Below are 63,905 nucleotides of genomic sequence, written 5' to 3'. Positions count from 1 at the left end.
AAAAAATATTTATTTTTGTGATAAGTGAGAAATCGGTTTAAAATTAGAAATCAGGCAGAAGTCAGCTTAAAGCCATAAGCTAGTTTGAGATAATTTTTTCAGTAAATTTTTTTTTTGATAAAAATCAATATACTTATATAAAGGAGAAGCGAGGGGCGTGTAGGTGGCGCCTCTCATATCGCTTCGTTCTATTTTTTAAATTTTCTGAAATTTTTGGATGAAAAATATCAAAAATTAGAACTACCTTTTTTAGTTTCAGGTATATTAGAAGCAAGTTTCAGAATCTGATTTTGTTTCAGATTATTTATGGAATATATTAGCTTAAAAGTTTTAATCTGATTTTGTTATTAGAACTACCTTTTTTAGTTTCGGGTATATTAGAAGCAAGTTTCAGAATCTGATTTTGTTTCAGATTATTTATGGAATATAGTAGCTTGAAAGTATTAATCTGATTTTGTTATTAAAACTACCTTTTTTAGTTTCGGGTATATTAGAAGCAAGTTTCAGAATCCGATTTTGTTTCAGATTATTTATGGAATATAGTAGGTTAAAAGTTTTAATCTGATTTTGTTTCAGATTATTTAATTATGGGAAAGACAGATTATTTATGGAATATAGTAGCTTGAAAATTTTAATCTGATTTTGTTCAGATTATTTAATTATGGGAAAGAGTAGCAAACAAGTCTCTCTGCACCTATAAATACCCGTATAGATCGTAGGGTTTTGTATCATCTAAACACAACCTCCTCTCTCAATACCACAAACCTACTTGATAGTTCTCTTACTCAGATTTTTAAAGGAGAAGCGAGAGGCGGTAGGTGACGCCTCTCACATCGCTCCGTTCTATTTTTCTGAAATTTTTGGATGAAAAATATCAAAACTTAGAAATACCTTTCTCTTGCTCGATTTCTAACTCGGAGGTGTCGTTCTTCTGCAACGATAAGTGAAGGTTGTTTATACAGTAAAGGTTATTGCAAGCAAATGTCGTTATAAACCGTTATATTGGAGTCGACAAAACCAAACATGGGAAAAGAATATAGTCTTGACATGATATTGATGGTTGATGTCAATAAATTAACTATTAGTGATGTATGTTTGTTGGTTATTCTTTTATAATATTTGTTTTGTTCATCGGACATGTTTGTTGTTGTTAATTTTTATATTATTTACTTTGTATACATGAAAAAATTATTCATGCATTATATGTTTGCTCCGTTCAAGCAACTTTTAAGAGGATAGTTATATTTAAGTTAGATGTTTTTGTGCACAATCAATCCCAAAAAATTGGAGGAAGGTGACAATATAAGAACATGATTACTTTAAAAAAAACAAATAAAATTAAGATTCGTCATGCTTTAAATTGTTAATTACGTGTATAAATTTATTTTCATTTTTTCACCATAAATTATAGTCTAATTTTGCAATTTTATATATTAGTATTGGTATTACATCAAGATTTTTATGATATAAATTTATTTTATCCTACAAATATTAACTTTGAAACATTAATATACTTTTTATAGACAGCCATAAAATTATTTTATTCTACAAATATTAATATTGAATCATTAATATAATTTTTATGGACCGCCGCAACGCGCGGCTTCTCAACTAGTTACTAATAAGATAGAAGTTACTTATCAATCTTATATTTTCATTATTATTTTTTTAACAACTCATAAGTAGAGTGTTCTCGTGTAATCTGTAATTGGTCACTGAAGTGAGTTTAATATATCAAGTTGATCACCGAACTTAAAACGACATCAAAATAGTTATTAAAGTTATCATAAATATCAAACAAGTTTCTAGAAATATGAGTTCAAGTAGTAAAAATATTATTTATATAGTTTTACACATTATTTTTTAAATGTTATCACAACCAACAAAAAAGTTATGATTTCTAATATTTATGATAATATAATTAGATTTTATCAAGTTTATTTTTTGAAATAAATAATAAATAAATTTGATAAAATCTAAATATATTATCATAAATAATAGAATTCATAATTGTGCAATGGAACGAATGGAACGAGGAGTATTGACAATATGTACTGTAAATTTAACATTCTGTATTGCACTACTCATAGCCGCAGACCAAGCAGTTGTATCATCCAATTCTTTTTTATTGCTCTTTGAAAATGACTGATACTAACAAGACTCTCATTTTCTATGTTTACAACGTTTATCTTTTCTGTGTGGAATATGTTACTACTAAATTGAAATAATTGAAGTAATTCCTAGTCTTCGTCGAAAAGCTCGGGATTGTCATGGTACATGCAGTTGTAGCATTTTTCTTAGTACTGCTTTTTTCACTTCTATCTGGGATTATTGCATTCAAGCTACAGACGGGGACGGAATAAAGAGGGGGAGGGGATGGGGTGACTGGTCCCCAAAACCTCGCCTAATAGCTTGAATTAATTATATTTTGAATAAAAAGTTGATTATATAATCATCGGGTCTTCAAAAAATCTTCCCAAAAACTTATATTTATTCAATTTTTAATATAGAAATTGATTATAGAGTTCATTTGGTCCTTAAAAACTAACAAATCTTGACGGTCCGTTCAAATATATATAGAAATCTCATGTAAATTTGGATTTTGTACGTACAAATCAATGAAGTTGTTTCAAGATCATCGGAATGTATTTTTTGGAGAAAAAATTTCCACCCCTCCAATTTTTTTTTCTCGTTCCGTCCCAGATGATGGCATCATGATCCCAAACCCAATCACCATACAACACAGCTTCAACCTTAACTAGTCCGTTTGTTGATTTTTGAAAGTGTGATAACGTATCTTTCAAGTGATGAAATTCATCAATTTTGTAACTATCTGATACTCCCTCCGTCCCATTTTAGTTGTCACATTTGACAAAAACACACATATTAAGAAAAATTTAATTTTACACTTTGTTGGTTTTGTTTTCATCAATATTTTGGTGCTTAATTCTATATCATTAATTACTGTACATGAAAAATGTAGATATATATACACATGGAGCATGATTTAACTATAAAACTCTTCAATAGTCAAACATTGGAATCAACCAAGCAGGGGGTAGCCATGGAAAAGTCTACACAAATATGCATTGGACTTGATGTGAGACAACTATTTTGGGACAAAAAAATTTCTCAAATGTGACAATTAAAATGGGACGGAGGGAGTATAAAACTAAGAAAAGACTTTATCTTATTCCTAAACCTTGCCTATGATAATGGTGACAACCAAGTAACCTACCAACCCACCTATCAAGTCACATGATCGAATCCTTTTGATTATATATCCTTAAACTTATTCGAAAATGTGAAGTTACAAATGTTTGATGAATGATGACAGCATAAGCTTCTTGGAACTCCTATCCTGAAGAAAGAAACTACATTATGCGGGTGTTTGTTTCGGACTTATAAGTTCAGCTTCTGGATTATAAGTTAAGAGCACTTATTCGTACCGTTTGTGTAATAAGTCAAGAAGCACTTATAAAAAGCTTGGAATGCTAGTTTTTGTTCCAGAACTTCTACTTATTTGCCAAACACTTTAATCACTTATAAGTCTTATCTTGTTTCTAACTTCTACTCCACTTATTTATTTCAAGCAAGAAGCACTTATTTTAATCTCACCCAAACGACGTCTAGGTAGAGTCTAAAAGAGGTACAAAGAGTCAAAGACAAGTGGGACTGATGATCATACGGATATAAAGAATCTACATGGATATGCATATCCATACAGGAATGCTTTGCGAACTTCCAAGTGCTAAATTTCGGAACAAAATATAATGTAAAATTAACGGTGAAATCAAGCACGTAAAGCATGAAAATAAAGCTGAGAAAGAGAAATTACCGCCTGATTCACTTCTTTTGTTTTTCTTCGTTTTTTATATTTTCTTGTTTGTCAGCTAATCAGAGTTTCAGAACGTTCATCTTTGTGATTCTGCATAATCAAATCACAAAAACAAATTAATCTTTTGCATTTTTTGAATGTCCAACTCATCTCTCTCCAACAACCACAAATATATGTGCATCTCTCTCGCTGGTGGCCCCTAAAATAATCCGATAACTAATCATCGAAACAAATTGTGCTGCTACGGGTTTCAAATCCGAACACAAACACATGATGCTGCTCCGACTTTCAAATCCTATGGGGGTTCCTCATGGCTCAACTGGTATGCTCTTCTATTACAATTATTTATAATATTCTTTCTTTTTCTCATGATTTTGAGTGGGATTGCGAAAGGTGTTGACTTTAATCTTGTTTGTTTGTGGGTATTTGTTTGCTTGTTTAATTCTTGCGTTTTGTTTGATTTTTGGTGTTTTTGGCTATTTTTCGTGTTACATGTGAGACGCTTCGTTCGCTTCGCATACGACGAGGCAACTTGACCGATAGCATAGCGGTGGTGGCCGATGGTGGCGGTGACGGCGATTTCAGGACCGGATTCGGTTTCAGAAAGGAAAGCGCGCTAATTGTGCCTTAATTGAGGGCGATAATTGTGCCTGGTTAATTGTGCCTCTTTATTGAGGGCGTAAATTTTGCCTGAATTATTGAGGGCGTTAATTGTGTCTTAATTAAGGATATTAATATTTTATTATTATGCCTTAATTAAGAGCTTAATTGTCTCAATCATGAGTTATCATGATTGTGGGAATATTTTGATGTAATCTGTTAAATATATCGACTTATATTCTTCTTGTTTCTCTTGTTTTATTTTCAGGATTCTTGGAAGAAGACCGGTTTTCTTTTCGGACATTAAAGTTTTATTGTCTAAATTTCCCCGGTCATCTTGCATGTCCGACGGTTAGATAATAAGCTTTCTTGAATGAAAGAATTATCACGGTGAATTGCCGATTCTCGTTGAGATTTATTCTCATTTTCAAAAAAAAAAAAATCACAAAAACAAAAATAAAAAATGATCAGAGTTTAGTGTGTTTAGTCTCGAGAAAATTCACTCACCAAAAAACAATGCACAAATTTCAAAGTTCGCCGGCTGTTGCCGACGGCTCTCGTATCTTTTCCGCGCTCTCTCCCTGACAAGCTAAAAATGGCGCTATTTATCTGTCCTCGGGAAGTGAGTTTTGTTGGAGATTCTAGGTTCCTATCGATGTCGCGAAGCCAATCGACGATTTGTCTTTTGAATTACTTCTTTTGTTTGATTTAATCTTTATTTGTCGTCGTTATTCTTTATATTTCGATATTCATCCATATTTATATATATTTGTGTTGTTCTGGTATTGCTAATTTTTATGGATGTAGGAACTTCTTGCCTAACAAGGTCATATCCATGGTGGTGATGGATAGGTCCAGAAGGGGTGGAGAAGAGGAGCTAATTTGGCGACGATAATTGTGCCTTAATTAAGGATATTAATTATTCTTAATTAAGGTTTTTAGTACCATTTATGGCGACCATTATTGCGGCATTATTGGCCCATAGAGGCATTTAAATGCCATAATGTTGGCTCGTTTATGTCTTTATTTTAATTTTTTTCAAATTCGCTCACATTCGTTTCATTCTGTTTTGTCTTATATTCAGGATGTTTGAAAAAGATTTTAAGAATTTATTTATTAAGGCTGCTTCCGAGAAGACGCGAACTTTGGTGTACAAGACAGTTGAGCTACAAACATAGATAGAAAGGAATAAAGAAGACATCAATTTTAGTTTGTTTTGTAATCGATGTAATTTTTGTAGGGCACTCTTTTTCCTCCTTCAGTTTTTTCCCACAGGGTTTTGCTCTTGAGAGGTTTTAACGAGGCCCTTTTTTTGTGGGTTATCTCTTCTGACTTGAAAGGCTATGTTATCTAAGCTTCCGGAGTATTTACATACTTTCGGTTAGATGATATACCTTCTTGAACGAAGGAAACTCTGTCCATCCGGATTTGTAACTTTCTTTCTTGGTATAATACAACCGTTTTTATGAGGAAAAAAAAAAAAACTGAGAAAGAGACGAACCTTGGGATGACTTTGAATAGAACGGGCGATAGCAGTGGAAAGGGGATGACTGTGGAAGTGTGAGGTGCAATTCAAAAGAGGGGGAAGCCAACGAGGGCTCAAAGGGGCAAATATATTCCCGGAATTTAGAAAGTAGAAAGCCATGTGAAAAAATAGGAATTTTTTTTACAATTCGGTCGGTATATAATTAAATTTATAATTAATATTTATAAAATATATTAAAACATGTAATATAAATATAAATATATAATTAGATGATTCAGACTATTCGGCCTATTAGGTACACATTGAAATATTATTTTAAAAATCGGATCAAATTGAATTTATACTATTTCTTTTGAATTTTTGATTTTGTTTACGTTGTAACGTGCTGCTACTTCTCTTTTAGGACGCACCGGTAAATCCACGAAAACACGCAATAGCCTATAAACTACGTTAATTAAGGTAAACTGCATTTAAGCGACAAACTCTAGTGCATGAGACATAATCACAAATTCTCCTACTTTCGGGAATTGAACAGACCAAAATAATACAAGTCCTTGCGGGCTGAATTTTTGATGTTGCTTAGCTTTGATAGGAGTTATCCCGTTCTTTTATGTTAGTCATTTTGACTTTGTACACGTATTTTGAGGTGAAAAAAATGTATCTTCATACTATTTTTTAAATTTTCTTTTATTAAATTAAAATATAGATGTTAAATATTTATTCAGAGAAAGAAAATTTAAAAAATAATACGTAGGAGTATATTTTTTTTTACATCTCAAATTACGTGCAAAAAGTCAAAGCGACTAACAAGGAGGGAGTATAAATTACAAATTCATATATATATATATATATATATATAAATTAATTAATTAACATCAATATATAAATAATATTATTACTACTACTACTATTATAATAATAATTACAATAATAAATAATAATTATTATTATTATAAGCGTTAGTATAAGTGAACATAGTTGCTAAATACACTTCATTTTTGCTTTGTGCAGTTCGCAGAGATTACAGATCTATCCTTCCTGAATTTCAGTGTAATGCTAGTGTATGTACCAAAGTCAGCTCTAGTTTTTTGTGCACTTTGAACATAAAATTAACGTACGCAGTCAATATGCACTAACTAATTAATATACTTAATTATCATTTTCAACTATTAATTGATGCATGAATATTATTTAAATCATTAGGCCTCTATGGATTAAAATCCCATAACATAAAATATTAAAAGTTAACACTAATGTTTGATATATTATTTGAGTCAAAATAAAAAGTACTAGGTTTTTTTTTACAATATAACTTTTAGTTGGCCTAAAACTTTTAATTTAGAAAGATAATTTAATTGTATATATAATCTTTATTCACATAATTTTTATTTAATTATATATATAAATTTATAATTAAAATACTTGACTTTATATATAATTTTATCAACGTCTTTATTTTTTTATCGATGTGTTTAATTTTTTTTCATTCTCATTTTATTAAAACAATTAAAATTTTGAAAATATACTATCACGACCAAGGGCAGATGACGGGCTAAAATACCAATAATATAAAATATTAAAAAGTTAACACTAGTGTTTGATATAATATTTTAGTCAAAATAAAAAATACTTGATTTGTTATAATATGACATTTAGGTGAGCTAGAACCTTTATTAAGTATTAAGAATTTAGAAAAACAATCTGTATATATAATCTTTATTCATATAACTTTTATTTGAATTTATATTCACATTGTTTCAATATATGTATATATATACATATATATATATATATATATGTGGTGTGTAAGATTGAATTATTAACTCATATTATATAATCATTATTTTAGATCCCTTTGTACGAAAATTGTCGAGTTTTGGTTCAAATTTCATTTTATGAAGACTCTGTCAAGAAATGCTCCTCTAAAAGTTAGAGTCAAGGAATGAAGGTGGATAAATGCTTTTATTTGTGTTTAATATTGAATATTATCATGTATTTTAATGTATTTTTTTTAAATATATTGTTAAATATGAATTATTAATATGAATTTTAAATGCATTTTAATGTGTTAAATGTTTCTTCTAATCTTTCATTTCCAATTTTTTTATTTGAATAAGAACTTGAATATATATATATATATATATATATATATATATATATATATTAATTCATCCAAAAATAAAGATGACCATATATTATGAAAGTATTTTTTTAATAATTTCTTTGTAACTTTTATTATTTTTCTTGTGATTAAAAATTACTCTTTGTACAAAATTTTAAATACATTTAAAAATTAATAAAAATGAATGATCCTTTAATAGTCAATAATTTTATAAATTCATAATATCAAATATACCAAACTAATAGATTATTGAAAACGTGATAATTATATCTTATAATATATTTTTGAAAAGAATGCATGTTTAAGAAATAAAATTTAAACATTTTAAAATTTAAAATTATATAATAAAAAATTGTTTCAAGTTTAAAGTTTACGGAGTAGTGTTGTAGCACAGTCTTTATGTCACCCGATAAACACATTGTATTCACCAAAACCTATTTATTACAGTCGCACATATTCAATAAGCCAAGGGTTATATCTGTAATAGGGGTGAGCATAAAAAACCGAAACCGCAAAAAAACCCTGAAAAAACCGAAAAACCACACCGAAAAAAACCAAACCGAAAATAAAACCGAAAATAACCGAAATAAAAAACCAAAATTAGTGGTGCGGTTTTATTTTCGGTTTTATGCTAAAACCGCACCGAAATTAACCGAACCGAAAAATATATATATATATATATATATATATATATATATATATATTAATAATAGTAATAAAGCACCTCAATCATTTTTACATTTCACATCTTATTTTATATCGAGGCTTCCTGTCCAGAGACACTCATTTGTTGAGTCACTTAAATAAATGAAGGGCACCAAAATATTTGGACCCAAATATTTGGAGGAGCGCTTACTCGAAAACTAGGACTACTGTAGTTTGCCACAGAGCAGAAATATTTATGTTAATCAGCTAATCAAATTTTATTATGAAACCTATTCTACTTTTTTTATTTATGTACTTTTTGAAGACTTTTTATTTGAATTTTATGATCAGTTAATTTTGGATAATTATATTGACTTGACATCATCTAATTTTTTGTTGAAATATGTTTGTTTTAGTTTTTATTGTGTATGAAGTTTTTTTAGATGAAAGTATGTAATGTTTCCTATATCCTCATATATGGAAACATGAGTAACCGAACATACTGTACATGTTTATGAAAATTTTATATTTTTTTTAAAAAAAATATTATGTACAAAAATAGAAAAACCGAAAAAAACCACAACCGACTAATAGTTAACCGCAACCAAAAAACCATTTTAATTAGTATGGTTACGGTTAATGATAATTAACCGAACCGAACCGCATTTAACGGTTTGATTATAATTAATGTTCAGAACCGCACCATGCACACCCCCAATCTGTAATCTCCGGAACTGCACAAAGTAAAATCGAACTGTATTTAGCAACACCCAGCTTAGCTAGGTGATCCCGCTGCTCAAAAGCGTCTTCGCTCTCTTCCCCAATCACTTCCCTCTCTGCAGCACCTTAAAGGTACCCTCTCTCCCTGCCTCCCTCTCTCCGTCCGTCCGTCCCTCCACCCCTCTCTCCCCCTCCCCCTCTCACTAAAGAAAAGCTTTTCTCTCTTGTTGAATTCCTCTATTGTTCTTCTTGAAAAGTTTTGTTTTGGTTAATAAGTGGAATTCTTGAATTATGCTCTCAAGTAGATGTTTTCCTTGAAATCTATAATGTTGTGAAGCATTTGAAAAGAATTGGTTACTTATTCATGGCAATTAAAAAATGGATTTTTATGTTAGTCAAGCTTTAGTTAATTGTTGCTCTAATCTGTGCTTATTTCGGATTTCGTACTCTTAGTAAAACTAACTAATGGATGATAGAGTATAATTCTGTGTGCATATTCATGATTTATTATCACCATTCGCCAATCATGGATCCATTAGTGGGAAAGTCTTAATTTAACCTCACACGCAGATGTGATGTCTTTATTAGGGTGAATTATTTTTTTGGTACAGCTGCATTTTGTTTTGTTTATATCCGTGGAGTATTGTAGTAATACCATGGTCTCAAATCAGTTAAGAGAACAATGTTTGTATATTGAGAAGATCAAGGAATCAATTTATAAAAATAGCATTCAGCTAAACTCTATCTTTAGTTTTAGACTTAAAAAACAAGGGTTTTGTAATTTGACATTTCAGTGAGATTTTATGTGTTTATAATTTGATTGTTCTTTATAAGTAATTTAGTATGTGGAGTGAAATATACTTTGTCTTCCCATTTTGGCTTAAATATTAATCAATGAAAATTTGTGTTAATAGTCAATGTCATGTACCTGTACAACTTTATAACACAGAAGGATTGACATAATCAGTAGAATGTTGCATTATTATACGAAATGACATCTATTGTATGACGGGGGTAATATATTATTTGTGTTAAACTACTTTTCGTCAGTTTCATGTCATTATCAAAATAATATTGTCTATTACTACCTATTAATGTTAATTTTAATTTTGTTTCAAGTACCTTGTAATTGTTTACATACTTATCCCAACAGTTCTGTTTACACCTTTACTGTTGTTACTCTATTACCTGCAATAAAATTTGTTTCTAATTGTATTGTATGACTATAATTTGTTGTGTGGTCTAAAATTTGCAGACAGAAAAGATGAGTGGAACTGGAGAGAAAGGATCAGCGACCACCAAAACTCCAGCTGACTTCCTTAAATCGATCCGGGGAAGACCAGTTGTGGTCAAATTGAATTCTGGAGTTGATTATCGAGGTCTGTAATTATATATATTCTTCAGTAGTTCAGTATGCTATGTAAGCTACTTATATTGTAATTAATCTATTTTTTCTTCACTTTGCAAGTTGGAATGAAGGGAACTTTTTGGTCTTGTTCTTCGCTTCTACATAAGATTGATCAATCATTCTGTTATTTAACATGATCAAGAAGTTTGGGGGGGGGGGGGGGGGCGGTAATTAGACCTTGGTTAGAGAAAATGTGTATGTGTTATAGTGCACCGTATATATATATATATAGAGTTAAGTTCTATGGAGTACAAAAAAAAGTGGAGTATTGGAGTACAAAGTTTGATAAAATGTAATCTAGTCATCTAAATTTCAATTTTTTTGGTCCAATAATATTTGTAAACATTTGACAACCTGCACATTATGTTCTGCAACATAAACATCGTGATCAAATGGTAGAATAATTACTTTTATAAATCATAGGACTCTATATTCTGCAATATAACTAATAAGCAGAACAATAATCTTAATACTTGTTAAAGTTGAAAGATATTAATGATTAATTGACAATTATGTGCAGGACAACTTATAAATGATTGATTATATCAAAATTTGGATAATCAAAGATATTATATAGGATCAAACTAAAAAATTATGATTTGTACTCCAATACTCCAATGTTTTTATGTGCTCCATGGAACTTAACTCTATATATATATATATATATATATATTTATATATATTAATTCATCCAAAAATAAAGATGACCATATATTATGAAAGTATTTTTTTAATAATTTCTTTGTAACTTTTATTATTTTTCTTGTGATTAAAAATTACTCTTTGTACAAAATTTTAAATACATTTAAAAATTAATAAAAATGAATGATCCTTTAATAGTCAATAATTTTATAAATTCATAATATCAAATATCCCAAACTAATAGATTATTGAAAACGTGATAATTATATCTTATAATATATTTTTGAAAAGAATGCATGTTTAAGAAATAAAATTTAAACATTTTAAAATTTAAAATTATATAATAAAAAATTGTTTCAAGTTTAAAGTTTACGGAGTAGTGTTGTAGCACAGTCTTTATGTCACCCGGTAAACACATTGTAATCACCAAAACCTATTTATTACAGTCGCCCACATTCAATAAGCCAAGGGTTATATCTGTAATCTCCACGAACTGCACAAAGTAAAATTGAACTGTATTTAGCAACACCCTATAAAATCTGCATACTATTGATATAATTCAGCTTATCTCTATTTCTGTAATTAAATTAAAATGATAAAAGTCCTTGTGCTAACTTATACGATTACAAGTTACAATTACAAATACCAGTAATCTTAAAACTAAAAAACAAATTGGGGGTTTAGACTTTAGAGTTTAGCGTTGATTCAGATCAACATACTTCGCCTGAGTTGAAATCTGAACTTGTAATGGCGGAAACGGTTGCAGGCAGAGTGAAACCACGCCCAATTATCCGTATTGGATTGTTCATCATCTCTCACAGCACCCTTGTCAGGTACTCTCTTTCGCACATCATTCTTGTTGTGACTTGAACTCTTTTGTATACTTCTTGTTCTTTTAATGGGATTTGATGACAATGAGTAACAATTAATTGTTTTGTTGGGGTGTTTCAGTATTGTGTGCTGTGTAACAGGGGTTTTGGCCCTCTTGTTGTTGCCTGTTCTCGCCAAGTCTACTTACTTTTCTGAGAATGCCCTTATGCCAGGTTCGTTTTTTTTCGAGTTTTCGCAATTTTAGGGCCCTTACTGTTTTGGTGTATAAAGATTGAAGACTGATTGAGAGAGACAATGTAGGCCCTGATTTGTTATTATAGTTTGAACTTCGAATGTTGATTCGGTTATAAACTTAAACTCATTGTAGTCCTGCTAGTAGACTTCACCATTGCTTCAGTGTTTGCGAGTATGTTTCAAGTTCTGGCACTTGCCGTTTCTCTTGGTAATTTAGATTGTTCTTTTCAAAATTTTGAACATCTGAAACTGAGGTCCATTTAAGTGCAAATTAATCTCCACTGCCAACATAACTCTGTACTATATGAATACCACAAATTTGGCTTTCTGGTTATTTAATATAGATTCCTTAAGACTACGAGAAAATCCATAATTGTACTTTGGACTATTATGAAAATGAAATGCTGGATGCTGGAGTGGTAATAATGCCTACGCGGAAAGTATGTTACTACAAACTAAATTGAAGGCTGAGGAAACAAGAGTGAAAAAAATATAATGAAAGCAGACAAGTGGGAGATTGCCATGTGGCAGATGTTGTAAATTGCTTACATTTTACTATTTGCCCTTTTGCAGGTTCTGCAAAGTCCATGCTATCTGGGAAGAATGTTGTAGAAGCTAATAGATTTGTCAAAGAACTAAGTAGCCTGGGTTTGAAACCTCCAAGCACAGGCATGTACGTGTCTCCCTGATTTTCTTGGACTTATGGATTGTCTTTTAGTTTTCATATAAACTACTGTCTCAAAGAGTTGTTTATTACTTTTCACCTAAAAGGAATTGCCGACTCTTTGAATATTGTTGCTTCATTGGATCAAGTTTGGATTAATATGGATAATAATATTACTCTTGAAAATGTAGAAAGTTTAACCTTGCTCTGCATCACTGCAGAGAAATTCCAAAATTGATAGCAAGGCGTATGGCAGATTTGGGTGGTGAAGTTAGTTATCACAACTTCCATCCTCAATCCAAATATTTTCATCCCCTCCATTTCTTTTCCAGCCCTGATCCTGAAATGGTTAGAGCAAACTATAGTTGTTCATCATATGGTGTTAATATTGTTGGCATTGCCAGAGCTCCACGCAGCGATGGAAAGGAAGCTATTGTCTTGGTAACACCTTACAATTCTACAAATATTAGTTTGGGCGAGGCTATGTCACTGGGCATTGCATATTCAGCTTTTTCATTATTTACTCAAGTAAGTTGGCTAGCTAAGGATATTATATGGGTTGCTGCTGATTCAAGGCATGGTGAATATGATTCAATTGTTTCTTGGCTAAGAGACTATCACTCTCCTTCATTCGGTGGTTTGGAGAAGCTAAATGCCAAGGTGTGTCGTGAGAGTCTCGTCACCGGAAGTGAAGTGTCTGACAGTTTCCTGCGGGGTGGGACAATGGCAGCCGCCCTAGTCATCAAGGTTGCAGACGAAAGTGAATTGTTTGACAAGGATGCACTGAGCATCTATGCTGAGGCCTCCAATGGGCAAATGCCGAACCTAGACCTTATTAATGTTGTGAATTATTTGGCAGTACATGGGCAAAGTTTTTATGTGAAGGTGGATAAATTGCCATCTTTGCTGAGATCCAAGTGGTTGAAGGTTCTTGGTAAAGTAATTGAATCGCTAGGAAAAATTGCCAGAAATTTGAATCCTCAATGGAAATTTGGTATCCCTGTTTCAGAATATGTTGAAGGCACTGCCACACTTGCTAGTTCACTGTATAATCAGGTTATCCTCTCTCCCCTTTTCAAGCTATATTAAATTCCTGGCTTTCGGGCTCTTGGAGGTGCGTGACATTACTGAGGTTGGACACAGTAAGATTGAGAAATAGTATTGCAACTGATGCAATCTTTTGTGTTTTTTTTTATGTATTTTTGGATAGGCTTTAGGTGTTCCAACCGGTCTTCACGGTGCTTTTCGCGATTACCAAGTTGATGCAGTGACTTTGGATATTCTGCCTAAGAGGAGTTCTTACCATAAAGCCAGGCGCAGTGAGTTTCTTTTGCATGGTGCCAGGTCAGTATGCTCATAGGATATCTTTCTTTGTCATATTTCAATGGGGGCAGAGCTGTAGATTTAGGGGTCATTGGGCAAATCTGAATACAAAATATCTAAACAATTAATATATCTGGATGGTCTGATTTAATAAGCTAGCTTAATTCTGATTCAGTAATATTATTTGATAAATAATTTTTAAATATTTCAATGAAATCAATTTACAATTTTATCTGTTAAATGAATAAAATAATCTGACATAATATATTTGCATAATCTATTCTAATGATATGATATTTGATCATAAACATTGTATCTAATGTTAATACAATGGTACCAAGTAAAACAAATTTCTAAAAATTGTATAAGATGTTTAGCTTTATTAGCATGTAAAATTATAATATTATAAACAAAACCAAACATCGAGATTTTATACAAAAGTCCGAGTTTAACTATATATTATGACTATAAATTTCCTAACATTAATTGCAGGGGTTGTTTTAAATCTATTAAGAGTAAATTGCATAGTGTGTACTTCTAATTTGAGGCTTGTGCACTTTGTGTACCTTGACTTCAATATTTAGTGGAGTGTGTACCTCTCCTTCCAAGATTCTAGCATTGTGTGTGTTTCCGTTAGATACCAGTTAACGGAGTTAATGTTTGAGGGACATAGCTGGTAATTGTGTGACTGTGTATATGTACTGCATCAGCTCTTCGTGTTCTTGTTTCAAGCCGAGCGGTACATTAGAACTCTGGTAACTAAATAGGACTAGCAAAATTTTCGTTTGATACTTATAATTTTTGTTTACTGATGATGCAGTGTAAATATATACGTACTCTCCCTCTGATTTATTTAATAATTTTAAATATAGTTCTTAAATTATTTTATGATTTTTTTTGAATAAAAAGTTGATGTTAAATTATATTCAGAAAAAAAAAATTAAAAATAAGTTGTAGAACTATATTTTATAGGAGTATTAAACTGTGCCGAGTAGTTGAAAAAATGTATAAAAATGAGTAGGGCATAGGGAGTATATTATATTAGGATAGTAAAGTGGTATACGTTTATTTTAAATAATTTTTATTTCTTAAAGTTTTAAAAATAAAAAATTCATGCAAATAAAATAAAATTTATTTACTTCTATCTTCGGCGACCTAACTTGACAAGCAAATTATAATTTAAATATATTCATTTTTATTATATAATATTTAATTAATTAAATATTATAACAATGATTATATTTTATTATATTCAATAAAAAGTTTTCTGCGAATTGTGTCATAAATATAATAACTTATATAGATTATTATCATACAATTTACAAAATATTGATATTTGTAATTCTTTTTTATGAAATATATATTTGTAATTAGGAATTAAGATTCAGAAATATAATATACATAATTACTACTCCCCGTCTCTAATCGTTTATATTTGGGGATGGTGATTTTCACGTATTATCATACATATTATAGAAAAATAATATTTGTAATTGTTTTTTTTGTGAAGTAAATATTTGTAATTAGAATCGGAATCCGCAAATATAATATATATAATTACTATTCTCTACCTCTGTCCCTCTAATTATTTACAGGGGTCAACATATATTTTAAGATTTTTAGAAAAAAATAATTTCACAAATTATGTTCATGGCTGCCCCACGGTGACAACATAAAACCATGCTTCAGACACCACTCACTACCACCATGCTCCAACTGATCTTGTTCATGGCCTTTAAACTAAATAACAAAGAACAGATGTCACAAATTTAGTACACTGCCCCCCCTGCACACTAACGCTGTTAAGCCATTTTTAACGGCAGTACACCATATGCAAGAATCTTCTAACCTCAGGTACACACTTTGCTAGTTTTCAAATTTGAGGTACACAAAGTGCAAGAATGTGTAAACGTAGGTACACAGTCTGCATTTTACTCATCTATTAATGTTTGTTTGCCAGTAAATATTAATATTAATATTTAAAAGTTAAAAGTACGTGTCTATAGCTTAGAAAAAAATATCTGCTTATATCGTGAAGGACATTAACGTAAATGATTGCTGCTCAATCACTCGGCTGCAATTCTACAACTGAATCATTGGACAATATCTGATTCATGCGTCCTACTCGAAAAAAATAGTCCAAACAACCATAATGTCAAATGCGGTCAGTAGATTGTTAATTTAGCATCAATAAGCAAACAAATGGGCCTTTAAAAGTAGCCTCTATAAAGAATTACAATCAGTATACTTACAAGTAACTGGAGGAATTTTTTTGGTAACACTAGAGACTGTAGAAAGATACTAGTAGGAATACTTTTAGTTTCTGTAAGGTCTCTCCTGGAAACCTGAGTTTTTGGTTTCGTCATTTCTTTTTGCAGGTTAGTTGAAGGAATCACACGGTCTGTAAATAACCTCCTGGAGAAGTTTCATCAGTCCTTCTTTTTGTACCTTTTGACATCTCCTAGTAAATTTGTGTCAGTTGGCGTCTACATGATTGCTTTTCTGCTGCTAATTGCACCCCTTCCTGTAGTTGCTGCTTCTCTCTATTCTGATGCGCACAAATGTTGTCCTGAATTAAAGAACAAAGAAGTAACTTCTATGGACTTTGTTGTTGAGCGTACCTTAAATTCTAAATCATGGAGATGGCTTTATGCAGCAAAAACAGTATTCGTCATCCACTTGTGGGGTTTTGTTGTTACAGTGCTTCCCTTCTTTATGTCTCAGATCCCTGGTTGTTCATCAACAACCAGCTTGCTAATCTGGATTGCATCTTCTGGTTTCAGTCTTATTCTCATGCATGTACTTCTTGGCTCGCCTTTTCTAACAAATAGCGTACCTCAGTCTGAGGGAAAAGAATGGCTTCTTCTGAAGTCGGTAACCATTACAGCTGCATTTATAGGATTATGCTTAATGTCTGTCATTAACTTTGCAACGGCAGAAATCGGAGCTCTTCTGACAGTCCCCATCTGTTTGATGGCTAGACCACTAAAGCGAGATCTTAAGGTTCGCTCAACAAAAGCATTTGCCCGGGCTGCTTTAAATTTGTTTCTGCTACATATTGGATTTCCAGTGGCTGCATATTTTCTAGTGAAAGGTGCATTTGAAGGTTTTGACAACATTAGTATAGGTGATTTCTGGTACTGGGTGGAGTCTCTGTGGGTATGGAACAGTGCCACATACATATACATATGTATGGCATATACTCCTTGCTGGGTTTTATGTATTCACATTTTACTACATCCTTGTTAACTAGTTTTGCTTTCAATCTGTACTTTTGTTGTACCACTAAATCAAAAACCATTGACACTCATGTTTAGTAACAATTCCTAGTTCCGCTCTCATATTTCCATATACAAATGTTTGTTGTTCGGCCACTGCTTTTGTCTTCTATGAAACAGGTTTGATATTGGTTGTTTCATCAATGTCCTTTGTTGAGAAAACATTCCATTTCCTTGTGTTACTATTTCTGATGAGGATTTTCATTTCAATATTCGTTTGAAGTTGATTTTTTTTTTTTGGTCCCTGCTGTTGTTAGTGTTATGAATTATGATTTTGTTTATGTACTCATAAACTCTAACAGCTTACAAGTCTCCTAAAGAGTCTTACGAGTGACGAATGCAGTAAAGGTCCTCTGTTGAACAAGGTGAGTGTTCTAATTTCTTTTTGTAAATGAAGAGAATATACATATGATGTTATTGTAATCTATATAATCCTAATTCCTGAATACAAAGAACTTGGATATTGACCAAATATACCCTTTTTTTAAAAACAGCTTTACACTAAATCAGGGGTCTTTTGTGTCTTTTACCTAACAAGCTGGATCATCCAGTATATTTCGGGTATGACCCATTACTGAAAACAACTAAAAACTACTTACGATCCAGTAGGATCCGAAAACTGCTGGATGATCCGGCAAATTTTTGAAAATTTTAGACAGTTATTTCGAGCCATGATTTCAGCCACGATTCCTCGAATTTCAGCCACGATTCATCCATTCTACTGCAACATCCGATCATAACACTTCTTCACATTCATTGATTTAGTGCAGATTCCTTTTCCGACGATGAATTATGGTGAGTTCTCTGCTTCTCAACGTGGTTCCATGATTTCACAAGTACAGAAATCTAATTGGTTCTTCTGTTATATTTCCATCAATAACTAATTTGCATTTTATCATGACAGCTTCCATTTATGTGACATACTTCTTTTGTGGCTGATTGAGAAATTAACAAACAGTATTGCCGCTGGAATTATCCTGAAAATTGTGGCTGATTTCTGCACTTCATCCACCAGGTGTGTACATAATTCCATTTTTTAATAGTTTTTGAATCATTTTTATTTGTATAAAGTTAAATCTCTTTTAGTTTTAGTTCATCGTTAATTTCAATTGTAATTAGTTTGGGGGCAAAGGTGTGTTATATTTTCATACATGGATTTATTATTGAATTTGTACTAAATAATGACTCACATAAAATAGCTTAGAGTGTGTGTACAGTTGTGCTGCAATTTCGGAAGATAGTTGTTAATTGTGATAAGCCTTCTTCATTAATCATATTCTTAAAACAAATTTGATACCTGAATAAGTCTAATGCTTTGCCCTGGATTCCCTATGTTTATTGTGTTTAATAATTTTATACACACCATAACTGTGTTTTTATTACTAGCAATCCTGATATGTTATCTCTTCTCAGTTCATTCAATTTTTAAGCTCAACTAACACGTCTGGCACAATGAAGAATTCAGGTGTCATTAAGCTTATATTGGTAGTCCATCTATAATATATTTAAATCTAACTTTTATGTATGCATTGATTTACTAACCGAGGGACGATAGACAATTGACTAAGTGAGGAGTTTGTCTTACTGCTAATGATGTTTGTAGCATTATTTCTATATCATCATATGATGGTAATATCATGCATCTTGCCTTTTAACAGCTTCCACTAGACGGAACTTGCAAATTTACATTCTCGAGTAGCAACCGTCCCATCTCAGAATGTAATATACATTTTTGCAGATTGTGGACTCCAGAGATTATATTATGGTTTGTCGTCCTGCCAGAGGAGAGACTGCTGGCAGTTGTAAGATGCTACTCAATGTACCCAACTGTCATTACTACTTAGGTTGCCGAATCTCTCAAGAAGGAGTTGTCTGGTGTTTATAGATCATGTTTCTCTGCAGATGTTGAACATGTTGAATTTGTGACAAAGTACAAGCAGGAGTTTGGAAATGATCTAATCCACAGCGTCCTGCCATATTTCTTGCAAAGACATATGGATGGCCAATGTAGGTAATATGTTCAACTTTATTTATTAGACATTCTTCTATGTTAAAAAGTATGTTCATGTAATAACATTTTGGACATTAAGGCCAGAAATACAGCATGCATCCTTTTTACTAAGAATGTTAATATACTATATTTTATTTAAGAATGGACTTTTTTATTTGAGATTGGATAATAGGGACCTAAAGGATACAACATGATTTTGATACGTAATATTGCTATTTCTTACAACATCATCCAATAGTCCATATATTTTTTTAAAAAAATTTCAGGCATGTTCTTGGATGGAGATTACATTTACACTACATTTAGACTGTTTTTTTTTTTTTGCTAAAACAAGGGTTAAAGATCAAAATATTTGTTTTATGTTGTAGACTGTATGCAGCTGTAAACAGGGCCAGGACATGAAAGAACCTGCATGTCTACAAGAGTTTTGGGAACATCCGGTTATGTAGCTCCAGAATATGCTGCTACAGGTTATTATTCCACATAATCAGTTGTCAGAAAGGTGAGAACTCAATTTATATACTTGCTCACTTAAAATTTGGTTATCCGCCTATTTTGACATATTATGTAGAGACGGATAGTTAAAGAATGCAGGACACTGCATTCGGAAACAGTGATGATAGTAGAAGCTGCTATTAGCCTAACCATCTTCTTTAGCTACTTAGATTCTGTAGGAATTATGCGGCTCCCGAAACTGGCCCCTATAATTTCTTTAATACAGAAGGTGTCGAAGCCTAAAGTCCTGATAATTTCAAGAACTATAACTTTGATGGTTTGGAAGTCCTTATTATCCATGTTTAATCTTAAGACATAACATTAAGGGTATTAGGGATAACCCATGTGCTAAAGTTTTGGCAGGAACAGAACCATGTCCATTAAAAAATTGTAGCCTTCTAAGGCTCCATTCATTTATAGGAATTAACTTTTATAGATTTTCGAAATTTTATTTTGAAAAAAATTTAGAAAATTTTGAATTTTTCTTTCCAGATAAATATTTAGCATTATCGATATTATAGGAACAACGACTAATTTGACAGATTTATAAAAGGTACAGAGAGTCCACTTGCAAGTGCATAGTGTGTGATATTTCTGATGTTTGAGAGTAATGGTTAAATGATCAATAGTTATTAGGTCTTTGTGTTTCAAGGAGTGGTGTTCAGTATAACAAGTCAATTAGCTTACTGAACCGACATACGTGTCATGGACCTGGAACCATGTCCTCGAAAACTGGAACAACTCTAGATTCTGATGTCACAGTACGGATTCCAGAATTGGATCGGCTTGGTATTTGCAGGCCAGGTCATATAATTTGTGCTAACAACAATTAACCCTTCGCTATCTGAAACTGGACTTGACCCTGAATCCCTGATCTTAGTTACATGAAACAGCCTGGTACAAGATGGCAGCTGCTCCAAGTGTTAGGAATTTGATGTATTCCTTTGACGCAGTCGGGGAGGAAAGATCCTCAGGTGCAAATAAAGAGGCAGGTGAGCTAACATTGCTTTGATATTATCTTAATTATACCCGGTGCTCTAATTAATTACACACTGATAAATGCAGTGGATGGAAGAAATCTTGAAGACACCAGTAACACAATAAAGATGGGAAATGCAGACAAGAATAAAAGTTTTCAGAACACTTCATCGTGCTGTAAGGATATATTTTTAGGTTGTCCATTCGAGGATGCAATGAAAAGGTATCAAACAATTCTACCTTCTTCTCATGTACAGCTTCTCACACAATCCAATCATAAATTTTTGAAGACGACGATGATGTGTGTGTAATATATGCTCAGCTTAAAACATCTATATAACAGAGTAACTTTAACAGAGAATTAAACCTAGATGGACATGAACAATGTTTTCCGAAATAATTCTTGCTTGAATCTGTACAGATGATGAAGAAGATGTCGAAGGAGTCACGGAAGGTGTGTATATATTGATACAGGATATGAACTCTTTATACTCAATTAGCACAAAACATGTTACTCAATATATCCTTCTGTATTTTTATTCCAGCAAGCCGAGGTCAGTATACATGTCAAAGACTATATCGTAAAACATTTTCACCATAGTTCTTTGGGGTTAATCTTTCAGTTAATGATACATATTTGGGTGATCCATTACACAATCATAAAAAATATGAAGACTATTACAACATGGATTCGACGTGTCAATTTGACTATAGTTGTTCCTAGCAAAACTTTTCTTATGCAGTCGATTATATTAATATAAAATCTATAGTTTTCAGAAAAAGAAATTAAGCAGATTTAATCTATATTAATTATGTATTCTATTGATCGGTAAAGTTAAAATATAATTATTGTTAAGGTCTGGTGGTTAGTAGCAATTATGTTTTGTTCGTAAGGTTGAACCATATATCTTTTCTGTCTGAAATTTCTTTGTGCACTCTGAATAGAGTTGTACTATTAGGATGCAAATTGTTTGTTTTGCTTATTGACTTTATCAATCTTTGCGAATGCAATATACACAAAGAAGTTGATAGGTGGTTGCTGAGGAAACTGGTTTCACCAAGGGATGAGATGGTTAGCAGCTAGGGATCTAAATGTTTTGAATATTCCTGAAGTTGGTGGTCATGAAAAGTTGCAAACTGCACGTGAGAGTTGTTCGGAAGTGTGAAAGCAGGCTGATCAAGGATAACAATAGTAAAGCAGGTCTTTAGTGAAAATTGTGAGAAATGTCTTTGTTTTTTTTCTCTAGTATGCTCTCCTGGTCTTTTTATGTAGATTGAATTGTACTTTCATATTGGGGTTACTTTAATCTAAGGTGATTATAAAGAAAAAAAAAAATAAAAAATTCTCCATGGCTGTTAAGTCGGAATGAAAATATGTATGTTTGGAGTCTGAATAGGAATTTGGGTGGCAGCAGTTGTACTTGATTTATCTTTGATTTTTTTTTCTTTCATTTTTTCTCATATTATAAGACTTTGTTATACAAATATTTAATTATATAGTTATTATAACATTATAGTCTTTGAAAATTGTTAATAATGTTATGATCAAATTTAATTATATTTTTCAGGAAAACTTTTTCTTTGACTAATTTTATTCTTAAAAATAATTTAAAAACATGTGTTTTATAAATATAGATAGGCAGTTATTTTCAATAAATTTTTGATAAAAGCAAGTAATAAAAAATGATATTTTCTTAAACCAGCCAAGACTAAAGCGTCTCACAGTATCATCCAAAATATACTTTCCTTTGAAAAAAATTATTACAAATTTCAGAGATGGTGTAACTCACTGGATTATATTATGGTAAATATCAAATATTTGACTTCTATTTTTATCATCTTAAGCGTATACAAATATTTGAAGTATGTGGTCGTTGAGGTGTGCTTCATTTTTCGCAACTTTTATGAATTTTTAATGTCTAATAAGTCGATTATGCTTCAACATTGTTAATCTTGATTAAGATTATTAGTTTTATCGTGCCCGTGTTTGATGGTCAATATATTTGTATTAATTTAACAATGACTATTATATATTTTTTTTGAAATTTCTAGCAGGTTTTTTAGAAAAAATGTTATTGAAATATAAAAATTTATTTGATATATAAAAATCAAATATAAATTTATGCATATTAATATTTAAATATAAATAAATATAATGTGTTCAACACACCCCACAGGTACTAAAACTATTAAAAGGATACTCAATAATTTATTGGGTACTGTACGAAGTATTTGAAATACGGGAAAGGAATACCATTCGGGTAATATTTGCAAAGGGGTTGCAAATGGATTTGCTGCTTCACCAATCATTGATGGTGTTAAACTTTGACATGATTCTAGAACTTACTCGGAAACACCAAATATTAAAAAAGATGGAGAATTATATACAATGATTTATATAAATAAAATTACATGACGCAATTGAAAATATTATTCATGGTTTTTAATTAATAATTAAAATTTGATAGTAGATAACGTTTTCCCACATAGTTATATATTCAAATCAAATATTAGTTGTTAATATAAATGTTAATTGACGATAAACGTAAAATAAAATAGCAAAAAATACAAATATTGCGTTAATCACAATAAAATGATGTTAAAATTAATTAGAAAAACATAATAAAAGTACCGGGTGCTAAACACGGGCACTATACTTGTAGATTTCATGAACTACTTCTTCCATGTAAATCCTTTTTTCGGGCAAGTCGTGGTTTCATGCAGTTCATTAAACTCAAGTTTTGTTCAAAATTCAAACCTTTTTTAACGAAGCAATCTTATCCTGTATCTGCAGGCACTTTACTATATTTATTGGCCTAAAGTTTCAAGACTAATGCTCTTATGTGTAAAGCATCTGATATTCAGTTCTGTCTAATAAATTAAATTTTTAACTTCGTTAAACTTCTAATCTCTCAAAAATTAATATTATATTATGGATCAGAGAATTCATAACACAATGAGAACCTATTGTATTTTTATTAGTAAATGTTATAATTAAAAACACATTAAATTAATGGGTTAATAATCAAGTGAGTCACCAAAGTGGACTTGATATATCAAGTTGGTCACTAAACTGAAAACCGTCTCAAATTGGTCACTTAAGTCAGTTACATGTATCTTTAAATATGAGTTCAAGGAGTAAAAGTATTATTTACATAGATTTACGTATTATTCTTGAATGTTATCAAAACTAAGTACAAGGTTATGACTTCTAGTATTTATGATAATATATTTAGATTTTATCAAGTTTATTTGTTATTTATTTTTTATTATATAGTTAATTCTTTTATTTTAATTAAAAATAAATAATAAATAAACTTGATATAATCAAAATATATTATGATAAATACCGGAGGTCATAACATTGTACTTAGTTGTGGTAACATTCAAGAATAATGCGTAAATCTTTGTAAATAATATTTTTACTTCTTCAGCTCATATTTAAAGATACGTGTAACCGACTTAAGTGATCAATTTGAGACGGTTTTGGATTAAGTGACCAACTTGATATATCGAGCCCACTTTGGTGACTCACTTGATTATTAACCCTTAAATTAATTATTTAAAATTGAAAATTCAAACGTTACTCGTGTGCGAAGCACCTGCCAGATTGCTGGTCTTAACTTAAAAGTACAGAAAACAAACGGGTAAACATGATGGTTTGAGTTGGATCAGTGGAACAAGCACAAAGGGTTATGAAACCGGACAAAATTTGGGTTCCCTCAGAGGCTGCAGTGACACTCCTGTGGTTTACTTTTGTCGCAAATGCAGTTTTTTTGTTCATTTTCAATGTGCCTCCTGTCATGTCACGATACAATCCGTAAAATATATGAGTTTCATATGGAAACCTATTATGCTTTTGCAACTGCTATGATTATTTGCCCCTTTCACTGTATTGCACTGATGATTATATACATCTGTATATTATGCAAAATCCTGGTAGATTAAATCCTGTATTCCTATCTTCTGGACATTAGATTTATGCAAAATAATTAAAAAGTAGTGTATTAAATGATACTATGCTATAACACAGCACAGTCCAAAGTTAACCAAAGTCAAACCTCTTTTGGATATTAGATTGTGACCATTGATATTATATTTTTTAAAACTTTCTTCTCATTCAGTCGGATATCTTGTAAACAATGTTATGGCCCGTTCGGTGACATGGATTTGATCAAATCAAGTGTTTGAAAATTTTTATGAAATTTGGATTTGTACAAATCCCTGAAACTTAAATAAAGGATTTGAAATACCATCCAGTTACTTGTCATTTGAAATTAAAAAACAAAACATAAGCTCTCCCTCCCTCCCTCTCTCTCCTTCTCCATGTCTCTCTCCTTCTCCCCATCTCTGCGTCTCTCTTGCCCAGTGTTGTATCATCTATATCTTCTCTATAGACAGTTAGACACATTAATTGTTGTCATTTTATTGCTTAATTTGATATCTATGTGTATATATGTGCATGTAATTGATTTCACTGTTCTTTGAATTTTTTTGGATAATGATACTTACGTGACCTCCGGTGATAAAACATTTATCAGTGTTGTCTTCCCACACTTTGTGTTGTATGTATTATTCAACTTGTTTTCTGATCTCTGCTCGAGTATTTGTGTTTTTAATTTATTATCTTCTGTAAGCAAGTGATTAGTGGCCAATTCTATGGTTTTTTCAGTTGCTAAGCTGGATTAGGGTGTTCATTTATGATTATTTTATTTTATTTTTGATTTTGGTGAATATTATATTTTCATAATGGAATCAGTTAGTCAGTCAGTCCTAATATATTCATGTTATCTTGTTTAGCAGCAAAGATATTGCTAGTCGTCTAAAATCAGCTTTGGCTTGCTTTTATTATGCAGTGCTCTTCTGTAGATTTATTTGTCGTCGTGATGCACAAATGGTGCCTGAATTATATATTGTAGTAGATATTTAATAATCACTTCTCCTCCTAGTTATTAGCACGTTTCATCTCACATTGCATAGGACAGAAGGGAAGAGTAGTGAAACAAGGTGAAACTAAGTGCCACGGTTGATGCCTTCTTCTCTTGAAAGAATCGCGCTCCTCTCACATTTGCTCAGCTTCACTCCTTCACTCAAACGCCCCCACTGTCCTTCACTCGAGCTTTGGATTAGGGTCGTGATTGTGTGTGTACATGTATCCAGAGCTTTGATCACTGTAGGAATTCAAGAAAAGCTCTGGTCATGATTGTTGCTCCCCTCCGTAGGGTAAGTATTCCAGCTCTTCATTTTGCAGAGGTGATTCTCGAGCTCTCTCCTTTTTTATTCCTTGACGGGTGTTTTTGATTTCTGAATTTTTTGGCATCTCTGGATTGTGGGTTTTGTGTGTTCTTGAAAATTTGTTTTTTAATGGATTTTGTGAAAAATCTTGGCTTTATTTATTTGTGGTGAATTTTTTGGATCTGGCTTTGTTTTGGAGTTGTGTAATTGTTATAATTGGTTCAATCATTGAGTATGTTCTTGGAAGAATATGCATGCTAAACAATGTTGTCATGGTGAACGGGGACGTGGCCACTCTTATTGCGACAACTGATTCTGTGACGTCTGTTGTTGCTGCAAAGGAGGAAGTGAAACAGGCTGTTGGCGACGATCTCAACTCAAAAAGTTCTACACCTTGCGAGTGGTTTGTATGTGACGATGATCAAACAACTACAAGATTCTTTGTCATATATGTTGGGCCTGGATTCAATAATTATTACATATTTGCATACTTTGGATTATGAGACAACTTGCTTTCTATCTTCAATGACGATTAAAATGTTTACACTTCAACTTTGCTAAACAAATTTTAGCAGTTTGTACTTGTACAATACACACATACACTTACTTGAAAGTAGTTAGCCTTTGCAAATTTACTGAGTTGCTGTATTTTTGCAGGAGTCTGAGTCGTTGGCTTCATGGCAGGCTAACCTACTCTTTACCCGTCAAGTTTGAGGTTAGTGTCTATTTTTAATACTGTTAGTTGCTGAGTGTATTATTAAAGTTAATATCTATGTCGTTGGTTTTGTATTCCAAGGTCATCAAATAATTAGGAATGTTTTTTCTTTACCTAGGATAAATGAGGTTTCGCCTGCAGAAAAGAGAGAACACATGCAACAAACAGATATAAGAATCCCCCAAAAAGTTTAGATGGACCGGTTCTTAACAAAACATAGAGCCAATAAGAGAGTATTCATATGAAGGTTTGTAATATAAATTTGTTCTTGTGCTCGAACAGCACAAGAATGTGGTGTGTGAGATAGATTGTATTAACATGTGTGTAAGTAAGGTTTATTGCATTAATATTTTTGCAAACATCTAAGGCAAGCATGACGAGATAGTCCAGAGTTTATCCCGGTCATAATCAATCCAAGAATTTAGCGCATTTTAGTTTAATATCAGTGAACATGTTACTAAACACACCGCTGTTTTTTTGTGTTCTGTTTCAGATAATTGCCTTCGCATTAGCTCAGGATTTATGTAGTGAATATTCTTTCAAAACCAACAAAAGATTCAGTACTTATATAAATCTTCTTGTACAGAATGCCTTCTTGCGTTGGACCTATAATCCAACCAGCCACACAGCAGATATGGCGTTTCCACACGGTGGGGTGTCAGCGTCCAAGTGGGTTGCCTGTGGGGACTTAATTTGGATGGACCTGGAATGATTGGGGCTCAAAGCTTAATAGCTTTCAAGAACCATTGAGATTTAAAGTTTCAAAGATCACTGCAGAGTTTTTAAGTAGTAAAAAGGAGATTATCATATTTGCTAGCTTGAAACTTCCGTCTGGCGGAACAAGCTGTAATCAGTGTGGCAAGAAGGCATTGAGATTCATGGTGTGTTCAACTCGAAATGACAACTTAAATGATAAATTTCTAAATGCTTGTCTGCGCTGCTCTTGAGACCGAATAAGAGCATGGGCAAGGAGAAACCGAGTCTCTTATTTTTTGGTCCCATTAAGTTGCCACATAAGCGAAACAGGGACTTGGATGATTTAACTCCAATGCATGCATAAGAGCATCTCCAACTAGTTATTCAACCAAGTTTTTAAGTTAAAAAATAGAGTAATTAGGGTTTTGATGCTCAATTTGTCGGGGATTTCGATTTTTTAGTTTTTTTATTGGTGAGGATTAGGATAAAGTCTTAGATTTCTGTAGAATGTTTGTTATATGCACTTGTGCATGGTTATTCTGATGGTTTTGTTATTGGTTGGAATTTGCAGTTGGATAGATTTATACTGAATAGGCCGGCTATGGATTTTAATTATGCACATTATATGCTGACTGAGGCAAGGAAAGGTGAGGAAAATCCAGCTGTATGCTCAAAAACAAACCTCCAACGCCAGTGGAGACTGTCGAAGTGACTGCTCCTCAGCAGCAGTTCACCAACCTAAGCCCAAGAGCCGTCATTACATTCCACAGGTGGTGATTTAGTTTGATTGACTTGAAATTTTGTTTTTGTATTATGTTTTGTGTATGTGCCTTATGTTGATTCTTGTATGTTGACATTCTGATTGGTGTTTTGGTTGGTCATGCAGACATCCGAGATGACATTAGATGAGTTTATTTTTTATTTATATAGCTATAAATGGAGATACAAAGATAGCGATTTGGTGTTTCCCTAGAAATGGCTATACAGGAGATAAACAGAGATTAAGGGATAGGTTTTTAAGGGATAGGTTCATTCTGGTCTTTGATTTTCAAAAATCTGATTGAGTTGTGGCGTGAGTCACTTGAAAGTATCACACCTTCAATTCAAAAGTTCATTCTGATCTTTGATTATTTTTTTCACTTATTTTAGGGGGACTTGAGTTTTCAGGCCTTGCTAAATCAGAACCCTTCGATATATGCTTAATTTCTAGACATAATAGTTGTCATTTGTTTCTTGTATTCACATATGAAATGTTTTTGCAGCTCAAGGTAATACGTAGTTCCAGCTTAGTTATTCCACCTGCAGTTTTACTTTACAAGCACTTGTGATTTATGATAGAAAGAGACTTCAAATCAGACCTAATTATCCTGATAGTCGGTGAACTGCAGGGATGCTCGTACAAGGGAACTTTTGAAAGTGTATAATGTAGATGGTCATATTGAGAATAGAGCTGACATGCCATCAGTGCAAGATCAAGGTGTTGAAGATGAGATGAGTCAGAAAATAGTTCTTAAACCAAAAAAGGAAAAGCCCCAAAAGAAAAACCCCAAAAGGACCAAAAGGAAAAACCCCAGAAGGACCAAAAGGAAAAACCCCAAAAGGACCAAAAGGAAAAACCCCAGAAGGAAAAATCCCAAAAGGACCAAAAGGAAAAACCCCAGAAGGAAAAATCCCAAAAGGACCAAAAGGAAAAACCCCAGAAGGAAAAACCCCAAGGATTTTTGAAGAGGTCACGCCATGCTATTATGGGAGCTGCCGGTGCTGTTCGTAGGGCTGCATCAAAGAGTGGGAACGAAGAGTCGAAGCTGAAAACAGAAGCTGTAGTGATTGCCTCAAATGGAATGATCTATAGTGGATGTACAAATGGCTTAATTGTTCAATGGGATGCAAATGGCAATCGTATACAAGAGTTTAATCACCATCCCTGTGCAGTGCTATGCTTTTGTACCTATGGATCACGCATATGGGTTGGATATGTGAGTGGCATCGTTCAAGTGCTGGATGTTGATGGAGTTTTGGTTGCAGGTTGGGTTGCTCATAACGGCCCTGTTATAAAAATGGTAGTGGGAAATGGTCATGTATATAGTTTAGCTACCCATGGTGGTATACGTGGATGGAGCATTACATCTCCAGGACCTCTTGATCAGATTATAAGACCAGAATTATCCAAGAGAGAACAGATTTATAAAAGACGAGAAAATATCAAAATTTTAGTTGGGACATGGAATGTTGGTCAAGGAAAACCTTCACATGATGCACTTATGACTTGGTTAGGTTCTGCAGTATCAGATGCCAGCATTTTGGTTGTTGGTCTGCAAGAAGTGGAGATGGGTGCAGGTTTTTTAGCCATGTCTGCAGCAAAAGAAAACATGAGATTCCACAAGCTCTCTTAATTTATGTTAACATTCTCTGGAGGAAAAACCTCTGTTTTTACAATATACATAAGTAACCCAATTTCTGGATGTTTTAAATTGTTGGTGCCTGTGAGGGTCATATTTTAGTACAATATAGCGTCGTTAGAGGATATTGAGCAATTAGGAGAATCCATGGACAGGTTCTGCTTTAATGTAAAATTAGATGGACAGAAGACCTGTATTTAGCTTTAAAGGGAAAATCCGCTTACAAATTCTACTGTTGTGGCAAAACTGCAGATGCATCAGTTGTTGATGTTTCTCCATGACCTGTAGGACACAAATACAGGCCATTCCATATCCAATTTTCCATTAGATCTTTGACACTAATGTACAACAGTATATGGACTATTGTGCAAATTAGTCTCCTGTGTTCATTATACCCTCATTTAACACTGCTGCATTTCACTCTCATTTCAAAGCATATTACGCTTGAGCATATTTAACACTGCTGCATTTTACTCTCATTTCAAAGTCCTTGGGTTGTACAGGAAGGTATTCCTCTAAGGGGCCGCCGATTACCAGAAAGACAGTAATAGAAAGACCACAGAAATAGCAGGATTTTTTCGCAAAAAAATATGATACCAATCACAGCTGCATACACCGCAAGCCACCTTTCATGTTTACCCACCACCACATATGTGATAGAAATAAAAGCAATTGAAATGGAAAGGCAGGCCAACCACATGAGCTTCTTTATGCCAAACATGAGTTGCTGCTTTGATTTTCATTTATCACAACCACATACTTCTGCACTACAACAGCCAAAGAGATAAATAATGCAAAACAGTTGAATAAAAAGAAAAATGAAAGCAGCTTATCCTCTGTCGTCCCAGGTCTTGGGTTCGACTCTGGGTCACCCCGAGAATTTATTAAAACAGATACTCACTTGTAGAAGCAGGATACTGGGCTATATGAGCTTCCCCTATAGTGAACTTCCTAGATTTTTTATCCTCAACATCCTGACCGGGGATGAAGATGGCTGCAAAAGCTATTTAGCAATAAGGACAGCAACAACAGTTGCACAACTGAGTTTATTGCATTGTTGAGACCATTACTGATGTGAAGCTTTTTTATCCTCTTCGCATTGTTTTTCACCGTCAAGCCAGTTTGACGAGTTTGTCGGATTGGCAACATGCTTTAAGTCATTGACAGTCTGCTTGAGCTGTTTACTGCAGTTGGAGGTAGGGGTGTTAACGAAACGAATACTATACTTTTTGTATTTGTATTCGGTTTAAATATACATATTCGGATTTGTATTCGTTTATTATCCGAATAGTTATTTGTATTCGTATTCGTATTCGGTTAAGTTCACGAACTATTCATATTCGTTTAAGGCACTCATTTAAAAGAAAATAAAAAAAAATAACTAAACTGCTGACACGTGACAAAAGTTATAAACTCCCATATTTCACCAATTCAAGCAAACTATAAAAAGTACTAATAATACAGACTACAGTCATCCAACTCAAATAATATAAAATTCAAATCACTGATTGAACAAACCTGGATAAACCAGAAGGTGTGACATTTTGTTTCTGATTTGTTGGTCTGTGACTATAACTAGAAGAGCTCCCCTTACCAGTACATAATCTTATTAAATAAAAATATAATATTTTTCTATATAATATAAAATAATATATATATATAATTTAATTTCCGAATAATTAAGCGAATAGCGAATACGAATATTTATCTATTCGAATTTGTATTCGTTAACAAACTGAATATTTTTTAAGATTTGAATTCGTATTTGTATTTGTTAACAAACGAATACAAATAATGTTAAACGAATTCGAATACCGAATATTTCATTAAATATTCGTTTCGTTAACAGCCCCAGTTGGAGGTGCTCCATTATGTGCCCCTGCTTCCTTCAGCATGACAAAGAGCCCTGTTAAGGCTCAAAAAATTAGATACAGGTAGAACGTAACCGACCCAGGGGCAGATGCAGAAGGGGGCCTCAGGGGGCTTGAGCCCATCCCTGAGTCCATGCCACCTTCATTTTATTTTTAAAATCTGTCTATTTATGCAATGAGCCCACCCCTACTGAAATGAATGTGTCCATTTTCATATTGAGCCCAGCCCATTAACTAAAACTATTTACATTATATATATCAGATTTGGATGTCGTAAAGTGAAAAGATTAAAAAAAATTGCTCTCTCATTGCTCTGCTGCCTCCTGCTCTGCCTCCAAATCTCAGTCTTTAGTGTGCTTCCCCTTCGGCAATTTTTTTTAATACTAATTAAGCCCCCTCCTTAGTAAAATTCTGTTGCCTCCTGCTCTGCCTCCAAATCTCAGTCTTTAGTGTGCTTCCCCTTCGGCATTTTTTTTTTAATACTAATTAAGCCCCCTCCTTAGTAAAATTCTGGATCCGTCACTGAACCGACCCAAGTGCGAAATTGAGGTTTATTCGAATTCATTCGTACTTTTAAGTATCACTTTGGCCACCGAAGACATGCCCATGTATCAACGGCTTGATTTTAGTTTTGGAAGTATCAAATGTACCACTCTAGTAACAGATAATGATACAGCGTTAATTTCTAAACTTTGACCCGACAGAAAAATAATTGATTTTAATGTTAGAAGCGGACATTGACATATAACCACCCTTTTTAATTCACTTTTTGTAGACAGTCCATATGAGAGCTCTTTAATATCAATACAACGACTATATAAGAGTCGAGTCAAAATTGGGAAAATAACGGTGTATCATTATCCATTACTAGAGTGGTATTTTGATACCACCAAAACTAAAATCAAATAATTTATACAAGACCATGTCTTTAGTGATCAAAATGATACTTAACCCTACTTAAAAAATTCTAGTTAAGCCTCAAAATAAAGGATTCAGGTCATAATGTTCGGCCTTATTGCAGGTTTGAGGTTTATTCGACCATGAAATTAAAAAAGAATATTAGGACCTCAATTGTATGGCGAAACAGGTCGAGTTGAATGAGAAATTGAGATTTATTCATCCTTAATTTCTAGTCGGTAAATATTAAATAAAATACTAAATAAATATATACCATGAAACTAAGTTGGAGTTGAAAATGATTGAATGGGAGTAGAATTCAGGTTTACCTGCATTTCAATTTGATCTCGAATTAAATCACCTTGAGTGCAGAATCCAGGTTTATTCTGCCTGGAATTCAGGTTTATTCAACCTAGAATCCATGTCACACTATTGTTCAAAAAATCTTTGAAATACAAATAATTCATCCTAATTTTTATTATATTTTTCATAAGATGTAAGAGAAAAATGAAGTCAAATTTATTCTGATTGACAATATTAGTTCTGTATGCTCAACAATATGTTTTAGATCAAAATTAAAAATTATCTGAAAAAAGGTTGAAAGAGAAAAGCAGAAAAGAACTAAAGAAGAGTATGGGTGGTCCGTGGTCTCTTGGCTAAAAATAGCCAATAATATTTGAGATTGAACAATTTTAATTAAGAAAAATGTGTAATTATAGTGAACAATTTTTTAGGTACTCTATGTTGTTCTTATTTATAGAATTTCTCATGCATTTTCATTAAGAATTTTACCACGCTAAAAATGTTCCACAAGATTTAATTATGCATCATCATACATTCATACTAAGATATTTGATGACTATTGTTTTAGTATGACGCTAACTGAAAATTAATCCAAAGATAGATTTTGTAATTCAAATATAATCTTATGCCAGAGAGAATAATCTAAGGGCATATTTGTTTCAAAGTTTATAATCATGATATTAGACCATGAAATCTTTTCTTCATCGTTATCTCTAATATTAAATTTCGGGTTTTTAAAAAGGAAAATAATTAAGATTTATTTATCATTTTATAAGTTTTTTCAGAATTTTTTACAAGTATATAAGGGATCATTTCTTTCAAAATATTCACATTTTTTATTTATTTCTCAAAATATCATTTAATAACACGTTAAAAGTATTAAATATCTATTTCTCTTTTCTTTCGTATCACAGAATTGTTTTTGCGAACATAAAGCAAGGAAAATGATTAATTAGGATTACGTCTTCTGCTTTTTTCTTACAAGGATCATGTTAGGAGTTTATCAAAGGCATATTTTGAGGATGCATGATACTTGGGAGATAAAACTATAATTAATTTTAAATCTTCTAATCTAATACCATTTGTATTTCATGTGAGATTATAGTGCTTAAGAGATGACTGGTGGACATGATAAAATAATACATCCTCCGAACTTAAAGGTTGTGTGGGATAATCCCATCATTTAATCCGACAAAACAAGTGCATGGGATTGAAAATTTAGAAGTTCACAAGTATTGTACTAAATTTTTTAATTTCTAAATTAATTAACTAATAACATTTTACAAAACAAAAATGAGATTTGATTTTTAAAGGAGTATAATCTATTTTATAGGGTGACAATTTCGGATAACAGGTCGTGTTCGTGTCAGCAATCGGGTCGATCTAAAATCACTTAAAATTGAAAAAAACTGAAAATTGAAATTCTAATTTCGGGTCATTTGGGGTCAATCGGGTGATTTTCGGATCACTTTCGGGTTTTTGTCTCAGTAAATCGGGTTCCGGTTGGGTCGGGTTTCGGGTCGTGTCTACCCATTTTTATATTTTATTCACCCTTCTCTCAAAAAAAAAAAAAAAAAAATTATTCACCCTTGATATAAAAAATTCTAAACCAAATTTGATCTGATCCGCTACAAACCGTAACGAAAGGACCGCAAGAATCTATCATTTCGATCAAAATTTGGCAATAGTGAACAAAAACAAATCTGGTAATCTAGTACCGAAAGAGTTGCTGAGATTTGAAAGTGACCCTTTTATTTTCAAACCCAAATTGCTTGCTAGGTCTACTTGTACGGCGGAAATATAATTAAAAAACCCATACGGTACCGAAGAATTCTGTACTTCATGTGCCAATCTGAATATAATCATGTACATAGTTTGCTTGTGCAAAAACCACGGAAAAGGGCGCAAAAAGTGCAAGAAAAGCAGCAAATTCAGACGAAACTAAACAATTCGACTTGCACATGACATTATTAACGCTGCATTAACTGCAACGACAATTTCTTTTTCTCATCGAACCAGAACATGCATGTCTAGACTACACCTGCACGTTACAAGAAACTAGGGATAAATCTGTACGTCTGCATGTATTATTTGCATATAAATTTATAATTCATTTCTCGAATCTGAACTTTCTTTCTTTTTCGACGAGAGTAATGCTTAGGTGCACAAAATCGTGTACAAAAAATTTGTACATAATAATGTGGCAATTGATATTGTGAGTTTTAATTGGAGTTGTTGATGTAAATACAGTAGTCTCATTCCAATTAAAACTCACACCACATGTGATTATGTACAAAATTTTGTATAAAATTACATGCACCAAGCATTTATCTTTCGACAAATATGACTTATAACCTTACAGATGAATATAACCCAGAACGACATAAAATAAGCTCTTAACCAGTTGAGCTATCCAACCGTGCTCTCTCGAATATGAACTTTTTCAACTGAACAACATTATAAATAGCGCCACCAATTTGTCACAATTCCCATCATCAAACATTCTTTCTCATTCCTTTTCACTCTCTCCAACCTCATTGTTTAAACACATTCGGGCTGGGAGGAGTGCAATGACTTGGTATCTTCTGCTAATAGTTTCGTTTATTTTTCTCATAAATTCTTCGTCAGCAGCCAGAGTTTCGATCAATGTGCAGAGGCTCGGAGCCAGAGCTGATGGCAAGACAGATGTGTCAAAGATCCTACTGAGGGCGTGGAATTCAGCTTGCGCGTCGAGAAATCCAGCTCAAGTGTACTTGCCGCGAGGAAGATACTTGATTCGGAGTCCCATAGTGTTCAGTGGCCGCAACTGTAGGAAGAGCATGGCAATGCGGATCGATGGGACTATTGTGGCTTCCACGAATTACAATCTTATCGGAAGCGCGGAGAACTGGATCAAGTTTGAGAGAGTTAATGGACTTACAGTCTCCGGGGGTACCATAGATGCTAAAGGTACTGGTTTGTGGAATTGTAAGAAGTCCGGAAAGCGCTGCCCTAATGGCGCCACGGTATGTTAATTACTCCAACTCTTTCTCATTTCAATGTACATTGTCTGTGTCGAGAACCAGTTCATCTAAAATCTTAAACTATCAGAAGAAGATTCCAAATAGATCTTATACTATATTTCAGACTAATATTTTGTTATTTTGCAGACTTTGGGATTTTACAGCTCGACGAACGTTGTTGTGAGTGGACTAACGTTAGTTAACAGTCAGATGTTCCACATGATCATCTACAAATGCAACAATGCCAATATACGAGGAATCAAGATCTCAGCACGCGCGAGTAGCCCCAACACAGATGGCATCCACGTTCAGTTATCATCCGGAACGAACATAGTGAACTCTCGGATCAGTACCGGAGATGACTGCGTATCAATTGGACCTGGAACCACGAACACGTGGATTGAAAACGTTTCCTGCGGCCCCGGTCATGGCATTAGGTACGGTTCATATATGGCTCACTTGAATATTGTAATAGAACATGCATAGAGAATTAATTAATCATTATATAATTGAGTATTAATTATAATGTAAATTGATTATTGTGGTAACAGCATTGGAAGCTTAGGCTGGGATGCGCAAGAACCTGGAGTACAAAATTTGACAGTGAAATCTGTAACGTTTCGGAACACAGATAACGGTGTGAGAATAAAAACATGGGCGAGGTCCAGCACTGGATTCGTCAGAAATGTTCTTTTCCAGCATATCGTTATGAATAATGTCCGAAACCCTGTTCTTATAGATCAAGACTACTGTCCTAACGCCCGAAATTGCCCAAGCAAGGTACACATTTCAGAAATTATGTACATAAAATCGCTCCATTGAATATTCTCTGGTTTTTATAATATGATCAGTTATCTTGAAATCTAATATTTTTCTTTACTGTTTAATTTGACAGGTTTCGGGAGTGAGGATTAGCAATGTAAGGTATCAGGACATCCGGGGATCATCCGCGACGCCAGTGGCTGTGCAATTGCAGTGCAGTAAGAAATATCCTTGCAGTGGAATAAGGCTACAAGATATAGCGCTTACGTATAGAAATCAAGCAGCGAAAGCGTCGTGTGCCTATGCTGGAGGAAGTGCTTCTGGTGTTATGAAGCCTTCCAGTTGTTTATAGAAGATGATACCACATAGTTTATAAGTTTAATTTAGTGTATGTGTATGTCACTTTCTTGCATCATATGTGTGGTTATGCAAGAACTCAAGTGACAGAAGAATGGATGTAACAACATATATTGGATAGTGTTGCATATGTATTCTTACCTGTTTAACTTAATTGTTGCCCATTTTTAGTGCAATTTGAAGCAAAATGTCCAAAATAGAGTACCCTTTTTAATGACACGCTTGACAGCATTTTAAGCTTATAATATATAGTTCTATGATTTGTTTTTAAAAAATTTCTTTTCTCATAAAAATATAAATTCTATATTTTTATACAGAAAAAAAACTTAAAAATAAATCACAAAAATATACTTCATTAAAGTATTAAAATCCGTGTTGTGTCTCCTTCCTTGTTGACCGAGGGAGTAGCTGTTTTGCGGCTTTTGCCCGATTAAACTATCATGGGCCTCAACAGTCCGTACCCTGGAAAAGATTACCAGCCCAATTACTTGTTTCAATTATTGGGCTCATTTTTAAAGGTATCTTCTAATACTTGGAAGGATATCTGAACCGTGTTATCCTCACAAAAGAGGCGGTGTAGCCTATCCTCGGTTCTGGCCCGACCTGCTATTAATGGGCCTCGCACCGATCCTCTCAAGGGTCCTGGCAGCCTGCCAAATTCACGATTTATTCAGGAGTCAGGAAAATAAAAGATTCACCGACATTTTCCCCGTCTTGTGTTGATCATGATATTATTGTGTTGTTAAAAGAAAAATGCATTTAATTTCAAAAATTATAATTTTAAGTATAATAACAATTCTAATATTTTTGGTATGGTGAAATCTGTCAAAAACAGAAAACGGGAGGTAAAATGATTTTTTAAAACAGAAGCGGTTGTTCTCAACTCTTTATAAAAGAATGGGTAACACCGACGACTTGGATCTTAAAAATTATCGACAGAATATTATAGCAAAATATATACCGAAACTCTGTCTCTAATAATATTGTAATCTCCACTAAACCTGAAATTCTGTCGTTAGAACAGAAACCATCACAAACAGTAGATGCATGTGTTTGAAGCACAAATCGAGTACCATCATTATATGGATCGAGTTGAGATTAATAGCAGATCCTCTAAACCAACCTCAGTTCCGTGACTAATTATTTGTATAATTGTGTGATCAACTTTAATTTCTGCCGTGAACATATTGTATACAGTACCCCCGATTCGCGCTAATGATCCATAATTTCCCAGTCACATGTTACTTTTCTAGCATCGACTAATGCTGCATGCATATAATATATAACGGAATATTACCACGATCAAGCTACTACCTTATATTTTCGTTATTTTTGCATGTCATGCATTTTATAATTTTGTAGTCTGGCATCACCTAATTGGTAGATGTAACGTAAGGTATAACGGGGCCACTTATAAACCCAAATGTACAATTGACCATGCATCTAAAAGTGATCATACCACCGAGCTTCTATCTAGAACCTAAATAATTGTAATTATGAACTTAATTAATGGAGCCTAAACACACAAGAGCACCCTATCAATTTGTTTAATAGGTTGAGTTCGCAGAAAAATGTTGCACCCTGAAGTTAAGGAAGCCCACTCATTTCTAGCCAATTATTCTTCTTAATATATGCTCTCAACAGGGCCGTCTGGGAGAATTTTGGGGCCCTGTGCTAAAATATGAATTAGGTCTCAAATAATAAAATAAATATGTATATTATAAAAACAAATAAATAATAAAAATATTATTTTTTTATGAAATTAAAACAGGTCATTTAAAATAAGATAAATAATAATAATAATAAGATAAATAATGTTATTAAATAATAATAATTTTAATATTTTAAACAAAATTAATATATGAATTTATTTGAGATATATCTATATTTCATTGAAAAAAATGAAATTTATGGTACATATGAAAAAATATTATATGTAAAAAACATTATGAAAACATTTAATAAAAGAGTAATTATTATATAAAAAGTAAAGATACAACACAAAAGATTTAAAATGCAAATAGACATAATAAATTAATCTACTAGATTATGTAATTATTTATCTATAAATAAACAGAATTAAAATAAATACATAATTTTTAATTTTCAATTTCATTCTCTAAATTTATTTTTATTAAATAAAACATGATTTCTAAATTTTGAGGTCCTGTAGTTTTGGGACCCTGTGCCGTCGCCCACCTTGCACGCCTCAAAAACCGGCCCTGGCTCTCAAATCATATGTCATGACCTAAAGTCTTGCATTCAATTATATCCCGTTGATATTCGTAACATCGGTAAGAAGAACTAATCCAAACATGTGCAGCAGTTGTCCATATTCGATATATTTTTCTTTAATTAATTAACTACGGTTATTATTATAGTTGTAGTCTTCCGTTATATTTATTTTGTCAATTAATTAGATTATCATCCAAATGAGATGAGTATATATTAAGCTTTTCTAATACGAATTCAGGGGCTATTATATATATTATTTGAAAGATTTTTTTCAACTAATAAGAAAAGTCTTTTTAGTGCCACATGCTGGAGGTGATTATACATATGTAATTTAAAGAATTGAAGGGGGTATGATATTGATAATATGAGAATTTCTCAATGCATGTGTGATGGCCTGTAAACCCGTAGGCTTCAGACCGAAGACCCTTAAACCCGTAAGCCCTTAGGCTTTCCTACAGTACTCACCCCTAACAACCGCCAAGAAAGCCGTAGGCTTAGCCCAAGTTGGTGACCCAGCTGCTTGTAAGCTCTCTGCTTCCCCCTTAAGCACCTGGACACGTGGCACTCCCACCACACCTTGTCATTCCCAAACACCTTGTAAGCTCTCTGCTTCACCCTTAAGCAGCTGGACACGTGGCAACAGCTCCAACACCCTATCATCCCTGAAACTGGATCAACTTCCACCTGTGATACATAGCCCATCCGACTCACCCATCTACACACTAGACTAGCCAACTCCCCCCTCCTAAGCAGCCATCTCTCTTAGTATAAATAAGAACATCCAGATGACAGGAAAAGGGTTAAGCACCATACACATATTCAAATAAGACATAACCATGACGGCTACGGACATCTATTGAAATTCCTACGGCCATCAGTTGGCGCCGCCGCCGGGGACCGAATACATCCCAACCTACAACGACACTGTGCTATAGTTCCAAAGTCCGTAACTTCAACAAACAGGGGCAAAAACGCCAAGCAAAGATGTAAATTTTGTCGAGAATCAATCGGAATAACGGGAATATTACCAAGCTAATGAAAATGGAGGCAACGTTAGTGGAGCCTGACAAACATGAACTTTCAACGGGCTTGCGTCAACACGGATGCTTAATTTACTAATGTTTAGCTCTTCCACACATCGTCAGGTATTACTCTCGCAACTCCTCGACCTAATTAATCATACATCGACGAGTATATAGTTTATAATTGTTAAAATTCTAACAAGTTGAAACATTGCTAAACAATACAATAACAATGTCAAACCTACCAACTATATTCTTAATGTTATTTTATTTTCTTCTTATCACCCTATAGTTGTTGGCTATAAATTACCTAGCTAGCAGGCATCATTCAACTATCTTTTGCTTGTGACTTACGAATACAATTTTGGTGTTATATTATCGTACATCTTCTTTTGTTGTAGTTGTTTGCGCACATGTCACGAACCTTTTTATTTCGTTTACCATATTTACAATTTTACCTACTATATTGTGCTTCTGCGATGTTTTCTCTTTGTTATGATGCCTTTCTAGACTATGTAGTTAAACGTAAATGACCTTGTTAGGTAGAATATATGAATATTTCTTATACTACATGATGGCTCGTAAAACCGTAGACTCCCGGTTACAGCCCACAGTCGACACCCTTTTCTATTCCTACGGCCTCTTCCTAGGCCTTCGAAAACTCACATGGCCAGAGGCCCTTCCGGCCAGCTCGAGGACTCCATAAAACAACTACAAGACATCAGATGGCATAAAAGGATGTATACAAGACTAGGGCTATAGTGTTAGTTTCCTACAGCCTACGATGAGACTGTGCAGTCCCTGAATCGTACATCTTGTTTAAGGAGCCTCACCACCTCCTACGAGACTATCCGTGAGGTTACAGCCTTACAGGAATGTATCATGTCTCTTCATTAAACAAGTACACCTACATCTCGGTCTTTTTTTTACGGCCTACGGCAGCACCGCAACCTTTGTGACTATGGCAGCCACGTCCTTCCTCATCACCTGCTTCCTCTTGGTCATTCCAGGTTTTGCGGAATACCCGCCACCTATCATCCTAAGCCAACATAAGTAGCCTAAGGGCTACGGCTACGGATCAGTATCATCCTACGCCAACATAAGTAGCCTAAGGGCTACGGCTACGGATCACTATCATCCTACGCCAACCTAAGTAGCCTAAGGGCTACGGCTACGGATCAGTATCATCCTACGCCAACATAAGTAGCCTAAGGGCTACGGCTACGGATCACCATCCTACGCCAACATAAGTAGCCTAAGGGCTACGGCTACGGATCACTATCCTAAGCCAACATAAGTAGCCTAAGGGCTACGGCTACGGACCACTATCATCCTACGCCAACATAAGTAGCCTAAGGGCTACGGCTACGGATCACTACCATCGTACGCCAACATAAGTAGCCTAAGGGCTACGGCTACGGATCAGTATCATCCTACGCCAACATAAGTAGCCTAAGGGCTACGGCTACGGATCACTATCCTACGCCAACATAAGTAGCCTAAGGGCTATGGCTACAGATCACTATCATCCTACGCCAACCTAAGTAGCCTAAGGGCTACGGCTACGGATCAGTATCATCCTACGCCAACATAAGTAGCCTAAGGGCTACGGCTACAGATCACTATCCTAAGCCAACATAAGTAGCCTAAGGGCTACGGCTACGGACCACTATCATCCTACGCCAACATAAGTAGCCTAAGGGATACGGCTACGGATCACTACCATCGTACGCCAACATAAGTAGCCTAAGGGCTACGGCTACGGATCAGTATCATCCTACGCCAACATAAGTAACCTAAGGGCTACGGCTACGGATCACTATCCTAAGCCAACATAAGTAGCCTAAGGGCTACGGCTACGGACCACTATCATTCTACACCAACATAAGTAGCCTAAGGGCTATGGCTACGGATCACTATTATCCTACGCCGACATAAGTAGCCTAAGGGCTACGGCTACGGATCAGTAGCATCCTACGCCAACATGAGTAGCCCAAGGGCTACGGATCACTATCATCCTAAGCCAACATAAATAGCCTACGGGCTACGGCTATGAAGTTATCATTATCCAACGCGAACATAAGTAGCCTACGGGCTACGGCAATGGAACACATCACTATCCTCTCACGCCAATAAACGTAGCCTACGAGCTACGCCAGTGAAGTTATCTCTCTTAAGCTAAAATATAAGTCACAAGCTACGACCACAGAATTTTCACTTTATCAAGCCAAAATACATAACCTACGGACTATAACTATAAAAACGGGCCACGATTAAAAAATCACAACCACTTCCCTATTCGAACCTGCGTAGCCTAAAGAATGTGGAATATGAGGCCAGCCACTTTATTTAGAATCAATTCGATACACGCATGCCACAAAATACCAGGGGCAATCCGAAAATATTTCATAAATAAACAGATCCCTTAAAAACGATCGAAAATCATTCAAAGAAAATTATCTGAAGGAAATTATCCAGGCCCCCTAGGGGGTCATTACATAAAAAAGTCTCAATAATCATCCTATTGAGAAAAGTCGTAATGAAAACACAATAATTGATTAAGCCAATTCCGGGTACATACCCAGATCCCCAACAAACTATTTTGCTCTCTCCTCTGCACGCACCTCTAAATCAATAAGACGGTTCCTTTTCTTACGAACCTTCTCCCTCTTCCTGGCCAGCTTTTCCACTAGATCCTTGCACAACAACTCCCCCAAAAGATCTCCCTCTCCAATGCAGCTCGAACAAAGGCTTAAGACCCCTCGAAGCCTGCAATTGATGCAAGGCCCAGAATAAACTTAAAGTAGGTTCCAAGCCCAAGCATGTACACCGGGCTATAAAAGCGCAGATCTTCCTGATAAAATTTGGCCCCAGTTGGCCTAAACCCAACCTCATATCTTTAAGCAAAGTGTGCATAGGCAGCCTAAGGCCCGATCGGAAATGCTTCAATGGGATCCCGACCTATAAGTCTCCCCCTCTGTGATATACCATTTCTCCGAGCATTCTCACCTCATACTCTTCCGGAATCTGGAAAGCTTGCTTCACCACGTCTAAAATACTCCGGCTTAAACTTGCAGGGTTTATTAATATACTCTAATTCCCGTAACTAATTGTTCAAAACAGCATCGGATACTATAGCCCCCAGTACCGAAGAAAGAAACCGTCATTTCCTCTCCTCTATTTAAATTCAAGATTACCCCCAAGGACTGAATAATTTAAACTGGCATAAATTTCGGATGCCTTCAAGCCCCTAAAGAGGCGTTTCCGCATCCGAGGGGCATCTGATGGCCTGTAAACCCGTAGGCTTCAGACCGAAGACCCTTAAACCCGTAAGCCCTTAGGCTTTCCTACAGTACTCACCCCTAACAACCGCCAAGAAAGCCGTAGGCTTAGCCCAAGTTGGTGACCCAGCTGCTTGTAAGCTCTCTGCTTCACCCTTAAGCACCTGGACACGTGGCACTCCCACCACACCTTGTCATTCCCAAACACCTTGTAAGCTCTCTGCTTCACCCTTAAGCAGCTGGACACGTGGCAACAGCTCCAACACCCTATCATCCCTGAAACTGGATCAACTTCCACCTGTGATACATAGCCCATCCGACTCACCCATCTACACACTAGACTAGCCAACTCCCCCCTCCTAAGCAGCCATCTCTCTTAGTATAAATAAGAACATCCAGATGACAGGAAAAGGGTTAAGCACCATACACATATTCAAATAAGACATAACCATGACGGCTACGGACATCTATTGAAATTCCTACGGCCATCAATGTGGAAATAATAATTTATTCATCAAATAGAAGTACGATTTCTACTTCATAGAACAAAATTGCTGATACAAACACAAAACACAAATACATTAGATTCATATTCGGGTATCGGCAACCGAGCTTGTTGATCTTGTACCAACTAAAATTGCTGATACAAACACAAATTGTGAATTTTTCAATGCATGTGAAAATAAAAAAATTTCTAAATATCTTTTTTGAAATTTCTGACATTTATTCGTGTAAATGGAACGGAAATAAACGCCAGAACATCCCAACATCGAAGCCATATCCCAACAAAGCCATAAGCTTACAATATCATTAGTGGGATATCGTACATTTGTTTTATACAAAAAGTGATTATATGAAAACAAATTCAGCAAACACAAGTACCGAATCATTTGTACCGATTCTGTACCAAAAACCCAAAACCTCATTCATACCACCGATACCTTCCATTCATCCTATATATATAAGCACCCCTTGTGATATCAACTCCCACCATCAAACATTCATTCACCAAATATTCTCTGTTTTTCTTTAAAACCTACCACAACAATGATGACTCGTGCCATAATGGGCTATATTTTTGCCACACTATGCTTGGCCTTTTTCAAGCATTCAGCCTCAGCAGCTGTATCATCTTACAATGTTCAAGAATTGGGAGCAAAAGCTGATGGCACCACAGACTCAACAAAGTTTTTTCTAAGTGCTTGGAGCTTGGCTTGTGCTTCTAATGTTTCAGCCCAAGTGTACGTGCCCTCGGGTAAATACTTGATCAGCAATGCCGTGGTCTTTAGCGGCCGCAACTGTAAAAGGACTATGGTTATGCGTATTGATGGCACGATCATAGCTCCTGCTGATTACAATCTTATAGCCAATGATGAAATCTGGATCAAGTTCGATAATGTTAATGGACTTTATATCTCTGGCGGAACCGTAGACGCTCAGGCTGCGCCTCTGTGGGCTTGCAAAGCCTCGGGGAATAGCTGCCCTACAGGGGCAACGGTATGTTAACTGAATTTTTTCGGAGAAAAGAACCCAGACGTCACTATTTTAATACAAATGGGTCTCAATGTCATTTTTTGGAAAAATCACCTTAAATGTAACTTCAAAAGGCAACTTCGTCTTGTGTTTTAATTTTCTGAGGGAAACACAACTTAAAACTGCGTTTTCAGTTGAAAACACAGCTGAAAAACTTCAAGTTGCGTTTTCAGTAAACACGACACGAAGTTGCATTTTGAAATAATATTTTGGATCATTTTTTCAGAAAGTGACAATAGAAACCTTTTGTGCTAAATAGTGACATTTGAGGCAAACGCCCATTTTGTCGACATATGTTACACATATGCGTACGTTTAGTAGCTGAAATGATTTTCTTCCATTGCAGAGTCTTGGGTTCTACAGCTCAAGGAACATTGTTGTGAGTGGAATAGCATCAATAAATAGTCAAATGTTTCATATGATTGTCTATAAGTGCAACAACACAAAGCTACAAGGAATCAAGATTTCAGCGCCTGTTGATAGCCCCAACACCGACGGAATTCACGTACAGTTGTCAACAGGAGTCAGCATACTGAGCTCTCAAATTGGTACCGGAGATGACTGCGTCTCAATTGGACCTGGGACTACTGACACATGGATTGAAAGTGTGTCGTGCGGCCCCGGTCACGGCATTAGGTATTTTATTATTTCATTTTTTCTAGTAGCAGCCAGCAGACTATAGGATCAGTCGTCCAGATCAATGCAGTAACTAATTTGTTTTAGTTTTATTATTCTGATTTTATTCGTACTAATATTGTTGTCACAGCATCGGAAGTCTTGGTTGGAATTTGCAAGAACCTGGAGTCCAGAATCTGACAGTTAAAACGGTTACCTTCAGAAATACCGAAAATGGAGTCAGAATTAAGACATGGGCGAGGTCTAGCACAGGGTTTGTTAATAATGTTCTTTTTCAGCACATTTCTATGGGTAATGTCAAAAATCCCATTCTAATTGATCAAGACTATTGTCCTAATCAAGAAAATTGCCCTGATAAGGTAACATTGTTTAGAAACTACTTTTATATATAATTTTGAGGTAATTGCATATCGCACCCCCTAACTATCGTTCAAAAACGATATTGTACCTATACTTTGAGAAACTCAACTCGCACCCCTTATCTTTACATTTCAATAACGATATGCACCCCCTCCGTTAAATTCCGTTAACTTCCGTTAAATTCCGTTAAAATACTCCCTCCGTCTCAATTTACATGTCCTTTTTGCTGTTCGAGTAGTCAAATTGACTAATTTTTGACCAGTTATGAGAAAATATTTATTTATTATTCCAGGAAATAAAAGGTTACATATTAAAATAGACTGGATTTACTTTTTGATGATATTTTTTTTAAATTTTTGTTTAATTAAGCTATCCCCAAGTCAAAATGATTTTACATATCAAATGATTTTAAAATAGATATAGATAAATATTATGTGATATTAAGTACTTAAAATACACACTATTTTATATATATAAATAAATATTATGTGATATTTATTATAAATAATACATAAATTTATATATTGAATAAAATATAGAGGTAATTGCATATCGCACCCCCTAAAATATATAAATTTATATAAATTTAAGTATTATTTATAATTAATATCACATAATATTTATTGTTTATATTTAAAATAGTGTAAGTGTATATTTTAGGTAAATTTAGTCTATTTTAATATATAACTTTCTATTTCCTAAAATAATAAATAAATATTTTCTAATAGTTGGTCAAAAATTAGTCAAATTGACTACTCGAAAAGCAAAAGGGACATGTAAATTGAGACGGATGAAGTATTTTAATGGAAGTTAAAGGGGGGGGGTGCGTATCGTTCTTGAAATGTAAAAATAAGTGGTGCGATTTGAGTTTTCAAAAGTATGGGCACAATATCGTTTTTGAACGTAAGTTAGGGGGTCCGATTTGCAATTATTTGTATAATGACTTAACGGAGTTAACGGCGTTCACGGCAGAGGGGTGCATCTCGGGCTTGAACTGTAAAGATAAGGGGTGCGAGTTGAGTTTCTCAAAGTATGGGTACAATATCGTTTTTGAACGATAGTTAGGGGGTGCGATATGCAATTACCTCTATAATTTTTAACAAAGTATTTTGTATGATCCAGTGACTTATATTTTTCTATATGTGATTCGTGTCACAGGTTTCGGGTGTGAAGATCAGCAATGTGATATATCAAGATATTCACGGAACATCAGCAACACCAGTTGCATTGAGGTTGCAGTGTAGCAAAAGCTTTCCTTGCAGTGGAATAAGGCTTCAAGACGTTGAGCTAACTTATAACAATCAGTCAGCCACATCATCATGCGCTAATGCTGCAGGAGAAGCATCTGGCGTTATGAAGCCTTCTAGCTGTTTATAGGAAGAAGCTGCAAGTATACTCTGTACAGAAAAGAATATATGAGAGAAATATTTACCAAATCAGTGATCAGTCATCATCAAGATTCATTAAGCTAGGAATTAGGATAATCTTAGAGTTAGCATGTAATTTAAGATATCAAAGCAAATGCCATAGCATTAAATCTTTGTTTTCATATTCGATCTACTATCAATTTGTTTACAATTTTTGTCAAGAGCGCAGGTAAACGTTACCCAACAGGCTAGACAACATCATATGCACAAGTGTTCGTTTTTGTCCTTTACAACCATACCAAAAAGTTTCTCCAGTACTAAAATTTGGAAAACTGACAGATTTCTACAAACAGCTTGATGGTACAACAATGCCAGATTCAGTTCCAGCTGCATTAGTACAAGACGCTTCAGCTGGTCGGCTCCTATATGTCAGCTCTACTTTCTCCAATTTTATACCTTCACATGGCTCCGTCTTGCTGCAATCAAATTTCACTGCTACATCCGTTGCTGATGTTCCATGAATATCTTGGTACGTCACGTCACTAATTTTCACCCCCGAAATCTATGCAACAAAATTGAAACAGAAATAGTTGAGAGCTACTACAATGCTGAAATGCCTTTAAGTTACAACTATATATACTTTCTAATTTAATGTCATACCTGACCAGGGCAACCCTTCTTACTTGGGCAGTAATTTTGATCAATTACCAAAGGATTTTGTACATTGTTCATAATAATGTGTTGGAACAATATATTCTTAACAAAACCAGAACTTGGCCTCCCCCATGTTTTGATCCTGGCACCATTCTGTGTGTCGGAAAATGTAACTGTTTTAACTGTCACATTTTCCACACCTGATTCGTTAAGCTCTTTTCCCAAACTCCCAATGCTGCAAAAACGCAGGAGATTAGTATTCGTTTCTGAAAAGGAATGACCAGAACAACTTGATGAATTACCTGATGCCGTGGCCAGGACCACACGCAACATTTTCAATCCACAAATTAGTAGAACCTGCACCGATTGAAATGCAATCGTCTCCTGTGCTGATCTTCGTGTTTGAAATCCTGACTCCAGATGAGAATTGAACATGAATTCCATCAGTATTTGGGCTATTTCCAGGGGCCGAGACCTCGAGTCCATCCATTTTGACGTTTTCACATCCATTGACAACAATGTGAAACATCTGGCTGTTTAACGATGTTAACCCTTTGATTCTAATGTTCTTTGAGGCCGTGAAACCTAGTGTCTGCAATTTTAAAAAACTTAATAAAACGTTATTAAGTGTTTTTTTTTTACAGATTTTAATTGGTGGAGATTTTTGTGTATGCTCGACAATCATGAAAATTATAAATTTGGACTCGTAAACATAATTACTGACCGTGGCACCAGGAGGACAACTTTCCCCGGCCAACTTGCAATCCCACAAACCAATGCCTTGGCCATCAAGGATTCCACCGCTAATCGTCACACCATCAACTTCACGAAACTCTATCCAATTTGCCGCAGTTCCAGTAACCTGAAAATCTTCCGGAGCCACCAAAACTCCATCTATTCGAAACAAGACATTATTTTTATTCTCGCATCGGTCACCAAAAAACAGTCCATTAACCAAAAATCTCCCTGGAGGCACGTAAATCGAGGCCGACACAACAGAACCACAAGCTGCCTTCCATGCATCCATAAAAGCCTTCGACGAGTCAGTTTTGCCGTCAGGTTTAGCACCCAACTGAACCACGTCGAATGTAACACCTCGTGGTTTTGCTTGTGCTTGACTATAGATGATGAGAATAAGTGCCGAAATGAAGAGGATTGGCTTATTTGAAATCATGGTTTGGTGCAATCTTGGTTTAGAGGAAGAGAGATTTATGGGTTGGATGGTTTAAATGTGCGATTAATGAAGTTGGAAGATAAAGAGTTCGAAACCGTTTAAAGGTGCATTTATAGTGACTTTAGTCCTTGTTTCGCTGGAAATATGAATGAATCGTTTTCTGCAAGTTGCGCCGAAATGATGTTCTTGCATGCTTTTATTGATTTCAACTTCATTATCCGCCCTGATTAGACGGTATATATGGTCGTACTGCTCAAGATAATTGTGTTTCCTAGAAACAGAGCCGGGCCTGAGGGTGTGCAGAGTGTTCGACGGAACAGGGCCCTAAAATATCAGGGGCACATTTTTTTATGTAGGTTTATATATATGTATAGTCAAAATGAAAAAAATAGCTAAAAAAGTAAATTTTATTTTTAAGATTAAAAAATTGTAAATGAAAAAAAAATTAAAAAATGTTATACACTTTAATAATTTTTAAATGTTATCTTAAATAAGTTATATAAATTCAAAAAAATACTAATATCATAATCATGTTAATAGAAATAAATACTTGCATTGAAAATAATGGCATTGAAAATTGTAAGAGGTAAAATTCTAATTTAACTGCTAACTTCAATGACTTCATTAAAATTCTACTTATACTATTTTTTTTCTTTCTTGATGACCATATGCAATATTATATCATTAAAATAATGATTCAATCTTTAGTAACTAATTTATTTTAAATTATATTTATTTTTAATTTATACATGCAGATATATATATATATATATATATATATATATATATATTAAATATGAAACAAGTAATTTAAATATAAAATGCATTGAATAATGGGTTTATATAATTTTAAAACAAGTATACCTCTAATATAAATTAAAATTGTTAAAGTTGCTGAAATCATACTTGAGGTCAACAATGTCGCAGGAGAGATTGAATGGATTAGCACTGTTATCCATAGAAAATAGTTTGCTAGAGAATGTAGATTATAAAAATATTATTAGTGATTTTGCTTCAAAAAATGCTAGAAGAACAATTTTCAGATAATTTTATATTATCTATGTACTTGTTTTATTTCTCAACAATTTTCAGTTAATTTTTGTAATATGAAAAAAAAAATTATGCACTTTAATTGTGATATGATTTTTACAGTTTTGTGTCAATTTTTATTATTTCATGTACTTATATTTTTAGACTATTAGGGCAGTATTAGGGCACACTTTTTACATTTTGCACAGGGCACAATAAATCTCAGGCACGGCCCTGCCTAGAAACACAATTTTAAATTCACATTACAAGGAATAAGCTAGTTACCGGAAATTTCATTAGGCATCCATTGAAACAGGCCTCAAAATTTTCATTTTCAAGTAAATAGGTTTCACCCAGGAAACTAAGGGGTCATTTGTTAAATCTGAATCATAATTTCTGAATGAACGAGAATTCTGGATGAACAATATTCTGAATGATAGGATTATAGTTCGTTTGTTAAATTTAATCCCGATTTTCTGGATGGCTATATTCATTTAAATAAATGAAATTTCAAATTTATTGATTCTTTTAATAAGAAAATATTTTAATTGTTTAACAGAATTTATAATATAAACAATAATCACACGAAAAAACACACGTATATATTATTACTCCCTCCATCCATTTTAACCGTTTTTGATTTTTTTACATGTATTTTAAGGTGTTAGAAAAATCACATCTAAACATAATTTTTTTTTATAAAATTTATATCAAATAAAAGTTTGGATTTTAAACTTTTATTTGATATAAAAATTGAATTTTTTTATTCATCGTAGATATTTTTTTTTTCACCTCATATACATGTCGAAAAATCAAAAATTATTTAAAATGAATAAAACGAGGAAGTCATATTTGTTAATAAATTAGAAATTTGACTTAAAAATATTTTATTTATCATTAAACTTGTTTTAGAAAAAAATCAATGCATGTTGATGATACATGCGCAGATGCTGTACATGATATATAACTGTGCCGAACCATTCAGCCAAGTTTTGAAGGAGCTGTCGTCCAGCAACTTTTTTTGCTCGTCCAGATTTTAAGAGTGGACAGCAAACAGTTTGAACAGTTGAAACGGAATAATCCAGTTCATTTCTTCTCATCCACCCGTTAACAAATGAGTCCTAAGCAACTAACCTCCCGTGACTAAGAGCATGTCTGCTTTGATTTCAAGTTATTCTCGATTTTGAACTCAAAATTATTTGTTTGTGTAAATCAAAAATTGACTTAAAACTAAAAATAAGTTAGAAATCGGTTTAAAATGAAAAATTAGTTTGAGTTGCCTTTTTATATGACTTACACGGTTGGATTCGGTTTTTTCGTTTTGTTTCGGTTTTGCTTAACCCTAATTATGCCTAACTTACAAGTGAGTCGTCAAATTCAAAAATTATTGACTTAGATGAAAATTGAAATAAAGTCTTACTTAAATGATCTTTTTTACTCCCTTCGTCTCATAATTCTTGGCTTGTTTGACTTTTTATGGTCAAATTGACCGAATTTTGACTACAAATTACATATAATTCTTTTGTAATTTTAAAAATATAAAATATGCATAATAAAGTACGTAAAGTATATTTTTCAATGATATAATTTTTCTGATTATTCTTAATCATATTATATATGTAATTTGTGGTCAAAGTTTGATCAATTTGACCATCATAAGTTAAACAAGTCAAAAATTATGAGACAAAAGGGAGTAGATATTAAAGATCACGTCAGCATATCACGTCATCTTCCCATTTGACTGTTAACCGCAGAAAACCAGATTGAAAATTTTGAATAGTTTAGAAATTCGACTATAATATTTATTTTACCATTTAAACCCCTGGTGAATTCGTTGTATTGTTATCTAGAGGCCACCTCAAGTCCCCAGTGCAGGCCCGCCCATAAACAAGCGGGCAACATTCATTGGGCCTTGCATACATTTAACAAAAGAAATAATGAAAATATCAGTCTGCTAAAACTCTCTAGTCCTAGAACCTAGATAACGTGCAAAATTTAGAAAAATCGAAACTAAAAAAACAGCCAGGTAAAGTGTTTTTTTTATAGACCGTAATAGCAACCTCAATGCAATCTCTCCTTACTCATATGGTCTAGGTGCACAAGATTTAGGGGTTAGGATAAAAATCAGTCCTCCAACGCAACTCTCTATCCCCTACAAATTTTAGGGGAGAGAAAACTCATCCCAGAGAGAAAAAAACAACCCCTATAATGCCACATCATTTATATTACCTATAATATAACATATATTTACTCCAACTCTACCTCTTCTCACAAATATTACCTTAAATATTGAATAAATACTAATTTTTAAATTATAGGTAACAGAGATAGGTAGTACCATTGGAGTAAAACAACTTTTTGTTTACCTATATTTTAAATAACCATTATTTTATTATATTTTAGGTAATCAATATAGGGATTATCCTTGGAGATGCTCTAATAAACATATTTCCATCCCTAAAATAAACGATATCTGATCTTGTGATAATAAGATTCACCATCAGCTGCAAATCGAATATTAAAAAGGGAACAGATGGAGCTGTGCATTTGTAAAAGAAAAAAAAAATTCATTTCTTAAAGATTTCCTTGTTGGAGTAAATTGTGAATATTACTTAAAAGTACATGAAAGCAATGTTCAAGCGTAAGATTAAGACTGAATTGAAGATAGTAAAAATCATCGGAACCCTCTTGGTAATACACGAGTTTTGACATCCTGGCTTTGGCTCAAGACTTTGAAAAATCAATAATATCTTTTCTCTCTGATTTGAATAATTCAAAATAGTAATAACACTTTGAGTAAACACCACGGCCCTATCTTGATAATTTAATTAATTTCAAGCGACAGAAATGGCCTACACGGCTCACATGGAGTTGAGTTAAGCATATTATAATTTTCAACTATTTTGTCATGGCTTACGTCTTTGCTACGGGCAATGGAATATTATCGGCAATCGCAAATTGAAGTGAAAAGCGACCCGGCTCTCGAATACACTAGATAATTAATCGATTAAACGGATATAATCAAAATTTTAAACAGGTTATTAAACGGATTAATTAAATATATTTACATATTTAAAATAATAATATTTTTTAAAAAAATTAATGATGTAGTAACAGTAATTCGAAGTTAAAATTATTCTTAATATAATATTTTTTTCACTTTATTTTATATATTTATAGTCAAATTATAAAAAATTAATATTTTAAAATGCAAAAAATTAGCAAGTCAAATATCATTTTGAACGTTTAATTGTCCATTTAATAATTTTCAAAAACGCATAAATACCCGCTTAATACAAAATCAAAACACTTCAAATAGCGATTCTACCTAAATGTCGTTTACTGCGTTTTTTAGAACACTAATTATTTTTTTATTTTTTTTGACTAATATGGCTTATAGCCTTACAATTTGAGTATCTGTTCTAAGATAATCTCGAGGTGAGCCAGAGTCGAACCCAGGACCTGGGCCAACAGAGGATAAACCCTTAACCACTTGGGTTATCCAATCGTGCTCAGAACACTAATTAATAATGACATAACTTTTCCAAAAATTATATATTGCTATACTTAGGGCCTGTTTGTTTCGCGGGTGTGGAAGGTGCTTCTGTTCTGATTTTCTTGATCCGTTTGTGTAAATAAGTAGAAGTACTTTTAAAAAACCGAGAATGCTAACTTTTTGATTTTTTCCAAACATTTTAGTAACTTATTTATTTATTTATCACTTCTAATCCAATTATTTTTTATTTAAATAAGAAGTCAGTTCTCTTAAATTAACCCAATTTCTTTTAAGCTAACCCAACTGCCCCTTAATCTGTATTCTATATACTGTAATATGTATTCCTGACCGTACGTCGTTGGTTCAGTATATTCTTCGAGTAAAAACAAGCCTGCAAACAAAAAATATAGCACATCAGGAAAGGTACAAGTTTAAGAAAGAAAGAAATTTAAAACCTTTGAAGTTTGATTAATTCTTCAATGTGATCAGTGACAGACAGTCACATGGAAATTTAAAGAATTCATGTAAGATTTTTCCATCTCTTCCTCTCACTATATAACAAGACAGTGTCAATGGTATCACTCGTCAAGTGGTCAAGTAGAGTCCCCGAGAGTGCAGAGAATGGAGCAGCGTCACGCCCACATAATTTTAATAACTTACCCAGCACAAGGCCACATCAATCCTTCCCTTCATCTCGCCGAGAGGCTGGTCGACATGGGTATGCATGTCACTTTCACTACCAGCCTCTCGGGCCGACGCTGCATGCCTCAGAAATATCGGGATGTCAATCCAAGTTCCACATCTGACAAGGTCCGAAAAGGCCTCCACATAAAATTATTCTCGGATGGATACGACGAGGGCATAAAAAACACAGCTGATTCCACTGACTTCTACGCCAAGTTAAAACACAACGGAGCAAAATGTCTAGAGGAAACCATTGCATCCAGTGCTCAAGGCAACCCGGTATCTTGCGTCGTCTACACTATATTTTACCCGTGGGTGGCTGAAGTGGCCCGTGGGTTCCACCTACCGTCCATGCTGTACTGGATTCAGCCGGCTGCTGTGTTGGATATTTATTATTATTATTTTAACGGATATGAACGTTCCTTCCAAAACATGGACGAGCCTTCGTGGTCGATAAAATTACCGGGTTTGCCTTTGCTGAAGAAGCGTGACTTGCCTTCTTTTATTCTTCCATCGACAGAAGATGTTTATACGAAAGCACTTGCAGCAGTGAAGCAACATTTTGATGAATTTAATTCGGATCCGGGGGCGAGAGTGCTCGTCAACACTTGCGAAGATTTGGAGCATTCTGCTCTGAAATCCATTGAGAAGCTCAATTTGGTAGCCGTGGGTCCGGTTATTCAATCAGGTAATTTTTCGGATGGGAGGAATGATTCTGTGGAGAATTCGGGAAATTATATTGATTGGCTGAATAGTAAGGCAGAGTCCTCTGTAATTTATATATCGTTTGGAACAATGCTGAAACTCCCGAAAGCCGAGATGGAGGAGATTGCGAAAGGGTTGTTAAAAAGTGGACGGCCGTTTCTGTGGGTTGTTAAAAGAAATGAAGACGACAGAGAGGAAGACAATTTGAGCTGCACGGAGGAACTGAAAAAGCAAGGGCTGATAGTGCCATGGTGTGCGCAAATTGAGGTATTGTGTCACAAGGCATTAGGTTGTTTCATGACACATTGTGGCTGGAATTCGACGTTGGAGAGCCTGGCCTCGGGGGTGCCCGTGGTGGCCTATCCGAAATGGACTGATCAGGGGACAATTGCAAAGATGATTGAAGATGTGTGGAAAACAGGGGTGAGAGTGAGTGGGAGTGAAGTGGGAAATGTGGATGGTGAGGAGATATATGGATGCTTAGAGACGGTAATGGGAGGCGGAGAAAGAGCAGAAGAGTTGAGAAGGAATGCGAAGAAATGGAAAGATTTGGCGAGGGAAGCTGTGAAAGAAGGTGGAAGTTCATACAATAATCTCAAAGCTCTGGTTCAAGACATTTGAGCAGAGGCTTTTGATATATGTACTTTGTTTTGTACCAACTATTCCTTCTGTTTGTCTTTGTTTCTTGATTAGTTGATTGTGTTTTAATATTGTTATTCAATATATAAATTAACTAGATATTAAATACTTGAAGAGTCAAAAAATCTTATATATGGTTATAGATCTTCAAATCAATGGAAGATTTTACCTCAGAATTAGCATCTTAAATTGATACGAAAAATCAAATTATTTATGTTAACTAACACAAATACTTCAATTGCCATTTAGCTTATGAGCTTAACAAAACACTATATAAACAAGGTTTTATCAGTTGTTTCAGTTTATATATCCACCATGATCAAAATCAAAGCTACTGGAAGAAGAGCAATCAAAGCAACGCCCAGTAGCGCGCGCAATGTAACTTTTACCAAGCGCCGCGGCGGTCTTTTCAAAAAGGCCAGTGAACTCTGTGCTCTGACCGGTGCCGAGTGTGCCATTCTTTGTGAAAATCCGGCTGGACGTGTGTTTGCATTCGGCCATCCAAGTGTCGAATCAGTCGTCGATAAATATCTCGTTAATAAGACCGCGTCCGAGTTGGCAGAGAATAATTTACGCGTGCATGACGAGTTGAAGAAACATTATTTGGAAATTGCGGAAGAGATAGAAATTGAGAAAAACAAATCGGTGAAGGTGAAAAATAATGATGTTAATAATTGTGATGATATGGATCAAAAAGGTGAGTTATATTGGTGGGAACGGCCTTTTGAGCATTTAGGAGTTGAAGAACTGGAGGAGTATGTAGGCTCATTGGAGGATTTGATGAGTAAATTGAAACTGAGAGCGGATGATCTGATGCTGATCAAGTCCTCTTCGTCGATGTTCAATGCGTGCAAGGCCTTGAATGATTCGAATGATGGTGGATTATTGGGTCTGGTTACTGAGGATCATGTTCGTGGACAGTCGAATGAGCTTGTTGTGAATAATGACTTGGATTTTAGTGATGACGATGAATTGCAATTTGCAGGGCTTCTATAATGATCTGGAACTGCGAGATAACAATGTGGCGGTTCCTAATGTGTGTGGTGATACTAGTAAGGAGTTGCAGCTTGCTCTTAGTAATGTCTTTCCTGATGATGATGGTAGAGCCGCGGATCTTGGTGATTCTGATGCTTCATGTGTTTTACCCCATGAATTCAGTTATAAATTTCCAACTAATTAGTTTATATATTTGATAGAGAATCATTGTGGTACTGATGCAGTTCCCAGTGATTGAGGTTTTGTTTTGCTACCTAGCTAATTAATCATAAAGCTTCGAGGGTTTCCTCTCCTTGATTTACTTAATTAAGTTTACTAGCGTAATTTGGATTATGAGTGTTTATTTGCAAATTGCCACTCTTGAATTATGATACCATTGCAATTGATTGGAGAATAAATTGTATATAATGTGTACTCAACCGTACCATGCATATAAATTGATGTCTGCAGAAAACACTTCTTTTTGAGCAAGGTGAGTTAACAAAACTATCATTATATAGGTCCTCCATTTTTGTGTGGTTTGATCCAAGGGGACATACTAGTTCTGTAGATTCTACTGAGGCACCCACCTTATCAGAAGCTCAGGTTTGCTGATCAATGCAACTTTATTATTTGATCTCTTCTTGTCATTGTATTGTTCCGCAACATAATCAGTTACACAACCAAGCAATTCACGAATAGAATTGGCTGTTGTCTGCAGACCACATACTCTCTCTCAACTTGCCTCCTGTGGCATTAACACCTCAGTGTGTTGTTTCTTACTCCTTGTGTCCCAAAATAAGTGTCGTTTTGACTTTTTTCACATAATTTGAGGTGCCAAAAAGTCTTCTGTATATTATTTTTTAATTTTTTTTTTCTGAATAAAAGTTTAACATCTATATTTTTATTCAGAAAAACAAAATTCAAAAATAATGTGTCGAAATATGTTTTTATTGCACCTTAAAGTACGTGCTGGAAGTCAAAGCGACACTTATTTTGGGACGGACTCCGTCCCAACCAATTGTATACATTTGGTTGGGATTGGTTGGGACACGGAGACCAAGAAAAAGTGTAAAAATGAGTAAAGTTATATGAAAAGTAGGTATAGTGGTGGGGACTATTTATATTTAATACTCCCTTCGTTTCAAATTAGATGTCCACTTTAAAAAAATCACACAGTTTAAGAAAAGTGGATATTCACAAATTAATTGTATTAAATGATCAAAATATGTGGAGTGAGATTAATCTAGGAAATATAAATAAGAGATATGTGGAGGAGAATTGACTTTGGAAATATGATTTTGCATTGAAAGTTGAAGTGGACAAATAATTTGAAACAAAAAATTTTCTTGAAAGTGGACATATAAATTGAAACGGAGAGAGTAATAGATTTGAGATAGTGGATGAAAGCAGTGGAGTAATAATGTTTATATTATCATATAATGAGGATAGTGGAAGAAAATAGTTTGTGTAATGATGTTTTATATTATAAAAGTTTACATTTTTGAAATGTATACAATTGATAGGGTATCCAAAAAAGAAACTGTGTACAAATGAATGGGCCGGAGGAAGTATACAAATGAATGGGAAGAACGGAGTATGGTAATAAAAACTCACAATCATCTATTTCTTGCTTGTTACTACTTTTGCTTTATGTTCAGAAAACTCACAATCATCTATTTCTTGGGAATTAAGTTAGAATTGTCATGAAACAGTACTTAGCATTTTCATTGTGATTTCCTCCCGAAATATCTAATTTCCAAGTAGTGCCAAAAAACCATTCATAACCTGAAATCGTTTTTTCAGATAGTTTCATTCTCTCTAATCTTGAAACTTTCTTAGTCATTCATCAGTTGACCGAGTTTAACTTCTTGTAGGGGTGTTGATCCTTCATAATATCTTTCAAGAGTATCAAACATTTTCTAAGCAGAAGTACATGAAGATATTTTATCACTCTCAAGGCTAAAATACCCGTCGTGAGAGTAGTCATAATCGTGTTATTGTAGCTCAACTTGAGAAGTTCCGAGTCGGTTAGATCATTTATACTTTTTAGCTTGCCTCGAAAAATGAAAAGACCTTTGACAACAAACCTCCATTTTTTTTTAGTTCCTTTGATAAGTGTATCTTCTTTGGGCGTTCCCGGCATTTGCAGTTGTTTCTACCAAGCAGCAAAAGAGCACAATGGATTGATGAGCCCAGAGGATAGTCAATATTATAATTTTCAGTCATATTCATCGATACTTTTCCTGTCACAGAAATGTTAAATACGAAAACTTTTATATCAAAAGAAATTACACCCAGAGGATGGTGAATATTGGTGCATTATGACTTACGGTGACTATTTTTAACTTTTACCAATTTTGATAGCCAACTGTAAAATCCTGTGATTTTATTTATTTATTTAAATATTTCTATTTAATTAGTATTGTTATTATGAGTTAGATATTAGATTTAGATTGTTTGTATTTATATATTTAAATTTTAGTATTAATTGGAAGTTTCTAGAATTTATTTTCGTGTTAGTTATTTTGAATAATAAAGTAGAGAAGATTCTTTATTGATGGAAAGAAGTGTGGAATTATTTTCGAAAATTGAAATCTTTTTGAGAAGACCTTATATTTGGAAATTGGTTTATGAGGTGGAGAAAATTGTGACCCAAGTTTGGAAATTACTATTTGCAATTTGGTTTTATGTGCTATATAAGAATCCCTCTAGAATCCGAATAAGTCGTACAGTACTTTACGTGGACGGGTATGTTTTCTTTTCTCTTCAATCTTTGCAAGTATATGTTGATTTGAGATATTGATTTCTTGTTTCTTGTCATGTGTATTTGATGTGAATATATCTTGTTTGCCTATTTGTTTATGCTGAAATTCGTACATAGCAATTTCTGTGAATCAGTGGGTTGTAAAAATCGTAGTAAATTGAAAATTGATCGGATTTTGTTGATTCTGGACATTCTGAAAAGCTCCTTTCGTTATCAACAACTTTTGTCTCAGGACTTATTTCGAAATTAGCAGTGTATCTATGCTAAAAATCACATTCTTTGTTACCTTTCTGTTCTTAGTCGCGAAACTTTTTCCCATGTTCAAAAATTCGCTATAAATTGATCGTATGTCAAAAATTTACTCATGATACCAATCTGAAAAGCTTGAGATATATTCTTTCGTTATCAGTCATACCCATTTGTTGTTTAAATTGATTTAATTGTCTAAACTGACTTACAAAGATTCAGGGCTGTTTATACCTTTCTGCTGAGTTGTTCCGTGTTTAAAAATTTGTATTTCCCTCGTTATTTGTCATAAAATTGTGATCTTTACCAATTCTGAAACCTCGGAGAATGCTCTTTAAGTGTTTAGTTATAGTCTAATTGATATCAGTTTGTTTGCTTTGTGAAAATCTGCTTTGAATGTAAACTGCTCCTGAGTAAAATTCTGCTCTGTTACTTGAACTTCTAAAATTCATAACTAATTCGTTATCTGTCGGTTTATTATGAATCTGGACAATTTGGAATCCTTGTTGAATGTACTTTAATTCTACAGTTGACTATTTTCTCATATTCAGAAGTTATCTTTGGTTAATATTGAGATTTGTAACAGCATGCATGTTATTTATGTTAGATATAATTGATGATTACTGCTAATGTTCTTAAAGTTTGTTTTAGAACAGGAATCATCAGAGTTTAAGCTAGAAGCTGATCAGAGTTTAGTAAAGTCTGACAGAGTTTAGTAAAGTCTGACAGAGTTTGATAAAGTCTGATCAGAGTTTACATAGTCAAGACTCGACAGAGTTTACACGTGGAAAGAGCTCAGAAGCGGATATACTTCAAGGAAGGATAGAAGCTGAGGAGTGATTTGCTGACTATGGAAACTAAACAGAAAACTGGAGCAATCTTTGATTGATAGATTTATTAGCTGATTTATAGGATATCAAATCAGAGATTGATTTTGTAACTGTGTCTATATAAACACAGATTAGGGTTACTCTATATGAGTTGAGTTATCGAGTACATTGTTAAGAACCCTAGCAGCTCTTGGTGATAGAATATAAATCACTGAGAGAGTTTTTGTAACTATTAAAGCTTTGTGAATATAAGAGTTTACTGCTTTCGATCTCTTATATTGTCTTACTGTGTTACAGATTGTGATCACTATATCATTCTATATAGTGAAAATATAGGACCTAACAAGTGGTATCAGAGCCAGCTCTGTTAAGATTACTACAGTGAGATCTTAAACACAATCATGTCTGAAAAATCACAAGCTTCGTCCTTTAGAGTTCCAATCCTTAAGGCATCTGAATATCCAGTCTGGAAAGAGAGAATGATCATATTCTTAGACTCTGTTGATCCAGAATACCTTGACAGGATTTATGATGGACCACATATGCCTACCAAGCTCTCTGTTGGGCTTGCAGATGAACCTCAAAAGATGGTTCCAAAAGAGAAGAAAGATTATACTCCAGAGGACATCTCATCTATCAGTAAAGATGCAAAGGTGAAGCATCTGTTGCATAGTGCCCTTGATAATGCAATGTCTAATAGGGTGATTGGGTGCAAAACTGCTAAACAAATCTGGGATGCTCTGGAAACCAGATGTCAAGGAACTCAGGCCATTAAGAAAAACAGAAAAACAATCCTTACACAGGAGTATGAACACTTTGACTCAAAATCTGGTGAGTCCCTGACAGATCTGTATGACAGATTTGTCAAACTGCTGAATGACTTATCTCTGGTGGACAAAGAATATGATCTTGAAGACTCAAACCTCAAATTCCTTCTAGCTCTTCCTGAAAAATGGGATTTGAAAGTCACTACAATAAGAGACAATCTTGATCTTGGAGAAATGTCTCTTGATGATGTTTTTGGAAGACTGAAGACTCATGAACTTGAGATGGAGCAAAGAAGCAAACGCCATGGAGGCAAATCAAAGTCTGTTGCTCTGAAAGTTCAGGAGGAAGCTGCTAAGAGCAAAGGAAAAGCTCATGTCACAAAGTCTGACATTGAGTCATCAAAATCTGATGACTCAAACTCTGATGTCTCAGACTCTGATGACAGTGATGGTGAGATGATGCAGTTAGCAGCATTGATGGTGAAAAGCTTCAAGAAGTTGGCTTACAAAAAGTTCAACAAAGGCAAAAGCTTTTCAAGAAAAGACAAAAACTCTGACAGAGTTTATGACAAGAAGAACTTCAGGAAGAATGAGGGCAAGGAAGGGAAAGCTGGAAAAGCTGACAAGTACACCTGTTTCAACTGTGGTGAAAAGGGTCACTTTGCATCTGAATGCAAGAAGGCCAAAAAGGAAAAAGAAAAGGCCTTTATCACCAAGAAAGGAAACTGGACAGATACATCTGATTCAGAAGAAGAAGTCAACTATGCTCTAATGGCAAACACTGACAACAACTCTGAATCTACTGCAAAGGTACCTCATTCTACACTTGCCTTTGATACTGAAGATATAACTGAGTTAAGATTATTTCTTAAAACTTTGCACACTAGCTTTAGAGATCAGACTTTAGAAAATGAAAGATTAAAATCTGAAACTCTGAGTGTAAAGAAAAGGAATGATTTTTTAGAAAAAGAATTAGTTCAAATGCTAGAAGTTCAGAAAGAAAGAGATGATGCTGTCATTGTCAAAGATGAATTATTAAAGAGGTATGCATCTCTTCAATCAGAACTTGCTAAGGAGAGGGAGATTATTAAGACATGGACTAGTTCAGGCAAAACTACTCAGGATATCTTAGGTAGTGGAAATTGGAAAAAGGGACTAGGTTACACTGATAACTCAGAAGCTGAGTCATCAAAAACAGAGTTTGTCAAAACTCAAAAACCTAAGGTTAAACCTGTTAAATTTGTTGCTGAATCCTCTAAGTCTAAACAGAGTAGACCAAAATCAGAGATTAACAACAATTTAAAATCTGAAAAGCCCAAACAGGTTAACATAGGACTGATGACTCAGAAACAGCTTAAACACAAGCTTAAAGAGGTAAAGTCTGATGACAAAAACAGAGAGCCTAGGAAAAATAGAAATGGTAAGATTGGTGTAGACAAGAGTAATAACTATATGCCTATTCCAAATGCACCTAGGAAGACATGCCATAACTGTGGTAATACTAATCATCTTGCTAATTTTTGCAGGAAGAACAAGGACATTAACTCTTTACCCACAAAGTCTGGAGTTAGAAAAAGTAGTATTAGATATAAACCACAAGATCCATGTTTTCATTGTGGTAGTTTATGGCATTCTATTTATACTTGCAAAGAATATCATAGTTTGTATTATGATTATTATCAATTGAAACCTTCTTTAAAGGTTAATAAAAACTCTGCAAGTACAAACTCTGTTTCTAGTACAAACTCTGCTACAAAGTCTGTTAGCTCAAACTCTGATAATAATAAAGAATCCGCTGCAAAAGCTAACAAACTTAATAAGGCCAAAGGATCCAAGCAAGTCTGGGTCCTTAAAACTAACAATTAGTGGTCTTTGTGATTGCAGGGCAACAGGAAGAATATCCTAGTCTTGGACAGTGGATGTTCAGGACACATGACTGGAAATAAGACCCTGCTATCAGAGTTTGTGGAGAAAGCTGGCCCAAGTGTTTCTT

At 34.1% G+C, this 63,905-nt stretch overlaps 7 protein-coding genes across 27 annotated transcripts; 6 read left to right on the top strand and 1 right to left on the bottom strand.

Annotated features, from left to right (window-relative positions):
• Positions 1 to 9,404: 9,404 nt before the first annotated feature.
• Positions 9,405 to 17,887, top strand: LOC108199635 (uncharacterized). 2 transcript variants are annotated; one of them, XM_017367548.2, is made up of 8 exons: positions 9,405 to 9,543; positions 10,667 to 10,790; positions 12,228 to 12,294; positions 12,413 to 12,504; positions 13,100 to 13,199; positions 13,412 to 14,246; positions 14,401 to 14,534; positions 16,892 to 17,887. In XM_017367548.2, the coding sequence occupies exons 2-8, from the start codon at positions 10,676 to 10,678 to the stop codon at positions 17,760 to 17,762; spliced, it is 2,214 nt and encodes a 737-aa protein (XP_017223037.1). In that variant the 5' UTR covers positions 9,405 to 9,543; positions 10,667 to 10,675; the 3' UTR covers positions 17,763 to 17,887. The 2 variants fall into 2 exon arrangements, with proteins under 2 accessions (XP_017223037.1, XP_017223039.1); XM_017367550.2 differs by lacking the exons at positions 9,405 to 9,543; positions 10,667 to 10,790; positions 12,228 to 12,294 and having other exon boundaries at positions 12,481 to 12,504; positions 13,100 to 13,195.
• A 131-nt stretch (positions 17,888 to 18,018) lies between these two features.
• LOC108199637 (type I inositol polyphosphate 5-phosphatase 13-like) lies at positions 18,019 to 30,692 on the top strand. 20 transcript variants are annotated; one of them, XR_010286369.1, is made up of 12 exons: positions 18,019 to 18,156; positions 18,494 to 18,586; positions 18,696 to 18,806; positions 19,450 to 19,593; positions 19,694 to 19,802; positions 20,171 to 20,304; positions 21,191 to 21,289; positions 21,363 to 21,498; positions 21,697 to 21,729; positions 22,301 to 22,476; positions 28,493 to 28,691; positions 29,310 to 29,522. XR_010286369.1 is itself a non-coding variant. In XM_064082988.1 (5 exons), exon 5 carries the CDS (start codon positions 29,667 to 29,669, stop codon positions 30,312 to 30,314), a length of 648 nt encoding a protein of 215 aa, XP_063939058.1. In that variant the 5' UTR covers positions 25,398 to 26,498; positions 27,168 to 27,225; positions 27,344 to 27,472; positions 27,812 to 28,691; positions 29,310 to 29,666; the 3' UTR covers positions 30,315 to 30,692. The 20 variants fall into 20 exon arrangements, 17 of the variants coding, with proteins under 17 accessions (XP_063939058.1, XP_063939060.1, XP_063939055.1 ...); XR_010286368.1 differs by having other exon boundaries at positions 22,298 to 22,476; XR_001802473.2 differs by having other exon boundaries at positions 21,697 to 22,476.
• A 5,201-nt stretch (positions 30,693 to 35,893) lies between these two features.
• Positions 35,894 to 37,666, top strand: LOC108198877 (polygalacturonase). Its single transcript, XM_064082975.1, has 4 exons — positions 35,894 to 36,396; positions 36,541 to 36,830; positions 36,945 to 37,173; positions 37,289 to 37,666. The coding sequence occupies exons 1-4, from the start codon at positions 35,962 to 35,964 to the stop codon at positions 37,505 to 37,507; spliced, it is 1,173 nt and encodes a 390-aa protein (XP_063939045.1). The 5' UTR covers positions 35,894 to 35,961; the 3' UTR covers positions 37,508 to 37,666.
• Positions 37,667 to 45,054: 7,388 nt separating this feature from the next.
• Positions 45,055 to 48,518, top strand: LOC108198398 (polygalacturonase). Its single transcript, XM_017366153.2, has 4 exons — positions 45,055 to 45,547; positions 45,930 to 46,219; positions 46,350 to 46,578; positions 47,738 to 48,518. Exons 1-4 carry the CDS (start codon positions 45,098 to 45,100, stop codon positions 47,954 to 47,956), a joined length of 1,188 nt encoding a protein of 395 aa, XP_017221642.2. The 5' UTR covers positions 45,055 to 45,097; the 3' UTR covers positions 47,957 to 48,518.
• LOC108198948 (polygalacturonase) lies at positions 48,217 to 49,923 on the bottom strand. Its single transcript, XM_017366721.2, has 4 exons — positions 49,325 to 49,923; positions 48,903 to 49,192; positions 48,607 to 48,835; positions 48,217 to 48,508 (listed from the first exon to the last, which is right to left on the bottom strand). Exons 1-4 carry the CDS (start codon positions 49,772 to 49,774, stop codon positions 48,290 to 48,292), a joined length of 1,188 nt encoding a protein of 395 aa, XP_017222210.1. The 5' UTR covers positions 49,775 to 49,923; the 3' UTR covers positions 48,217 to 48,289.
• Positions 49,924 to 54,744: 4,821 nt separating this feature from the next.
• On the top strand, positions 54,745 to 56,435 carry LOC108197679 (crocetin glucosyltransferase, chloroplastic). Its single transcript, XM_017365369.2, has one exon. The coding sequence runs from the start codon at positions 54,921 to 54,923 to the stop codon at positions 56,307 to 56,309; it is 1,389 nt and encodes a 462-aa protein (XP_017220858.1). The 5' UTR covers positions 54,745 to 54,920; the 3' UTR covers positions 56,310 to 56,435.
• A 106-nt stretch (positions 56,436 to 56,541) lies between these two features.
• LOC108198397 (agamous-like MADS-box protein AGL62) lies at positions 56,542 to 57,774 on the top strand. The gene has a single exon (XM_017366152.2). It carries the CDS (start codon positions 56,580 to 56,582, stop codon positions 57,321 to 57,323), a length of 744 nt encoding a protein of 247 aa, XP_017221641.2. The 5' UTR covers positions 56,542 to 56,579; the 3' UTR covers positions 57,324 to 57,774.
• Positions 57,775 to 63,905: the final 6,131 nt, after the last annotated feature.

The sequence above is a fragment of the Daucus carota genome, chromosome 8 (assembly GCF_001625215.2).
Source record: "Daucus carota subsp. sativus chromosome 8, DH1 v3.0, whole genome shotgun sequence".
NCBI classification, from domain to species: Eukaryota; Viridiplantae; Streptophyta; class Magnoliopsida; order Apiales; family Apiaceae; genus Daucus; species Daucus carota.
Note: the sequence above shows the minus strand (reverse complement) of the source record. Positions and strands in the feature narration are given on the sequence as shown.

Coding starts and splice junctions, on each gene's coding strand:
- LOC108199635 (XM_017367548.2), top strand. CDS start 10,676: ATGAGTGGAACTGGAGAGAAAGGATCAGCGACCACCAAAACTCCAGCT. Junction 12,295..12,412: donor TCTCACAGCACCCTTGTCAG/GTACTCTCTTTC, acceptor GGGGTGTTTCAG/TATTGTGTGCTGTGTAACAG. Junction 14,247..14,400: donor CTAGTTCACTGTATAATCAG/GTTATCCTCTCT, acceptor ATTTTTGGATAG/GCTTTAGGTGTTCCAACCGG.
- LOC108199637 (XM_064082992.1), top strand. CDS start 29,667: ATGGGAGCTGCCGGTGCTGTTCGTAGGGCTGCATCAAAGAGTGGGAAC.
- LOC108198877 (XM_064082975.1), top strand. CDS start 35,962: ATGACTTGGTATCTTCTGCTAATAGTTTCGTTTATTTTTCTCATAAAT. Junction 36,831..36,944: donor GGCCCCGGTCATGGCATTAG/GTACGGTTCATA, acceptor TTGTGGTAACAG/CATTGGAAGCTTAGGCTGGG. Junction 37,174..37,288: donor CCCGAAATTGCCCAAGCAAG/GTACACATTTCA, acceptor TTAATTTGACAG/GTTTCGGGAGTGAGGATTAG.
- LOC108198398 (XM_017366153.2), top strand. CDS start 45,098: ATGATGACTCGTGCCATAATGGGCTATATTTTTGCCACACTATGCTTG. Junction 45,548..45,929: donor GCTGCCCTACAGGGGCAACG/GTATGTTAACTG, acceptor CTTCCATTGCAG/AGTCTTGGGTTCTACAGCTC. Junction 46,220..46,349: donor GGCCCCGGTCACGGCATTAG/GTATTTTATTAT, acceptor TTGTTGTCACAG/CATCGGAAGTCTTGGTTGGA.
- LOC108198948 (XM_017366721.2), bottom strand. CDS start 49,774: ATGATTTCAAATAAGCCAATCCTCTTCATTTCGGCACTTATTCTCATC. Junction 49,193..49,324: donor GTTGTCCTCCTGGTGCCACG/GTCAGTAATTAT, acceptor TTAAAATTGCAG/ACACTAGGTTTCACGGCCTC. Junction 48,509..48,606: donor AGAAGGGTTGCCCTGGTCAG/GTATGACATTAA, acceptor TTTGTTGCATAG/ATTTCGGGGGTGAAAATTAG.
- LOC108197679 (XM_017365369.2), top strand. CDS start 54,921: ATGGAGCAGCGTCACGCCCACATAATTTTAATAACTTACCCAGCACAA.
- LOC108198397 (XM_017366152.2), top strand. CDS start 56,580: ATGAGCTTAACAAAACACTATATAAACAAGGTTTTATCAGTTGTTTCA.